Source organism: Pituophis catenifer, unplaced genomic scaffold (assembly GCF_029215685.1).
Source record: "Pituophis catenifer annectens isolate HBS135680 unplaced genomic scaffold, rPitCat1.0.hap2 SCAF_2, whole genome shotgun sequence".
In the NCBI taxonomy this organism is placed as follows: Eukaryota; Metazoa; Chordata; class Lepidosauria; order Squamata; family Colubridae; genus Pituophis; species Pituophis catenifer.
Genome location: NW_027256882.1, coordinates 24,943,963 through 25,014,283, shown reverse-complemented (window position 1 = coordinate 25,014,283; position 70,321 = coordinate 24,943,963). Strand labels below are relative to the sequence as shown.

At 44.4% G+C, this 70,321-nt stretch overlaps 3 protein-coding genes and 1 non-coding gene across 4 annotated transcripts in view; all 4 read left to right on the top strand.

Annotated features, from left to right (window-relative positions):
- LOC139311929 (zinc finger protein 665-like) overlaps positions 1-6,867 on the top strand; it is a 7,924-nt gene extending 1,057 nt beyond the window's left edge. Inside the window, exons 2-5 of the mRNA XM_070936454.1 lie at positions 811-937; positions 2,066-2,148; positions 3,688-3,814; positions 4,855-6,867. Of these exons, the coding sequence (XP_070792555.1) occupies positions 811-937; positions 2,066-2,148; positions 3,688-3,814; positions 4,855-6,239 (1,722 nt within the window). The 3' untranslated portion in view covers positions 6,240-6,867. The remainder of the gene's footprint in view (positions 1-810; positions 938-2,065; positions 2,149-3,687; positions 3,815-4,854) is intronic.
- A 7,369-nt stretch (positions 6,868-14,236) lies between these two features.
- Positions 14,237-18,737, top strand: LOC139310012 (zinc finger and SCAN domain-containing protein 30-like). Its single transcript, XM_070934190.1, has 3 exons — positions 14,237-14,971; positions 15,989-16,106; positions 17,716-18,737. Exons 1-3 carry the CDS (start codon positions 14,237-14,239, stop codon positions 18,651-18,653), a joined length of 1,791 nt encoding a protein of 596 aa, XP_070790291.1. The 3' UTR covers positions 18,654-18,737.
- A 12,235-nt stretch (positions 18,738-30,972) lies between these two features.
- LOC139311841 (zinc finger protein 2-like) lies at positions 30,973-61,633 on the top strand. Its single transcript, XM_070936363.1, has 10 exons — positions 30,973-31,040; positions 36,484-36,563; positions 39,794-39,994; positions 42,348-42,370; positions 44,068-44,183; positions 49,482-49,532; positions 52,046-52,134; positions 53,548-53,671; positions 56,927-57,043; positions 60,170-61,633. The coding sequence occupies exons 2-10, from the start codon at positions 36,525-36,527 to the stop codon at positions 61,531-61,533; spliced, it is 2,124 nt and encodes a 707-aa protein (XP_070792464.1). The 5' UTR covers positions 30,973-31,040; positions 36,484-36,524; the 3' UTR covers positions 61,534-61,633.
- Positions 61,634-69,532: 7,899 nt separating this feature from the next.
- TRNAV-CAC (transfer RNA valine (anticodon CAC)) lies at positions 69,533-69,605 on the top strand. The gene has a single exon. It is a non-coding gene; the product is annotated as a tRNA-Val (tRNA).
- Positions 69,606-70,321: the final 716 nt, after the last annotated feature.

Here is a 70,321-nt window from a genome sequence, read left to right as displayed (position 1 = left end):
TTCACCCACATGTCCATCACACGAACCAATCAGGTACCTTCCGGAACAGAAGACACCTCCTCATTCTTCTCAGCACAGCTGCAGGGCACAACGGCCTTGACTTTCTAGAAAGAATGTTATTTTGACTACATATCATCTTCACTCCATACAATCCCCCCTCCCATTTTCCCACAGTAGAATTTGTGGCAGGCCTGAAGCTCAAAGGTGAAAAGATGGCTTCCAGGTCTGACAACCTGCTTCCCCATTGACTTTGCTTGTCAGAAGGTCATAAACGTGGATCACATGATCCTGGGACACTGCAACCGTCATAACTTTGAATCAGTTACCAAATGTCTGAATTTTGATTACGTGATCATATGGATGCTACAAGAGGCCTTGGTAGTACAGTGGTTTAAGGCACCCTGTTATTAAGCTGGTTATTAAGACCAGCTACCTGAAATTACTGCAGGGTTCGAATCTCGCCAAGGCTCAAGGTTGACTCAGCCTTCCATCCTTTCTAAGGTAGGTGAAATGAGGCCCCAGATTGTGGGGGCAATAAGCTGACTTTGTATAAATATACAAAAGGATGAAGGCTATTGCTGAGCACATTGTAAGCCGCCCTGAGTCTTCGGAGAAGGGCGGCATATAAATCAATTTTTTTTAAAAAAATGGTCATGAGTATGAGAAACGGTCATAAGTCACTTTTTTTCAGTGCCGTTGTAACTTTAAAAGAACGGTTGTTAAGTAGAGAATTCCCTGTATTTGCCTGTCTTGTTCTTTTTTCCAATCCTGCTCCCATTTCTACGTCGTTGATCTTTGTTGCCATTTCAGATAAATCACTTTATAAAAATGGATTACTATTTCCCTGCAACAGAGGAGGTCCTGCTGGACACTGTAGTAGGAAATCCTTTGCAAACAGGGATCCTGCAAGAAGATGCCAAAGGAATCACATTGCAAGGTAAGAATTTGTGACAGTGTTGTCTATTTCAACTAGGTCTTCCCGGCCCATACCAGAAATGCTGGTCTACTCTTTTTGTTCCCTGGATCTTCGGGTTGGAAAAACAAGCTTGTTTTACCTTATTCTCAAATGCTCTTATGTTAAAGTAAAGGTAAAGATTCCCCTCGCACATATGTGCTATTCGTTCCCGACTCTAGGGGGCAGTGCTCATCTCAGTTTCAAAGCCGAAGAGCCAGCGCTGTCCGAAGATATCTCCGTGGTCATGTGGCTGGCATGACTCAGTGCCAAAGGCGCACGGAACACTGTTACCTTCCCACCAAAGGTGGTCCCTATTTTTCTACATGCATTTTTTACCTGCTTTCGAACTGCTAGGTTGGCAGAAGCTAGGACAAGTAACGGGAGCTCACCTTGTTACGTGGCACTAGGGACTCGAACCGCTGAACTGCCGACCTTTCGATCGACAAGCTCAGCCACCGCGTCCCTTCTTATGTTAAAGATGATGAATATTGTTATCAAATTAATTGATTTGAAGGGAAGGGGACTTGGGAGGGGAAAAAAAACTGGGATTCCAACATCTTTTCAACACCGTTTTAATTTTTAACTCTTTTAAGACTGGTATCTTTAGAGTGACTATGGAGATTCTCCAGTCATCCCAGGTCATGGTTTTCCCAGAGATGCTTTTTTTCAACAGGCAACTGGACTTTCTGGTTTTTCTTTGAAGACGTTTCGCTTCTCATCCAAGCAGCTTCTTCAGTTCTGATTGGATGGTGGGGAATGGACCAGCTGTCTGCAAGGAGTATAAATCCTTCCATTCCCCATCATCTGGTCAGAACTGAAGAAGCTTCTTGGATGAGAAGCGAAACGTCTTCAAGGAAAAGCAAAGAAAATCCAGTTGCGTCTTGAAAAAGCACCTTTGGGTATCTTTAAAGGTTTTTCTAATGTTTAAATAAATGATAAGTATTCCTGTGATACCTACGGGGATTCGAAATATTTATTTATTGTTTACTTAGAAATAAACCCCAGTGTACCCAAGAGACTTACTTCTCTGTAAGGACTCTTAGCGCCATAACTTCGCATTTCTGAGACGAGCAAATGCTTCAGCCTTTCCACCATCTTGTCTCTTTGTAGGGGACGAATTGATGCTGGCAAACAGTATAGAGCCCTCTGTTTTTCTCTGCGGTGGAATAGAAACCGTGGTTGACCCAGATCAGGTAGAAGGAAGGATTTTATTTGTTTGCTTGCTTGTTTGTTTGTTTCTATTATTTATTTAGACGATTCAAACTCAAAAGGCGCCCAGTTTACCTTCTTTTTTTTTTGTCACGGTCGTTAAACAAATCACTGCAGTTGTTAAACGAAGCACACAGTCGTTCAGTGAATCTAGCTTCCCCCATTGACTTTGCTTCTTGGAAGCCAGTTCGGGAGAATGATTATAAGTGGAAAACTTCCTCTAAATTGCATCCTGGACATAAACTGTTTCAACTTCTACCCTCAAAATGGCGCTATAGGGCCGTGAGGTGGCACACAGAGCCCTCTCTGTGGGCCTGCGCACCATTGCCAGCTGCTCTTTTGGTTTCTGGCCCGCACGTGCACACTGGCCAGCTGGTTTTCGTGGGCACCGGAGCGCCAGAGAATGGCCTGAAAAGGGCCTGAAAAACAGCCCCCAAAAAAGGCTGTTTTTCTGGCTGTTTTCAGGCTGTTTTTCTAGCCGTTTTCAGGCCACTGAGTCTTCGGAGAAAGGCGACATACAAGTTGAACAAATAGATAAATAAATTTTCTGGGCTGTTTTTTGGGCCATTTTCAGACCGTTTTTTTGGTGATTTTTAGGCCAGTTTTCAGGCAGTTTTGAGGCCAAAAATGGCTTGAAAATGGCCAAAAAACCAGCCAAAAAGCAGGCATCATGGGGCAGCCAATTGATTTTCAGGTTTCCAACACTCTGGGCACTCAGTGCCGAAAAGGTTCACCATCACTGCTATAGGGTATTGCACAACAGAACAATTAGACACAAGGACAGTTTTTTCCCCCATGCCATCACCCTGCTAAACAACTAATTCCCACAACACGGTCAAACTATCTAGTAAGGCCGTATTAGTCTTCTCATCTTTCCTATTACCTATTTCCTTATCTTCTTATGACTATAACTTTGTTGCTTGTATCTTACGATTGATACTGTTTTATTTAATATCGTAGTATGATTTATGTTGGTTGCTTATTTAATATTCTATAACTATCACTAAGTGTTGTATCCTATGATTTATGGTGAATGTATTTTTATGATGACTATGATCATGATTTATCACTTATTGCTTGTATGTACAGTGAGAGTTTATGCACAGGAGACAAATTCCTTGTGTGCCCAATCACACTTAGCTAATAAAGTATTCTATATATTCTATATACACTGCTCAAAAAAATAAAGGGAACACAAGCAGAAGACATCCGAGATCAGAATGAATGAAATAGCCTTATTAAATACTTTGTTCATTACATACAGTAGTTTTGTGTTCCCTTTAGTTGTTTGAGCAGTGTATAAACAACTGTATGTAAAGAACAAAGTATTTAATAAGGCTTTTTCATTCATTCAGATCTCGAATGTCTTCTGCTTGTGTTCCCTTTATGTTTTTGAGCAGTATATATTCTGCCATTGGCTATTAATTATTTGCGCAGTAAGAAGAAATAGCACATTTAGTATGTATGTATTTATATGCATGGCGTATATTATGATGGTCCTTTTTTTTTTCTTTTCCAATCAGGATCTGGCCACTATTGAAGAGCTGGCTGTTTATTTCACAGAGGAAGAGTGGGTTCTGTTGGATCCAAACCAGAAAGCTCTCTATAAGCAAATCATGGAAGAGAATTTTGAAATCGTGACTTCTCTCAGTAAGGTTCCCTCTTTCCTTCATTGATGGATAATCATAAAGTTAGCATTTTAGGACTGGTTCCTTTAACAAATGTATATAGATAGAGTGCATTGCATAACATCAAATAGCGTTGGTTTAGCACAGGGGTCTCCAAACTTGGCAACTTTAAGACTTGTAGGAGCCTGTAGTCTGCTATGTGTAGGACTGTTTCCTTATCTTGGATGGCAAACCTCAGATAAGGAAGGATACTCACATGTAGGCGCCAAGAAATGGCATTAAGACCCTAACTCTATAAACAAGAGGAACAGGAGGAAAGGAAGTGGGATGCGTGTTAACCCTAGATAACATTATAAGTGCTTAAGCAAAGCAGTAATGGTTAACCAAAGACTCTAGTTACCTGGAAGATTCTGTAGCCAATGAGATGCTGCCAAGTACACTGTAACTTGAAAGTAACAAACTATATAATGTCACTATGTAAGACAATAAAATCACCACATACATCCTCAACCTTTGTGTGTGTGTGATCTCTACAAAGACTTGTGGACTTCAATTCCCAGAATTCCTCAGCCAGGCATTTGTGTAATATATGTATATTCTCACAGGTCTGTTCAGTTCCCAGGTGCCTCATCCTGTGTCAAGTGGAAGTTTCCGGGCCAAAAATCATTGATAACCCTACATAAAGCCATGTGTAATTAAAGTCAGTTTGATGTAGTGATGGAAGGTGCTGGCTTAGAAACCTGGAGACTGTGAGTTCTAGTCCCACTTTACCTATGAAAGCCATCTGGGTAACTTTGAGCCAGTCACTCAACTCAACTCACCTCACAAGGTTGATGTGATGGGGAAAACAGGAGGAAGAATGAGCTCAACTCACCTCACAGGGTTTTTGTGATGGGGAAAATAGGAGAAGGAAGGAGTATTAGGTATGCTTGCTGCCTTGAGTTATTTATAAGGTAATAAAGATGGAATAAAACTCTAATAAATAAAATGGCTCAGTAAATTTCTCAATCTCTTCTCAATAGGTCGTCCAATCAATCTCTAAATTTCTTCTCTTTGTTCCAGGACATGACCAATATAAAATGAAAGAAAACCCGACGGGGACAAAACCATACATGTGTTTGGAGTGCGGAAAAAGTTTCGGTTATAAAATCAATCTTACCTCTCATCAAAGAATTCACACGGGGGAAAAACCCTACAAATGCCTGGAGTGCGAAAAATGCTTCAGCCAGAGTTCCAGCCTCATCAAGCACAAACGAATTCACACGGGCGAGAAACCCTACGTATGCCTCGAGTGCGGAAGGCGCTTCAGCCAGAGTTCCAGCCTCACAAAGCACAAACGAATTCACACTGGTGAGAAACCGTACTCATGCTTAGAGTGCGGCAGGAGCTTCGGGAAGAAGATAAATCTCACGTCTCATCAGAGAATTCACACCGGGGAGAAACCCTACCAGTGCTCGGAATGCGGGAAGACTTTTAGTCACAAAATCAATCTCATTTCTCATCGGAGAATTCACACCGGAGAGAAACCCTATCGATGTCAGGAGTGCGGGAAGTGTTTTAGCCAGAATACGGGCCTGACGAAACATCAGAGGACACACACGGGCGAGAAGCCTTATAAGTGCTTAGAATGCGGGAAGACATTTGGTCAGAAGACGAATCTCACCACTCACCAAAGAATTCACACAGGGGAGAAGCCGTACGTGTGTTTGGCGTGTGGGAAGAGCTTCAGTTACCGGACTGCTCTGACTTACCACGAAGGAACTCACACTGAGGGGAAGCCATATAAATGCTTAGAATGCGGAAAGAGCTTCACTCAGAAAATTCTACTTGTGAAGCATTACGGGACTCATTCAGAAGAGAAAATGTTCCCCTATTTGGAATGTGACAATCCAACTACGTATCTCACTGCGCACCAACACATCTTCAAAAAGCCGAAACTGCACCAGTGTCTGCAGTGCGGGAAAACTTTTAGTCGGAGCACGGGGCTCCGGAATCACCAACTCCTCCATGAAGGCGGGAAGGAGTGCGCTTGCTTGGTCTGTGGAAAAAGCTTTGGTCACAAGCTCATCCTCAATTGTCACGAAAGGATCCACACCGGGGAGAAACCGTACAAGTGTTTGGAATGCGGCAAAAGCTTTAATCATAAGAAAAACCTCTCGAGGCACCACCGAATCCACACCGGGGAGAAACCGTACAGGTGCTCAGAATGTGGGAAGTGTTTCAGTCAGAAAATAGACCTCACCAAACATCAAAGAATTCACACCGGAGAGAAACCATATAAATGCTCGGAGTGCGGGAAGAGTTTCAGCCAGCGTACCAACCTTTTCCAGCATCAGAGCATTCACACAGGGGAAAAATACACCTGCTTAGAATGTGGGAAAAGTTTCAGTCATAAGAAAAACCTGACCAGACATCAAAAAAATGCACACAAGGTAGAGATATTATAAATGACAGGCGAGGGTCAATAAACGTTGATAGGAAAGAAAATCGCTCATCAATCAACTTACATGAGGGAGAAACCCATATAAATTATTTGTTTGGAATTCATTCAGATTAAAGTTTGATTCTCAGGCAAAAGTTAAGAGGAAGCATGCGACCACGGGAAAAATCCCACAGCAATTGGTAATCTCTCATACCACCGTTGATTTTTATTGCATTTTGGTATTGTTAATTTTTATTGTCTTGTTGTTCATTCATTTGTCCGCATTTTTGCAAACTGTCATTCATGTAAGGATAATTGACATCTTTGGATAGCAGATTCTATACTTTCAATGTAGACTAAGAATACCTTGTTATTATCTTGGAGTCCAGAAAAAGATCTCACTTTTCATTTTTTCCACGTCCCTGTGATATTCTCATTTGTCTATTTCCTAAACCTCTTTTTTAACCTTGGCAACTTCAAAGATGTATGGACTTCAACTCACAGAATTCCCTAGCCGGCTGGGGAATTCTGGGAGTTGAAGTCCACCCATCTTAAAATTGAAAACTAAAATATTCTGACTTTTTCTCCTCAGGAAAGTGAACTTTAAAGGAGGAAGGCGTTTGAAAAAAGGTGCTATAGAAACCTACAAAGCAATCAGGTTTTTTTTTTAATTAAACTATTATGAATACATAAAATGAAGAATTGAGACAATGTGCATAGTAGGTCTTTTTAGGATGTGTGTGTGTGTGTGTGTGTGTGTAATGCACAAATTCCTCAGTACCTCAGCGTGTATCTTTAGAAGAATGTGGAAGAGAACAGATTTATCTCTGTCAAATTGTCCTTCATTGGAAATCTGATTTAAACTGTTGAAAAATGTTTACAATCATTTTTTAGAAAAATTGACATTTCAATTAAGGAAAGACAGTGTACATATGAAGCACATACGCATGTACACACAAGTATTCACATCTACAACTTTTGACAATAGTTGACATGTATAACTGTAGTTTATGGTATTTTCATTAGAACTGCATTTTTTTTCTTTATCACATCCATAATCTTTCATTATTTTCTCTCTCACTTCTGTTCTTTAGAACTTTTTTGGTCATCTCCTTATAATCTTTCTAACATGCAGCAAAAGTTTTAATCACAGGTCAATTTAATTGTCACTTGTGTATATGTGTATATATATATATATATATATATATATATATATATATATATATATTTGTATAGTGCTCTTTGCTATTGTATTTGTATGTGATACAGTTGGTTGTAGACCATCCTGATGTTCCCCAAAAGAATGAAGGAGAACATCTGTCATTTTAAATAATAAATATGTTTGAGACTTTTTTTTCCTTTTAAGTGATTCTGAGAAAATAAATATCCAAGAAGGGATTTGGTAAAAAAATAGCTGAATGCTGGCTGATGGAGACATTTGAAGGTAAAAAATCCAGACGTGGGATATTTTCCCTAAGCCTTGCAAAAGAAAATTGTCAGACCTGCCTCAGCTTGAACCTCTAAGTGAGAACGATCCGTCGGGGCTGCCTGGACTCCACAGTGGAAAATATTAAATTGAAAATGAATACAGCAATAGAGAGAGATGAAGGAGGAGAAGAGAGGTGGAAGGGAGGAAGAAGGAGAGAGAGGGATGGAAGAGTAGGGAGGAAGGAAGGGAAGGGAAATTAGAGTAGGGGAGAGAAGGTAAGACGGGGGAAGAGAGAAGGAGAAGGGAAGGGGAAGTAGAGAAGAGAAAAAGAGGATGGAGAAAGAAAGTAGGAAGGGATAGAGAAGAGGGAGAGGGTAGGTTTGAGGAGAAAGATTGCTGTAGAGTAAAAAAGATGAAGTGGAAGAAAGGCAACGCCGAACAAACAAATATAAATATATTAAGATAAAGAATGAACTGTTTAAGAATAAAAGAGAATAAATATGAATAAACAGTAAAGTTAGAATTTAGGGACAAATGAAGATGGTAGAAATATAGAAATATTGAGATATGTTTAAAAAAAGAAAAGGGGGGAAGACGATTTTGGCAAGAATTGTAATTGAGTAAAATGTATTTGAATTTGATTAATTGTATAAGATAAGAAACGGCCAACACTCTGTTCAAAAAAAAAAGATGTGGGTGAATGTGGGAGAGGAGAAAAAAACCAATAAAACTTGTTTAAAAAAAATAAATAAGTAAGAACGATCCTTAATTCCATTTGTTGAAAAAGGTACGGTTTACTAGAAGTCAAGTGAATTACAGTAATGCACTTGACTTCTAGTAAACTCTACCTTTCTCAACAAGTGGAGTTGTTGTTGTTGTTGTTGTTGTTGTTATTATTATTATTATTATTATTATTATTATTATTATTATTATTATTATTATTATTATTTATTGAATTGGTATACCGCCCTACTCCCGAAGGACTCAGGGCGGTGAACAGCCAAATAAAATACATATAATACAAATGTTAAAAAAGCATTAAAATACAATTAAATAATTGGCCCGGAAAACGAAATTTAAAACATCCCAAATTCATAAGACAAATTTAAAATTTTAAAATTTTAAAAATTTTTAAAAAGTTTAAAAGAGAGGTTAGGCCAGGCCGGCCTGCTGGAAAAGAAATGTTTTGATGGCACGGCGGAAAGCGCGCAGGTCCGGGATCCTCCGTATCTCCAGGGGGAGCTCGTTCCAGATGGCGGGTGCCCCCACAGAGAAGGCTCTCCCCCTGGGGGCTGCCAGTCGACATTGTTTGGCTGACGGCACCCTGAGGAGCCCCTCTCTATGGGAGCGTACTGGTCGGTGAGAGGCTACTGGTGGCAGAAGGCGGTCTCGTAAATACCCCGGTCCTAAGCCCTGAGTTAAGGCTCGTTCTTACTTAGAGGTTCAAGCTGAGGCAGGTCTGATAAAAGTAAAATTTTACACTGAAGTCTGCAACTTTTGAAACTCCTCTCTGGATCGTAGTGAGCAAAGTCAAAACTGTGGGTGGTTGTGGTACTTCGAGGAACTGAGTTAATGTACTTCTGGACGGTGAAGGACTCAAGCCTGCAATTAAATTCGATTTATGTCCCAAAGTGATTTTTCAAAAGGCAGCTGGACTTCCTTGGTTTTTGCTTGAAGACTTTTCGCTTCTCATTCAAGAAGCTTCTTCAATACGATACAGAATGATCATTCAGAACTGAAGAAGCTTCTTGGACGAGAAGCAAAACCTCTTCAAGGAAAAACCAAGAAAGTCCAGCTGCCTTTTGGAAAAGCACCTTTGGGACAACCGTTACCTGGAAGACTGGGGAGCCCCATAGACAAACCAATCTATGCTCCCCCAAAGCAGATGTGGCTATGTTGGCTGTGCAGTTACATCACCGTGGTGCAAAATGAAGCAAGGTAATACAACCACCATCATACTGTAGGAAGAAATCTCCTTCTGGGTTCAGCTCCAAGTGGGGAAAAAGACACTGGAAACATGGAGACTGCTTGGAAAGATGGTTTAATGGTGGACAGGATCACATGGTTTGAGTTCCTGAACAGAAAAAAAAGGGGCGAGACGCAGTGAGTCCCCTGGTTTTATGCCCTCTCTGGCTTTGAACTTCCTGGGGCCCAGAAAGAGTATCCTGATTGGTTGTCAGACTCCCAGGCGGTGGGGGTCTTAGCTAGCCTTGCTGGCTGATGCAATCTTCCCAGGTACCATGTGGTGAGTTTCTGTTGCTAGATGGGTCCTATTGTGTTGCAGATGATGGACAAAGATTGAGTTTCTGCCTCTGGCCCATTAACAAAAGGGTGGGGGCAGGAAGATGGGAGCTGCTTTGTCTTTAAAACATGCTTCTCCATTTCTCATCCAGGGACACATAATATTCTGCCTTTTTAATATTTCCCAAAATATTTCATTCCTCTAGGAAATATTTCATTCCTCTAGGAAAGACAGCTTAGCTGTCTCAGGAATTCTGGGAGTGGAAGTCCACAGGTTGTAAAAGGGCCACAGTTGCCCACCCCTGTGGTAGTTGGTGCTTTTTTTTTTTTTTTTTTTAATCCTCCCTGCTACATGCCCAAATGAAACAGATCTCAAGTAATGAATGAAATCCAGGTAGTCCTCGACTTGCATCAGCTCATTTAGTGACTGTTCAAAGTTACGACGGCAGGCCCTGAAAAACGGGATTTAGGACCGTTTTTTCACCATTACGGCCTTTGCAGCATCCCTAGGGTGACACAATCAAAATTCAGACGCTTGGCACCTGGTTTGTACTTACGACCGCTGCTGTGTCCCCGGGGTGTGTGTGTGTGTGTGTGTGTCATGTGATCCCCTTCTGCGACCTTCTCACAAGCAAAGTCGGTGGTGGGGAACCCGGATTCACTGAACAACTGGCTGACTTGACTGATCAATGCAGCAATTATTTTAACGGCCGGGGCAAGTGAGGTCGTAAAATGGGACAAAACCTTCTTAACAAATGTTAGCACTTAGCAACAGAAAAGTTAGGCTCAATTGTGTCGTAAATTGAGGACTATGGGAATTCCAAGTAGAGTTAAACTATTATGGAGCGAAAAGGGAGAAGAACACACCATTTTCCTTCTCTTTATCCCCCAATCTAAAATCTCCCCTCCCTTCCTTAGCTTGACTTGCGCTCCTCTCCAGGATCGGCCTCATGGCTTCTCCCTACCCCAGTGTTTCCCAAACTTGGAAATTTTAAGAAGTGTGGACTTCAACTCCCAGAATTCCCCATCCAGCATGGCTGGCTGTGGGATTTTGGGAGTTGAAGTCCATACATCTTGAAGTTCCCAAGTTTGGGAAACACTGCCCTACCCTATGGGGGAATCCCTAAGGAGCAGAATTGTGAGAAGGGGAGGGGGGGGGAATTCCCCTGGGAAAGCCTTTGGGGAAATCCCTTCCTCTCTAGGAATCATCTATGGTTCCTTAACCCTTGGAAGGCCAAGCAGCTGGTTTTTAGCTCTGGAGCGTCCAAGCACAGCCTGGACGGCACAAAGAGAGTGGGAAGAGCCGGTGGTATTGTAGGAAGTTAGCGCCCCTTCCTACTAAGGAAGTTGCCCACCCCTGAACTACCGTATTGTCACAGAGACGCCCTGAACGGGTTAAATACATCGAGTTGTACTCTCCTAGAGGGGACAAAGGTGAGGCTCACCCTCCTCGCTTTCCCTTCGCTTGGAGGGGGAAGGGGAAAAAGTACCGGAAGTGCCGTGCAGAAGAAGGGGTGAAGCCACTTCCGGTGCCCTTTCTCCCCACCTCTTCCTGGTGGGAAATCTCACTTTTGAATACAAGTGCTGAATCTTCTGAGCTTTGGGCGACGCTCCGCGCCCGTGGAAGCGTCTCCTCCGGCTTAGAGGGCGGAGGCATTGCATTGCATTGCAGGGAGAAGTGAGTTGCTGGCAACGGGGGATGTTTTGGCTGGAGGAGAACAAGAAATAGTCCAAGAGAGGCTATAAAAGAAAAGGAGAGAAAAGGCTGCTGGGGTTGGAATGGGAAGGAGCATTCCAGGGAGGAGTGGGAGCAGGCGATCTAGGAAAGTGATGCATTCTTTGCAACAGAAACTTTGTGGTAGTCTGCAGCTGGATCTGGAGGTTCTTTTAGGTCGGGGATCGTGTTAGCACAACTGCCTTGCATTTTACAGACGTATTGATTTGCCCTTGGTAGCCAGTCTCTTGATTTGGGTTACCTTAAGAATAGTATTTGGATTTTTTTTTTTTTTATTGATGTGTGCCATTAAGTCTCACAGGGGTAGATTTTCACCATCATTTTTTTTTTTTAAATTTTGATTTATATGCCGCCCTTCTCCGGAGACTCAGGGCAGCTTACAATGCGCTAAGCAATAGCCTTCATTCTTTTGTATATTTATGCAAAGTCAGCTTATTGCCCCTCACAAACTGGGTCCTCAATTTACCTACCTTTGAAAGGATGGAAGGCTGAGTCAACCTTGAGCCTTGGCGAGATTCGAACCTGCAGTAATTGCAGGCAGCTGGTCTTAATAACCAGCTTAATAACAGGGTGCCTTAGACCACTGTACTACCAAGGCTCTTGATCATGATCTATACCTACAATGACTGGGTTTTCTTGGGGTTGGGGGATGGGATAAAGGACAATTCTGAACAGGAGGCAAATCGAAAAGATTTAAAAAAAAAAAAGTGTTTACAAGTTGGTTTTGCAGAGGAAAATTCAAGAGCAAAGCCAGGGGAAAAAAAATAAACAAATCTAAGGGATAGCTTTCTGAAATAATGAATTATCCTTTATAATAAAGGACATATGATCACTGTGTCTACCCTGTTTTCCCCAAAATAAGACATCCCCTGATAATAAGCCCAATCGGGCTTTTGAGCACATGGCAATAAGGCCAAGCTCTTATTTCAGGGTTCAGAAAAATATAAGACATGGTCTTATTTTCCGGGATCCCTAGATAGATAGAGTGATAGATAGATAGATTTTTTTTAGGTCTTCCAACAGTGCCCCCATCACCATTTTTATTTATTTATTTATTTATCAAATTTCTATACCGCCCTACTCCCGAAGGACTCAGGGCGGTGAACAGCCAAGATAAAATACAGATAATACAAACATTAAAAATCCATTAAAATTATTAAATATTTTGGCTGAAAACAAATTTAAAACACCCAATTTATAAAACAAATTAAACGATTTAAAAATTTAAAAGGGAGAGTTAGGCCAGGCCAGCCTGCTGAAATAAAAATGTTTTGAGAGCACGACGAAACGTGTGCAGGGATCCTCCGTATCTCCGGGGGGAGCTCGTTCCAGATGGTAGGTGCCCCCACAGAGAAGGCTCTCCCCCTGGGGGCCGCCAGTCGACACTGTTTGGCCGACGGCACCCTGAGAAGCCCCTCTCTATGGGAGCGTACTGGTCGGTGAGAGGCTGTTGGTAGCAGAAGACGGTTTCGTAAATACCCCGGTCCGATGCCATGGAGCGCTCTAAAGGTGGTAACCAAAACCTTGAAGCGTACCCGGAAGACCACTGGGAGCCAGTGCAGCTCGCGCAGGAGGGGGGTCACATGGGAGCGCCATGCCGCTCCCATAACCACCCGCGCGGCCGCATTTAATCAAGTCCATCCCCCTTGCTGTTAGCCGTCCTCTTATTCTCTTTTCTTCCACTTTTCCTAGCATCTGAGTCTTCACAAGAGACCAAGGGTCTTTACATGTGTCCAAAGTAGTTTAACCCTAGTTATTTGTGTCTTAAGTGAAAACTCTGGATTAATTTGTTCTGTGCTGCATTGGTTTGTTTTCCTGACTGTCCACGGTAGTCTTCTCAAATACATGTTTAAGGTATCTGAACATAGATTAATCACCATATAAAGGTCATGTGTTAGAATTTTTTGTCACATTCATTACATTAAACATTTATTTCATCACACAGAGCAATAGGAGATGGCACCTAGCACCTAGCGAACACTGCCTTATAGGTCAAAGAAAAAAAAACCCCTTACCATTGCCTCACTATCAAACTAAGATGAAACGGGAAGAGTTCAGAGCCTTTGAGAAATAATACTCATGATTTATGTTCCTGCTTTTTTTGCCATTAGTAAATCACTTACCGCCTGCAATTTGGACTGGCAACTCCGTTGCTAAGCAATGCAATCGTAAAGTGAAACGTCACATGAACGCACTCAGCTTACAAGGTCAGTTCCAAATGCGGCCATTAAGTGAATCACCCACAGTCATTAAACAGATTGACACATAACCGTGACTAGCGACTTCCTACGGCTTCCCCATTGGCTTGTCGGAAGCCAATTGGGAAGGTTACAAATAGTGATCACATGACCGCAGAATGTTGTAACTATCATAAACGCATGCTGTGTGCCCAAATCGTGATCATGTGACGGCAGGGACTGGTCATAAAGTGAGCCGTTGGTAAGCAAGGACTCTGTAGACTCCATGATTGAAAACATCTCTTCTTCCCCATGCAGGTTGATTAGAGAACCTCCTGTTATTCCCCAGCCAGCTGATCTATGCCACCTTCAAAAGAAGTGTTGAGAGACTAGAAGACAAGACAGTTGGAAGAAAAGAACGGCATCCTGTTTTCCCCCCGATGGATGAGCAGGAGGCCACAGGACCTAGTGCTTGGGAAAGAATGGAGAGTCTTCCCAAAGCCTCTTTGGTTGCACAGATGAGTGGCTCTGAAGAGTTTCTGATGGAGGCACCACCACATCATGTGAAGCAGGAACCCACCGAGGGTTTGCAAGATCTCTGGGAGAACCAGTGGCAGGAGTTCCTCAGGACCCTGCAGGCACCAGACCTCGAGTGGGGGACTTCTCAGATGTCTGATCGGCTCACTCCCTGGGACGATGCCAGAACCTTCCTGGCCTCCTTTGAACAAGTCGCAACCGTTTGCCGATGGCCTCGGGATAAGTGGGTGACCTTTCTCTGGCCAGCCCTGAGCGGAGAGGCCGAGCAAGCCTTCAGCCTCCTCCGCGTTCAGGGGAGGGCAGACTATGAGAAAGTGAAGGCGGCCATCTTGGAAGAAGAGGCCGCCGCCAGGGAAAGACAGCGCCAGTACTTCCGGCAGCTCCGCTACCAGGACACAGAAGGTCCAAGAGGCATTTATGAGCAACTGCGGGAGCTCGGCTGCCGGTGGCTGAAAGTCGAAAGACGCACGAAAGACGAGATTTTGGAACTGCTAATCCTGGAGCAGTTCCTCAGCATCCTGCCGATGGACATGCAAATTTGGGTCAGGAAATGTAAACCTGGCAGCTGCACCCAGGCGGTAACCTTGGCTGAGGACTTCCTGTTGAAGCGGAAAGAGGCCGCAAAATTGGAACCGAAGGTGGGAGGATTTAAGGACCCTGAAGCAGGGAGGCGGGTTGGACGTGTTAAAAGGCAATGGGGTAGTTGCAACCATCTGTTCAAAGTCTCTCTCTTTATACAGGAGGTCCTTGACTTACAACAGTTCACTTAGTGACCATTCAAAGTTACCATTTTTCACACTTACGAACCATTGCAGCTTCCCCACGGTCACGTGATTTGCATTCGGATGCTTGACTCACATTTATGACGGTTGCAGTGTCCCGGGATCATGTGATTCCCTTTTGCGACCTTCTGACAAGCAAAAGTCAATGAAATCAGATTCACTTAACAATCGAGTTACTAATTTAACAACTGCAGTGATTCACTTGGTGGCGAGAAAAGTCATAAAATGAGCCGAAACTCACTGAACAAATTTCTCACTTAGCAACATAAATTTAGGCTCAGCTGTGGTTCGTAAGTTGAGGACTACCTGTATCAACTTTGGCAACTTTAAGACTTCAACATCCCGGGGTCTGACATCTTGCCAATTTTGACCAAATATTTTCTGTATGAGTAGTCCTTGACTTATGACCATATAGCGTCTGTGCATCGCGATCATAAGTCTAACATGATTTTATTATCTTTTTTGCAGTGATTGCTAAGTGAACACTGCAGTCGTTACATGAACCAATGATTCACTTATCGATGTAGATTTGCCCAAAACTGGAAATATGTACCCCTTTTCAGCAGAACCATCATAAAACGCAGCCAGCTGATAGTGGGACACCGCAAACGGCCATAAATGTTTAGTCACGTGACTTCAGAGGAGGTTGACCATTGGAACTTTAAGTAGCTCCAAGGTAGGTCCATCATAACTTCAAACGATTGCTAAGCGACTGGTCGTAAGTCCAGGACTACCTGTAGACACTGATGATTCCTAGACTGATTATTCTTTTCATTCCACCTAAATGGAAAAAGCCCACTGATCTCTGGATATCAGCCTCCTCCCTACGTTCAAGCCCTCTTCTCAATTAATTCTCTCCGGATGCTCTTTCAGGTGCCACCTACAGAGGAGGCTGTGGAACCTTCTGAGACAGGACAAACTCTGGATGGCTGGGCTGCCCAGCTCAGCAGAGACACCAAGGAAGGCGAGCGCAAGGAGGCAACATGGCTATGTAAGGTTCTGTGTTCCTTAGAAGAGTCCATTCCAGTTTCTTTTCTTCTGTTGCAGCCAAGAGACAAAGATTTTGGACTAGGGTCTTCATCAAACGCCAGCAGTGGGATGCTAAACTTTACTCTTAAAGATCTACTGTTGACTTTGGTAATGTTTTTAAAAATGTACTTCAGGGTTCTGAAGTAAAGGAGAGGTGCTCATTTCAAACGAAACTTTTAAAAATCCAAAGATCTTTTTGAAAGATGCAAGCTGCTTTAGATGAAGAGTACATAGTGCAGTGATGGCTAATCTTTTTGCTGTCGCGTGCCAAAAGTGGGGAGAACACGGGGGGGGTCACACACATGCGTGCCCACACCCATAATTCAATGAGCCCCTCACATGCGCGTGGTACCCCCCCATGCTCCGCCCACTTTTGGCACGTGATGGCATGGTGGACCTGGTAGGCCCGTTTTTCAGCCTCCACCAGCTCCGGATGTCAGGCTTCGTTGTTATCTCCAAATAAATGAATTTCCAAACGCCCGATCTTTGAGGAAATTTTTCTCTTTATTGAGCATAACGAACTGACCCTGACTCAATGCGCAGTTAGCACTGAACTTTGGCCCCCCCAAAACCTCTCTTTCCGGTTCCCAATTCTCTGCGTCTCATTGGCCATCTTCCAAGCCACTCTTCTCATCCCATCTCCGTCAGTTCACAGGAATGTCACCCCTCCCATCCCATCTCCGTGGAGACAGTTCTTCAGGGGAATTAAGTAGGTGAAAGTTCAAGCCTCTCCTCTCCTTCCTTATGGCAGCTTGGAAGCTGACACCAGAGGCATTCTAGGAACCTGGGGAGGGCGAAAGCCGCCTTTCCCACTCCCTGGAGGCCCTCTGGATGCTGGAAATGGCTCATTTCCCGACTTCCGGTGGGACTGGAAAGCCTGAAAATCAGATGGCCGGCACATGCATGCACACTGGAGCTGAGCTAGGACAATGCTCGCGTGCCCACAGATATGTCTCCACGTGCCACCTGTGGCACACATGCCATAGGTTCACCATCACGGACATAGTAGCTTTTAAAACAGGCTCTACTTTATTGTAAGGCTACATTAGCAGAATCTTGCAAGTCTAAAAGTACAGGTAGTCCTCGACTTACAACAGTTTGTTTAGTGACCATTCAAAGTTACAATAGTACTGCCTCCCATGGCTGACTCCCTTCATGACCAATCAGATTTAAGCAAAAACAAGGAACATTCACTTCAAGCATAGGTTGGTATGCAGCTGCATTCTTCTCCCAACTGGGTGACCTTGAAGCATTGTCTCAGGGAGATACAGAAGTTACTTTCGCTTTCCCCCAAGCAGTCCCTTTCCCATCCACCCTTCCCAGAGTTCATGGCAGACTCTCATTGCATACCCACTGCTTTGAGTTGTTCTATGCTCTGGCTGGTGTAAGCGTTGATGGTATCCCGTCACCATGTTCTTTGACAGTCTGGTTGCCTTTTACCGCTAACGCTTCCAAACATCATTGCTTTCTCCGGTAAATTCCTCTGCGTGACGTAGCCAAAGTAAGTAATATGCAGTTTTGTGATTTTGCCTTCTAGATCCTGGATAAGAATCTCCGTTTTCTTTCTGCAGGTGATGAGCAGGTATGGGGGAAAGAAATGAACTCCATTCATCCCAAAGAACAAGAACAAATGGATACCAAGGATGTTTCTCTGGAAACAAACAAGGATTTCCAATACTGTAAGAACGGTGCAGCGTTGGAAAATCCGAGCGAAAGAGGGAATGTGCCAGCAATGGGTCCTGAGAAGGGGGTGGACCTGACTATTTTCTGCACTGATGATCCAGGCCGTGCTTCAGAACAGCAGAAATTCTTGGGTGACCAGGTGCAGCACACCAAATCGGACCACAGAGGGAACTTTGGACAAAGCTCGGATCTTCTCCCGCGTCAAAGTACAGATACGGCTGGGAAATTGTATCTGTCTTTACAGGGTGGTAACAGCTTAATGTCAAACCAGGCCCTTATAACCCAGTCGGGAGTTTACACGAGTCCAGGAAGCATGAAATGCTCCCCTTCTGATCAACGCTTCAACTCTGCTTCAAGTTTCAAGGAGCATTTGAGTACCCCTAACGGAGAGTCTTCGTTTATCTGCTGTTATTGTGGAAGAAACTTTGGATCCAGTTCAGTCTTACGGGAGCATCTCCGAGCGCACACGGGAGAGAGGCCGTACCGATGCCTGGACTGCGGAAAGGGTTTCAACCAGAAGCATTATTTGACCATCCACGAGAGGCTGCACAGCGGAGAGAAACCCTACCAATGCATTCACTGCGGAAAAAGCTTTCCGGAGAGATCCCGGCTTCTCATCCACGAGCGGATCCACACGGGCGAGAATCCCTTCGTTTGCTCTGAGTGCGGGAAGGGCTTCAACCAGAAGGGGAATCTCATGACCCACATGAGGCTGCACACGGGAGAGAAACCATACAAGTGTGCTCTTTGCGAGAGGCGGTTCAGCCAAAAGGCAGGCCTCAGCTCCCACGAAAAAACCCACATAGGTCTGAAAAGAACATTTTGATACAGGCCGCTGGGCTGGTGCCTCGAGTGGATGAAACTTGTTTTAGAGGAAAATCACAAACCTCATATCGAAGGGAACCTTCAGAATTGCAGCGAGATATCTAGGAAGATGTAATTCCAAACCCGTGTTTCTCAACCATGGCAACTTTGGACAATTCCCCAGCCAGCATGGCCATTGCTAAAGATTACTAAGAGTTGATGTCCAGATATCTTAAAGTTGCTACCATTGAGATATACTGCTGTAGAAACTTAGACTGCGCAGCTGTCATGCCCCCATCGGAGCCTGAATCTGTGGAGGAGGATGAGCCTGAGCTAAAGCTGATGGAGATCAAGGGGACGACTTCTTGGCATGTGGGGAGGAGCAGGCTGAGGCAGCCCAGGGCATCTCAGGATTGGGACGGCTTGTTAGCAAGAAGGAATGGGAGCAGGATGACGGAGAGGGCAAGCAGTAGACATGAGAAACGACAGAGCTCAGGCGATGAGCAAGGACCACCCCCTCCTGATCCCTAAGCATGGAGAGTGGAGAGGAGGCGGGAACAGCGCAGGCCAACTGATGACTTGGGAGGAGAGCTCCCCGCCCCTCTTCACAAGGCACACCTGGGGACTGAGATTTAAGGAGACGCTGTGGGGAAGGGGCATTTGTCAGGAACAAATGCTGAATTGGTAGAGTTTGATGTGCTGGTATAGACATTTAGAGTTTGCAGGACTGCTCGCTTCTTCCTTACTTGTGGACTCATTGCTTTCTTCCTGACTGTGGACTCAGGACCTTGTTCCTGACTTTGTGGACTCCTTGTTTGTTCCTTGTTTCGTGGACTCATTTCCCTGTTCCTTTGTTTTGCTGGACTGGGCGCAGCCAGAGGCTGCCGTGTGCAAGTATGTGTGTGTGCTTTGCCCTGAGACTTGCCAAGAATGTGGGAGTGTTTGAGGGAAAATTTGGAGCATTAAAGGGGAGTTTGAACTCTTAGCTGGCTGGGTGACCTTCGTGTCTTGTCCCGGGTCATCACAGCAACACCCTTTTTCTCTGTAAATGGAAGTTGCACTACCTGCACACAGATGTGGAGACATCTGGGAGCAGCTTCCAAAGCAGCTTTGTGCAAAGCTAGGAGAGATTTGTGGCTGCCTTTAAAAAGACATTTTAGTGCAGGGATCCCCAACCCCAGGGCTGCGGCCTGTTCAAAACTGGGCCACGGGAAAATTGGGCAAGCACGCGCACACGAAGCTCTGCTCGCATGAGCAGAGAGCGCTTGTTCTCATGCATGAAGCTCCACTCGCGCGAATGGAGCTTCACATGCCAGTGACTTCTCGTGCTTTGCGTGTGAGCGCTCTCCGCTCAAGCACCCTCTGCTTGTACGAGTAGATCTTTGCACACAAGTGCAAGAGCCTGCCATTTGTGTGAGTGGAGCTTTGCGCACGAGCACAAGCGCCCTTCACTCGTGCACAAAGTTCCACTCATGTGAGTGGAGCTTCGTGTGTAAGCACCCATTGCTCATTTAGAGCTTCATGCGCGAGCACCCTTTGTTCTCTTGGAGCTTCATGCGCGAGCAACAACTGCCCTCCGCTCAAGCCCCCTCCGCTCCCACGCAACGCTCCATTCGCACATGGAGGACATATGCACCATTCACACAAATGCGCGCACACCTGGCACTCACCTGCCCCCACACACACTCCAGTCTGGGCCTCCAAGCTGGAAAGGTTGGAGGCCACTGTTTTAGTGCATTCTGAAGCATCTCTTTTTAAAGATTGTGTGTGTGTGTGTGTGTGTGTGTGTGTGTGTGTACAAGTCAGCCCTTGACTCCTGATTACATTTCTTGGAGAATGGTAGTGGCAAACCACTTTTATATTGCAATAAAAATTAATTTTGATAGTTGAAATCGCCCGGAATTGAGATTGACTTGAGGAAACCTGTATTTTTAAATAACATGATAATCGTGATTGATGATGTTGATGATGTTATTTCTGTCAGGGTTCCAAGGGACACACCCAACAAAATAAAGCTCCGAGGCCTGAGGTTCCTCAAAGTTCCCATTTATTACAGATGTCATGTTGGCACATCTGGGAAAACCCGAATCTGAAAACTTCCAGGATTTCCACACCCAGCTGACAGTTCACAGCCCTTCCCCACACCCACAAGTTCATCACATTGTGGCGAGGAGCCAAGGTGGCGCAGTGGTTAGAGTGCAGTACTGCAGCTACTTCAGCTGATTGCTAGTTCAGCAGATCAGCAGATCAAATCTCACCGGCTCAAGGTTGACGCAGCTTTCCATCCTTCCGAGGTGGGTAAAATGAGGATCCAGATTGTTGGGGGCAATATGCTATTTAGTATACTGTCTTTGTTGTAAGCCGCCCAGAGTCCTCGGAGAGTGGGCGGCATAGAAATATGATTAATAAAATAAATAATAAACATTGCCCAATCAACTCTTCACACTCCACCGGATACAATCTTCAGGCAGTCTCCATCAGACGCAGGCAAAAGTCCTTGAATACGGAATGTTGTTATGACTAACTTTCTACCGCTTCAACAACAATCCCCCTCCCAACTTCCCCAGCTAAAATATGTGGCAGTTTAGAAGCAAAAAGAAAATTGTCTTCCAAAACTGACAATTTCCAGTGGTGCAAATGTGAGCGTTGGTATCAGCCTGCCTTAAGGCAAAACCCAGATAAGATTTTCCTCCAGGTTGAGTGGTGACCTTTTGGTTGAAGCATTTTCCTAGCATGTTGGTTCCCAAATAAGAGTTACACAGTAGCTATTTCCGATCATCTATCTAGATTTATGTATTTCCCTCATTGAAAAATTACTTTTTTCATTATATATTAAAAAATCAGATAATTTTGTAATTACCCTGATGTCTTGCCTTTCTTTTAGTGCACCCATAGCTACCAATCAGTTCATTCGCTTTTATGGTTAGGGACATTATCCAAAGTCAGGGGGGGAAAGGAAACATTTAGTTTTATTTTGTACAGCTTTTAGCCATAAATAAAACAGCAACAAAAGGAAAAGACAGAGTCAAAATAAAGAAAAAGAGATAAACCTATACAGTAGAACAATCCATTTTAAATCTCATTTCCTGCTAAAACAAAACTTTGCAACATTGAGACTCTAGAAAGAGTGCAGAGAAGAGCAACAAGGATGATTAGGGGATTGGAGGCTAAAACATATGAAGAATGGTTGCAGGAACTGGGTATGTCTAGTTTAATGAAAAGAAGGATTAGGGGAGACATGATAGCAGTCTTCCAATATTTGAAGGGCTGCCACAAACAAGAGAGAGTCAAGCTATTCTCCAAAGGACCTGAGGGCAGAACAAGAAGCAATGGATGGAAACTAATCAAGGAAAGAAGCAACTTAGAACTAAGGAGAAATTTCCTGACAGTTAGAACAATTAATGAGTGGAACAACTTGTCTCCAGAAGTTGTGAATGCTCCAACACTGGAAGTTTTTAAGAAGAGATTGGACAACCATTTGTTTATTTATTTATTTATTAATTTATTTATTAATCAAATTTCTATACCGACCTACTCCCGGAGGACTCAGGGTGGTGAACAGCCAAGATAAAATACAGATAATACAAACATTAAAAGTCCCTTAAAATTATTAAATATTTTGGCCGAAACACAGATTAAAACACCCAATTTATAAAATCAAACAAATTAAAAATTTTAAAGAGGAGAGTTAGGCCAGGCCAGCCTGCTGAAATAAAAAAGTTTTGAGAGCACGACGAAACATGCGCAGATCCGGGATCCTCCGTATCTCTGGGGGGGGAGTTCGTTCCAGATGGTAGGTGCCCCCACAGAGAAGGCTCTCCCCCTGGGGACCGCCAGTCGACACTGTTTGGCCGACGGCACCCTGAGAAGCCCCTCTCTATGGGAGCGTACTGGTCGGTGAGAGGCTATTGGTAGCAGAAGGCGGTCTCGTAAATACCCCGGTCCGATGCCATGGAGCGCTCTAAAGGTGGTAACCAAAACCTTGAAGCGCACCCGGAAGACCACCGGGAGCCAGTGCAGCTCGCGCAGGAGGGGGGTCACATGGGAGCGCCATGCCGCTCCCATAACCACCCGCGCAGCCGCGTTCTGGACCAGCTGGAGCCTCCGGGTGCTCCTCAAGGGGAGCTCCATGTAAAGAGCATTGCAGTAGTCCAGGCGGGAAGTAACGAGGGCATGAGTGACTTTATTTAACGAGTCCCGATCTAGAAAGGGACACAACTGGCGAATCAGGTGGACCTGATAAAAATGGTATATGGAGTTTCCTGCTTAAGCAGCGGGTTGGACTAGAACAGTGGTCCCCAACCCCCGGTCCGCGGACCAGTGCCGGGCCGTGGAGTACCTGGCACCGGGCCGCACAGCGGCCGGGGGACATGAACGCTGCAGCGCAAAGGCTCCTGGGCCGTGCGCAAAAGCTCCTGGGCCGTGCGCAAAAGCTCCTGGGCCGTGCGCAAAGGCTCCAGGGAAGACAGCCCCGCGCAGGTACGCACGTGTGGCCCAAAGCCCCCACCCCTGCGCGCGCTCAGCGGGCCACGGTAAAATTATCAAAGGCTGATTGGTCCGCGGCGATAAAAAGGTTGGGGACCACTGGACTAGAAGACCTCTGAGGTCCCTTCCAACTGTTATTCTGTGCTGTTCATAACATTGTAGATGACATAAAACACCAGCAAGCAGAAATCAATACAGAAACTCTCCGAATCTCCAGGGCTTACAGCTAGAAGTGGTGAAATAAGATTTCGATATACCGTCATACCAAACCTGTGATGGAAAAAACATTGAGTCTGCCTCTTGTGTGCAGAGACAATCAACCACGGGGAATTTGCAGTCTATATCAGGAGGCACTGGTTGCATTTGCATAGCACCAGAGGTTGCTGGGAGAGCAAGCAGCTGCTCCCCATGAGCTGCAAAGGACTGGGTCTTCATTCAGTGGATCAAGCTAGCGATCTGCAGGTTGATCCAGAGCTCTGTTATCAGCTACAGAGGCCTTCAGGAAAGCCTTGCTAGGTACAGAAGAAATGGGCCAAGGGGTGTCAGGCCTGGCTGCCACTACATCCTCACCCTAGCTTAATTTTCAGCCATGCACCCTGTGTTGTGACCTAGGCTTCCTAAGTCATTAAAACACGTGAGTTGTCCCAAAAACCAATTTTATTGCAACAGCTGTGAATTACATTCATTCACAGCTGAATTGCAATTAATTGCAAAAAGTCCTTCGGGATAATCACCAACCTTTATCTTCCTTTACACTCTGCCAAAAACCTACTTGGCAAAGCCACACAGATTCCAGATTCAAGCAGAGATACTGACTAGGAACAGAATTAACAACGTTGCCTTCCTGCAAAGTGTCCACGAGCCTTTGGTCCTCTTTTAAGCCTTGTGGGAGGGGCCAATAATCTCCAGGCCTTACTCCCGAGTCGTCCCTTTTGTTTTAACTGTTCGTGCCTTCTGGCAGCTCTGTGCATGCGCGCACTAGGAACAGGCTTCTCTTGTTCCTCTGCCTCTCTGCTGTCCAACTCTGGAGGCTCCGGAGTCCGCGCATCACTCCCAGATGGTCCTGGCCCCATCTCTGCCTCCGATGCAGAGCCCTCATCTGGGGCTCCAGGACTGGCCCATGTTCCTCCCCAGCCTCCTCACTGTCCGACTCTGCTGCCAACTCCACCGGCTGCTGGCGGACCACAACACCCTGGAGTGGGCGGGGTCTTAATTAGGGCTTATTTTGGGGGTAGGGCTTATATTGGGCGCACATGTGAAAATCAAGCTAGGACTTACTTTCTGAGTAGGTTGTATTTTGGGGAAAACATGGTATTTTAGTAACGAACCACCTTCTGGGAGGACCATCCTCTATCAAGGCTGTGAATATTTTATTTCTTCTTGCCTACTGCTGTTAATGATCATGTTCCTTGGCTTCCCAAAAGTGTATAAGCACTATGCTATGTATTGGGGGCTCTCAATTGGTGATGTAATCCCGACAACGCACCTCTTTGCGCTGTGCAGACTAAACAAGTTGCAGTTTCCCGCCTTGTGCGATAATTGGCTACTTTGCACCAGGGAAAACCAAACTCAGCATTTGACTGGGCCAATTCACAGTCTGGCCATCAGATTGGAAGGAAAATCGTATCCGTTTCCCAGGCGGGTTTATTTGAAAGAATGCCCAATAAAGGCAGTTGCTCAAAGCAGAAGAGAACGTTATTTCCGAGAGCACAATATAGGCAAAGTGCCGGATCAGCTATCGGAGATGGTGACGAGAGTCAAATTTCCTTAGGTTTAGTTCCTTTGTTCTTTGAAAGCCCGTGAAATTTAAGAATTTTTAGAAAAGGTAATTGGCTGGTTGTTTAAAAAGGCGACACTCTAGGGCCAGACACTCTGGCCAGGTGTAGTTTATTTCCTGTGTAATTAGAATATAAAATAGAAGTGATTATCTCATAAAGGAAAGGTTCTTTTCTTAATTAATGGGTGGAAAAAACCGGCACCCTGAATGGAATGTTCTCCTGAACAGGCTGGCACCTTTGGGCCAATTTCAATCCTTTTGTCAGGTTTTTTCCCTTTATGTAATGTAATTCTTATAATAATAATAATAATAATAATAATTTTATTTCTATACCGCCCTTCTCCCGAAGGACTCAGGGCGGTGTACAGCCTATTTAAAAACACAAAAAACACGACAACAATTAAAATTTAAAATCATTAAATAATTAGGCTCCAATTAAAATCCCAGAAATTTAAAATACCCCAATTTAAAACATTATGTTAATAGCCCTGCCTGGCGGAACAACAGGGTCTTCAGAGCGCAGCGAAACACCCGGAGGTCGGAAATCTTTCGTATTTCGGGGGGCAATTCATTCCACAGGGCTGGAGCTCCCACAGAGAAGGCCCTCCCCCTGGGTGTCACCAGCCGACATAACTTGGCTGATGGCACCCGGAGGAGACCCTCTCTGTGGGAGCGAACTGGTCGGTGGGAGGCTATTGGTGGCAGAAGTCGGTCTCGAAGGTACCCGGGTCCTATGCCATGGAGCGCTTTAAAGGTGGTAACCAACACCTTGAATCGCACCCGGAAGACCACTGGGAGCCAGTGCAGCTCGCGCAGGAGGGGTGTCACATGGGCACAACGGGTTGCACCCATAACCACCCGCGCGGCCGCATTCTGGACCAGTTGGAGCCTCCGAGTGCTCTTCAAGGGGAGCCCCATGTAGAGAGCATTACAATAGTCCAACCGGGAGGTGACAAGGGCGTGAGTGACCGTGCGCAAGGCGTCCCGATCCAGAAAGGGCTGCAACTGGCGAATCAGGCGAACCTGATAAAAGGCCCCCCTGGCCACGGCCGTCATATGCTCTTCTAAAGACAGCCGTGCATCCAGGAGGACACCCAGATTGCGAGCCCTCTCTGTGGGGGGCAAAGATTCACCCCCAATAGTCAGCGATGGCACCTGCTGACCATATCGGGGCGCCGGAAGCCACAGCCACTCGGTCTTGGAGGGGTTGAGTCTGAGCCTGTTCCTCCCCATCCAGGCCCGCACGGCCTCCAGGCAGCGGGACATCACATCAAGGGCATCGTTGGGGTGGTCTGGGGTGGAGATGTACAGCTGAGTATCGTCAGCGTACAGATGACACTTCACCCCGAAACCACGGATGATCTCACCCAGCGGCTTCACATAAATGTTGAACAGGAGAGGCGAGAGGACCGACCCTTGTGGCACTCCCCATGCGAGATGCCTCGAGGTCGACCTCTGTCCCCCTGCCAACACAAACTGCGAGCGGTCGGAGAGGAAGGAGGAGAACCACCGCAAAACGGTGCCCCCTATTCCTAACCCCCTCAACCGCTGCAGCATGATACCATGGTCGATGGTATCAAAAGCCGCCGAGAGGTCTAATAGGACTAGGACAGAGGAGCAGCCCCTGTCCCGAGCCCTCCAGAGATCATCCACCAACGCGACCAATGCCGTTTCAGTGCTGTACCCCTGCCTGAAGCCCGACTGGTACGGGTCTAGATAGATAGCTTCATCCAGGTGCCGGGGAAGTTGTCGTGCCACCACGCTCTCAACAACCTTCGCCACAAAACGAAGGTTGGAGACTGGACGATAGTTGGCTAATTCAGCCGGGTCCAGGGAAGGCTTCTTGAGGAGGGGCCTCCTTATCTTTTTTGAGCTGGAAAGGATGGGGAGGTTTAAATGAAGTGGAACAGAGGAAAGATTGAATGTTAAGGGAGATTTTCTTTCTTTCCTTCCTTTCTTTCTTTCCTTCGTTCTTTTCTTTTTCTTTCTTTCTTTCTTTCCTTCCTCTTTCCTTCCTTCCTTTCTCTCCTTCCTTTTCTTTTTTCTTTCTCTCATTCATTCCTTTTCTTCCTTCCTTCCTTCCTTCCTTTTTTCTTTCTTTCTTTCCTCCTTCCTTCCTTTTCTTTTTTCTTTCTCTCATTCATTCCTTTTCTTCCTTCCTTCCTTCCTTTTTTCTTTCTTTCTTTCCTCCTTCCTTTCTTTCTCTCCTTCCTTTTCTTTTTTTCTTTCTCTCATTCATTCCTTTTCTTCCTTCCTTCCTTCCTTTTTTCTTTCTTTCTTTCCTCCTTCCTTCCTTTCTCTCCTTCCTTTTCTTTTTTTCTCTCATTCATTCCTTTTCTTCCTTCCTTCCTTCTTTCTTTCTTTCCTCCTTCCTTCCTTTTCTCTCCTTCCTTTTTTCTTTTTCTGTCTTTCTTTCTTTTTCTCACTCATGCCTTTTCCTTCCTTCCTTCCTTCCCTTCTTTTTCTTTTTTCCTTCTTTCTTTCTTTCTTTCACATTTCATATGAAGAACCTGCAGCCTTGCGTTTGGCAAAGACATTTGTTAAAAGCTCTGTAGCTCTGTGTAATATTATCCATCCCAGAATCCTATTTGCACAAGTCCATGGTGAGCGTTAAAACTCCCACAAAGGTAAATCGTGCATTGTGCTAAAGCATGTGCTGAAACCCAATGAAATTAGGAGCTGAGCTGATAAGTGTATTTCAGGTTAAATAAACTGTCAACCTGTGGGACATCAACCTCAATACTCCAAACAGTGACTGACTATAGATCCCTGAATGTTCACTAGCAGGGTATCAAGGCTATTACAAATAGTTCTCAATTTACAACCATTTCTTTAGTGACCATTCAAAGTTACGACTGTACTGAAAAAAATTACTTATGGCCAGTTTTCACACTTACGACTGTTGCAGCATCCCCATGGTTACATGTCTGAAATTTGAGTGCCTGACAACTGACGTGTATATATGACAGTTTCTGCAACTTGGGGTCATATCATCACCGTTGGTAACCTTCCCAGACAGCTTCCAAAAAACAAAGTCCATGAGGAAAGCCTTATTCACTGAACTACTGTATGATTCATGTAATAAGTGCAGTGATTCACTTAACAACTGCGGCAAAAAAAAAAGGTCTTAAAATAAGACACAATTCACTTAACAACTACCTCATTCAGCAACAGAAATTTTGGGCTTAGTTGTCGCAAATTGTGGACTAACTGCATCGAAGTTGAGATGTATTGCTTTGTGTATGGAGATGCCATATTCCATAAGCTACTACAGGTGGCCCTCGACTCACGACCACAACTGAGCCCGACATTTCCGTTGTTAAGCGAGACAGTTGTTAACTGCGTTTCACTCCATTTGCGATTTTTTTTTTGCCATAGTTGTTAAGTGAATCCCTGCAGTTGTTAAAGTTGTAAGATGGATATTAAGTAAATCCTGCTTTCCCCAATTGACTCTGCTGGTCAGAAGGTCAGAAAAGCTGATCACGTGATCCCGGGACACTGCAACCGTCATAAATATGAGTCAGTTGCCAAGCGTCTGAATTTTGATCACCTGACCACAGTGTTGTGGATTTAATAAGACCAACACAACTTTTCAGGGTTAGCCAGAGACATTGTATATTGCGCAATAGGTTCAAAGCTCTGTATATGAAGCGTTGAACAAAGACAGAAATTAGGTACAATGGTTTTTATACTCTTCTAAGACAAAGGATTCTGTTAACTCAGCAGTTTATGTGGTCATATACATTTGTCATATTTAATTGACACTTCCCAATTACCAAGTTTCATATTATTCTTTGCCCACAGTCATAATTCTTTTTGCCAATTACTGAAGCATAGATTCAAATTATCTCTTGTTGATATTACATGTGGTCATCCTTTGATCTGTTTTAACCTTCAAACAAATATCTCTATCTCTGGCAACTGAGGGACCCCTCTTGTGAATGTTTCTACTTCAAAGGAATTCTCTGCCTTTCAACTGGTTAATTGGCTTCCCTCAAACAAGCGCATTTCCTTTCTTACAATACTATGAATAAAGAGGGCCCTTCAGTGATCATCCAGCTGGATCTGCATTTACCTACATTAATGGGGATGCTGCAATGGTTGTAAATGTGAAAAATGGTCATAAGACATTTTTTTCAGTGCCGTGGTAACTTTGAACGGTCACTAAATGAAGTGTTGTAAGTCAGTGGTGGGTTTCAAAAATTTTAACTACTGGTTCTGTGGGTGTGGCTTGGTGGGCGTGGCAGGGGAAGGATACTGTAAAATCTCCATTCCCCCTCCCCCGACTCCAGGGGAAGGTTACTGCAAAATCCCCATTTCCTCCTCAGCTGGGACTTGGGAGGCAGAGAATAGATGGGGGCGGGGCCAGTCAGAATTTTTACTACTGGTTCTCCGAACTACTCAAAATTTCCGCTACCGGTTCTCCAGAACCTGCTGAAACCCACCTCTGTTGTAAGTTGAGGACTACCTGTTTAGAGCATCCATGAGAAATTGAGGTCTTTATGCATTTAAAAGACACAGGCCACCCTTTTGAAGACAGCAAAGTCCACATTTTGGACAAAGAGGACCGCTGGCTTAAAAGAGGAGTCAAAGTGGCCATCTATGTCAAAATCGAACAAGCCTGTTCTCAACAGAGGGGGGAGGGATAGACATCCTCTATCTCCAGTCTGCAACACAGTCCTTTCAACAGTTCCAAGAAGGCTCCACACCCATTTGCACAACTCAGGTGACCCTGAGGATACAGATAAACCCTCCAAATGGCCTTAATGAGTCCCTAAAAGAACACAAATCAATGGTGGGTTGCTCCCGGTTTGCATCGGTTCGCAAGAACCACTGTAGTAAAAATTTGTAGTAGTTCGGAGAACCAGTAATAACATTGGCTGGCTATGCCCCCAAACCGGTCCCCGGCCCGGTCGCCGCTCACTTACCCCACCCACCTCATCAGAGGCTTTTTTTTTTTTTTTACTTTTAAAAGCATTTTTTCTACAACCTCTTTGGCCGAAAAAATGCTTTTAAAAGTAAAAAAAAAAGCCTCTGATGATCGCGCGGCTCGCCAGAAGCTTTTAAAAGGATTTTTTTTCTGCAACCTCTTCAGCCTAAGACAGTGATGGTTCACCTTTTTGCCATTGCGTGCCAAAAGCGGGGGGAGCGTGGTGGGGTCACACGCACGTGTGCCCACATCCATAATTCTATGCGCCCTGCCCCTCCCCACTTTTGGCACGTGATGGCACAATGGGCTCGGTAGGCCCATTTTTTGCTCTTCCTAGGCCAGAGTCTTTCTAGGAGCCTGGGGAGGGCAAAAACAGCCTTCCCCACCCACCCACCCCTGAGGCCCTCCGGAGGCCGGAAACTGTGTGTTTCCTGACTTCTGGTGGGCCCAGAAGGCCCGAAAACCAGCTGGCTGGCGCATGCATACGTGTCGGAGCTAAGCTTGCGTGCGATATGGCTCCGCGTGCCACCTGTGGCACCCGTGCCATAGGTTCGCCATCACGGGCCTAAGAGGTTGTAGGGAAAAAATGCCTTTAAAAGCCTCTGGCGATCTCAGTTGAATTGCCTGATCCTCAGAGGCTTTTAAAAGCATTTTTTTCCTGTAACTTCTTAAGGTTGTAGAAAAAATGCTTTTAAAAGTAAAAAAAAATTGGCCACGCCCACCCAGTCACATTACCACCCACCAAGCCACGCCCACAAAATAAGCCACGCCCACAGAACCGGTAGTAAAAAAATTTTAGAACCCCTGACACAAATGACCAGTTGTCTGCAGGGAGTATAAATCCTTCCATTCCCCACCATCCAGTCAGAGCCGAAGAAGCTTCTTGGATGAGAAGCGAAACGACTTCAAAGAAACCAGAAACTCTAGTTATCTCTTGGAAAAAGAAAAAAAAAAAGGCACCTTTAGGATATTGGTTCAGCTTTCCCTCCGGCCTCCAGGGGGCGGAATAAAAAAAAAAAACACACCCCACATCATTGTTTGGTCCTCTCTGTCTCCCTCTCCTCTATGGTGCCTCTGCTGAGATGCATGCCAGGTTTGCAAGGAGTTTGCAAGCTGCATCCGGTATTTGCTGCCAGTTACCTGTTTCCATTGTGAAAGTGAGCAGCGGTTGTTGCTGCTGCTGCATCCCATCGTGGAGGGAAGAGACACAGAAACAGGTATTTTTCTCTCTCTCTCTCTTTTGCTTTCTTTTTAAAAACCGCGCCTCTTTTTTTTTGTGGCTCCATCCAAACAGGTTGCAGCATTATTTCCAAAATTATTCCTGATCAGAAAATCGAAGGTGATGCAGTTTGAGCATCTGAACGGCTCTTAGAAAGATCTCTCTTTTTTTTTAAATTCGAAGGATGGAAATCAAAGCATGATCTGTTGTTTTTTTTTAAAAAAAACAAAGAAGTTTCTAGTCCTTAAGATGGCTCTTGTTCTGATAAGCGGGGCTGTCTCCGGGTAATAGATATCTCCATGTGTTCCTGTTGTAACCTGAGAGTTGATTGCTTGCCAAGGAAAAAGCTCTTTGTGTTTTACATAAATATTTTTGTGGCTAATTTGGATTTACCAAACAAGCAAACAAACAAACAAACAAAAAAGGAGATTGAATAGCACTTCTATTAAATAAAGCACAGTCCAAGACTTCTTATATTACAGGTCAGTTCATATATTGTACTAATCCATCATTTAAGTTTAATGAACTGTACACATGTAGCTGATTTATGATTTATGCAATAAGCTTTGATAATTCACGCTATAGCCCATGTGCATTAATCAGATTAGTAGTGCAAGAATATCTTCTTTATACTGAAGCAATGTTTTACAAACTGCTAACAGCTATGCATAATTTTCCACACTGTATAATTGGTGTTTTTTTTCCTTCCTCTAAAATCACTTTTTTAAAAATATCATTCTCCACTTTCCCTTCTTCCATAAAACATGGGTGCAAATGTAATAACCATCTCTCTGGCAAATATTTCGTGGATTTGATATTATAATTTAGAAGTTATGAAAAGAGGGGAAAGCTAGATGATTTCCAGAAAGGGATCTGATTTTATTATAGCACAGAACCTGTTGCAAAGTAGTAACAATTTCTATGCTGTAACAGTATCTCTAGAGTCCTTTATAGAAATCATTTAACTCTCGTCAAAATATGTTGACGCCATAAAATCAAAGGGTCGAACCATCAATCGGAGTGATAGTGAAGTGTGAGTTATTGGTAAGACTTATTTAAAAAAACAGAAGCCCAGGAGGGGAAAACCTTTGCCAGCTGTTCCAGCTGCTGATGTAATTCTTGCACCAAAATTAACAAGACTGATCTGGCGGCATCCAGTCAAATAGCAACAAAAGCAATCTCATGGGAACAGAGGGAAAAGAAAGATTTGGTTGCTAAATATTTTCAGTGTTTATGAAGGAAGAACTAAAAGCCCCATCCTCTAATATCTTCATATTAACAAGTTAAAATGTGTTAAATATATTTATTTTGTTTATCATAAAAAATAAAAAACAAAACAAAACAAAATCCATCACTAACGATGAAAAAGAAAAAAATTGGTGTACAAAAAAGGGGAAAAAATGAGTATCAAGTATCAAATAAATTTAAGATTACATATACATAGAATCCATCCTGGCAGGAAGCTGAAAATAAAAAGAGAAAACATTAGAACTAGGCAATTTTATAAGAGACTGGAAGGCATTTGTGGACTTTCTACGTGTTAAATACAATAACAGATGGTTAACAGAGGGATTCGAAGATAAATATGTTTAGCCTAACCTATTGACCATTCTTTTTTTAAAAAAAAAAAAAACATATTTGTACATGTTATGATTAGATGTTGGGTTGATTTGTAATATAGGATGGGTTTTTGTTGTTTTTAAATAGTGATGGGAAAGGTAAAGGTTATAATTATTTGTAGACCTGCTATGTAAAGGAGGATGCGGTGGCTCAGTGGCGATCAAAAGGTCGGCAGTTCAGCGGTTCGAATCCCTAGTGCTGCATAACGGGGTGAGCTCCTGTTACTTGTCCCAGCTTCTGCCAACGTAGTAGTTTGAAAGCACGTAAAAAATGCAAATAAAAAAACAGGGACCACTTTTGGTGGAAAGGTAACAGCGTTCCGTGCGCCTTTGGCATTTAGTCATGCTAGCCACATGACCACGGAGACATATGTCTTCGGACAACGCTGGCTCTTCGGCTTTGAAACGGAGACGAGCACCGACCCCTAGAGTCGGGAACGACTAGCACATATGTGCGAGGGGAACCTTTACCTTTACCTTATGTAAAGGGGAGAAGAAGTTAAAATTTAGAAGCAGCTAGGCCTTGATACTTAGTAATCTGCTAGCATGCAGAAATGATCAAGAATGGTTCTCAAAGCAAAAGAGATCAAAAATGCTTGTTCAACTAAAACCCCAAACATATAGGACAAGGCAACAGCTGGGGAAGAGAGGAACTTGGGGACAATGTACTAAATATGGTATGATGTGCTAATTGTTACTGGGACTAATGTGCTGATTGATGCTAGATATCGTTAGTCCTCGACTTACAACAGTTCATCCAAAAGTTACAAGAGCACTGAAAAAAGTGACTTGTGGCCATTGCAGCATCCCCAGGGTCGCGTGATCTAAATTCAGATGCTTGGCAACTGACTCACATTTATGACGGTTGGCTGTGTCTCGCAGTCACCTTCTGACACGCAAAGGTCATGGGAAAGCCCAGTTCACTTAACAACCGTGTTACTAACACAACTGCAGTGATTCGCTTAACAGCTGGGGCAAGAAAGGCCGTAAAACGGGACAAAACTCACTTAATAAAGAACAAATCTCACTTAGCAATGGAAATTTTGGGCTTGGTTGTAGTCTTACGCCAAGGACTACCTGTATTGCTGATGCTGGCTAAGCAATATTGGCTGACATTGGGTAACATGGATAAGGTGGTAGGATACCCTAAACGGGGTTGGTTTAAGGTGGGCTTATGGAGAATTAACTATAAAAGCCGTATTGTTGAAGGAACGGCTTTGGCGCTAGGCCTATTGGGATTGATCCCCCTGTGTCCTTTTCCTGCGCAGAATAAACTCTTTGCGATCGGTGTGTGTTTCATTGGGCGTGGCACACCAGATGCGAACCCAGCTTTCTGGGACAACATTTAAAAGTAAAAATCAGGACCTCATCTGTTTGGTGATTTACGGACGCAGGAAGAATCCCTGTTAAATCTGGATAAAGGCCAAACTAATCAGCTTTCTTTTTTTTTCTGCAAGATCTAATCTGAATCGGTCACTGAGGGTTTATTCTTCCAAGCTTTTGGGTTCATGCTGGAGCCCATCATCGGAGAACTACTCTCTCTCCAAAATATATGCCTTGGACTGTTCTAAGCGTTGTTTTATACCCTAATCAACAACTAAAATTTGTATTTATATAATTCCTAGTTGTGTAAAGATTTTAGTTGTTGATTAGGGCAGAACATCCCAGTGTACATATTCTGGAAAGACCGAAGTTCCCTCATGATGGGCTCCAGAACCAAGTCCAAAAGCTTGGAAGAATAAACCTTGGGTGACCAACTCCAACATCTTCTTAAAAACCTCTGGTGTTAGTGTGTTTACAACTTCTGGAGGCAAGTTGTTCCACTGATTAATTGTTCTAACTGCTAGGAAATTTCTCCTTAGTTCTAAGTTGCTTCTCTCCTTGATTAGCTTCCATCCATTGCTTCTTGTCCTACCCTCAGGTGTTTTGGAGAATAGCTTGACTCAGATTGGATCCTGCAAGATTATCCTGAGACACATATATTTACTTTCTTTTTTCTTTTCTTTTTTTTTTTTCTAACTATGGTTATTCAGCTTCTCTTGATCTCCTCAACTTTGCCTCTTGCATTTACGGTTCTTGATCTCCACAACGTCTTCTTATCTATAGGTATTTCATAGCACTGTGACTCTGGGGGGGGGGGAAGTGATCCAGCAGAGAGAGAAAAAAAACAGGGTGTGAAAGGTGGAGTAGCTTCATGAGATTCCCTGGGAAACTTCCAAATGTAGAATCCTAAACCCACTTTTTAAGGGAGGCCAAATCGCCATTCTGATGTCTTATGTTTTCCATTCTTCAAGCAAAGCAGCCAGGGAGGGCATTTTCCAAGGCACCAGAGCAGAAGGAATGAGCTGCCCCTATTTAAATCGATCACTAGGTATCCAGTTGATTCCAGTTCCTCCCAGGAATCACCTGACCACTCTCATTGCCACACTGATTGGTCAAAGTGGCACTCAAAGAGGCGGCAGCTGGCTGCAGGCCGCCAAAAAGTACCAGAAGTCATGGAAAAAGCTGCTGCCATTGCCGCCATGTTCTTTGCGCATGGGCATCCCATTGGGATTTGCATGGCAATGGGATGCGCGTGTGCAAAGAATATGGCAACGAATAGGGCAGGTGGGGCGAGCAAGCGGTGACTGGGAGACTGGTTTAGGGGCGTGGCCAGCCGGCCATCACTATCGGTTCAGTGGACTTGGCCAAATTTCTGGCAACGGTTCGTGCAAACCGGTGTGAACCGGTTGAATACCACCTCGGATTAGGGGTGAGACATGGTAGCAGTCTTCCAGTATCTCAAGGATTGCCACAAAGAAGAGGGATCTATTAATCTATTCTCCAAAGCAGGACAAGAAACAATGGATGGAAACTAATCAAAGAGAGAAGCAACCTAGAAATAAGGAGAAATTTCCTGAAGTTAGAATTGATCAGTGCAACGACTTCCCTCCAGAAATTGTGGGCGCTCCCAACTGTGGAAGCTTTTAAGAAGAGATTGGATAACCATTTGTCTGCAATGGTATAAGGCAGTGATGGCTAACCTTTTTGCCGTCGTGTGCCAAAAGTGGGGGGAGAGTGGGGGGATCGTGCGCTTGCGTGCCCACACCCATAATTCAATGCCCACTTGTGTCCCGCCCTCCCGCGCATGTGTACGTGCTCCCCCCGCGCTCCTCCCGCTTTTGGCACGCGATGGCACAGTGGGCCCATTTTTCTCTCTCCCCAGGCTCCAGAGGCTTTCTAGGCGCCTGGGGAGGGCAAAAACAGCCTTCCTCAACCCTTCTGGAGGCTAAAAACAGCCCATTTCCCAACTTCTGGTGGGCCCGGAAGGCCCAAAAATCATCTGGCCGGCGGGCACATGTGTGCTGGAGTTGAGCTAGGGCAACGCTCGTGTGCCCTCAGATATGGCTCCGTGTGCCACCTGTGGCACCCGTGCCATAGGTTCGCCATCACAGGTATAAGGGTTTCTTACCTGAGCAGGGGGTTGGTCTATTAGAAGACCTCCAAGGTCCTTCCAACTCTGTTATTCTGTTACAGGGACATGACAAAACAAACACAGATTGTTGGAACACGTTGCGTGTTACCTGCAAGCAAAAAACAGTTTTCAAACTCAGGATGGCTTGTTGAGTTAAGGGTATTATCCACACGAACGAGCAAAACCTGAATATTTTAATATCTTCTATATACATACGGCTTAAAAATCCTGGAAGAGAGGTTCTCCGGCTTCATATTTAATTTTTCAGAAGCTAAGATTCAGGGTTTCCTTTTAAAATAGTTATTTTAAGAAGAGAATTCAATTGGACTATGCGAAAGTTCTTTAACCTTTTTCGCGTTTCATCCTAGATACTCAAGTGCTGCAAGAGAATGTGAAAAAGAGCAGAGAAATGAAACTCCCTTACCTAAGGAAAAGTGAGGATTTGCTGGTAAGATCTACTGTAGCATTGTGAATTTTGGACTTCGCTTCTTTGAATTTTTTACAACTTTCTCATTTCAAGGCTGGCCTTAGAAATGGCTATTTGTCCAAAATTTGCTACGAGGTGGATAAAAACCAAGTTGGAGATCCTGCAGGAACTGCATTCAAAAGATGGGGTCTGGAGGTGCCAGTATGGTTTAGTATTGTCCATACCACAAGGGGCTGGTCAAATCCAGGTGGTTTTTCCAAGATACAGAAAAAGCTTCAACATTGGAGTAGGGTTGGGGCCAGGGGTGGGTTCTAAATTTTTTTACTACCGGTTCTGTGGGTGTGGCTTATTTTGTGGGCGTGGCTTGATGGGGGTAATGTGATGGTGGGTGTGGTCAACTTTTTTTTTTTAACTTTTAAAAGCATTTTAAAACCTTAAGAGGTTGCAGAAAAAAATGCTTTTAGAAGCCTCTGATGATCAGGCAACTCATCTGGGATCGCTAGAGTTTTTTAAAGGCATTTTTTTCCTACAACCTCTTCAGCTGAAGAGGTTGTAGAAAAAATGCTTTTAAAAGCCTCTGACGATCCCAGCTGAGCCGCGCAATCATCAGAGGCTTTTTTTTTTTACTTAAAAGCATTTTTTCGGCCGAAGAGGTTGTAGAAAAAATGCTTTTAAAAGTAAAAAAAAAAAAAAGCCTCTGATGAAGTGGGTGGGGTAAGCGAGTGGTGACTGAGCTGGGGACCCGTTCAGGGGCGTGGCCAGCCAATGTTATTACCGGTTCTCTGAACTACTACAAATTTTTACTACCGGTTCTTGTGAACCAGTGCGAACGGGAGCAACCCACCACTGGTTGTGGGGGGGGGGCAATTTTCTATCTATATATATAAAAGCAAAAACCCACTCACACATTAATCACGAAATCTCCAGAACCGTAAAGCCTACAAACTTGAAATTTGCCACGTATGTTCCTCTTGACTTCTAGGTGCTCACTAAGAAAGGATTTTTCGAAATGACCATCAGATGATTAGTATTTCTTATATTATTATTAACACGCTCTGATGCTAAGGAGTTCTACTCCCCCTCCCCACCTCAAAAGAAATCTGTTCCAAATGGAAAACACAAGCAGAGGAGAGGAGTTTCAGTTTTACTTTCACAGCAGCAAGTAGCTTTACTACAGAACAGTTGAGCTAAGCCACGTCCAGTCTCCTTCTTGCTCACACAGCAAATACTGTTTGAGTTTCCAAACACACCTCAACTCTCTCACACGCTGACAGGATGCTAGCCAGATGAATACCGATGGATGCTGAGGGCTGGGACATTCTACTCCCCATCCCTCTCTGTTCCAACTGCCAGTTGCATTATATTAACACACTCTGATGCTACGGCGTTACACATTCTACTTTAAGTTTCAGGCTGCAAGTGTCAATTTATCAAGCCTGAGCACATAGTTTCGTAGCAAAGCACGGGCGTCCAGCTAGTCGAATATATATACCTCAGAACAGGCAACCAGTATGGGGGAGTAGATCAAATTGTCCCACTAACAATGTGCATTGATTCATACAATTGTGCGTCAGTTTTACTTGTTACGGGCTATTAAGCTACACTGGGACACAATACCCTGCTGAGGGTAAACCAGGTTAAGTGCAGACACCCGCAGTGTGTCTGTTGTTGAACCCCACCTAATGCTGCATCGTTTATGCAGGATGTTATTTCTGCTTCTCAGTTTGGCAGAGATCTTCAAGTGTTTTTTTTTATAGCAAAGTGTCCTGTTCAGAGTGACCCAAGATATTTAAGATGCAATAATGTTACAATTGACTTGATTTCCCTTAAATTGTACATCAAGCTGTCTGCCTGTTCGTTTGTTACAAAGATGGAAGCCTGTTTCTTCTGTCTTCGTTGGATGAAGCTGTGGTCTTCATTTACAAAAATATTTTTTGAACAGTCACTAAACAAAGGGTTGTAAGTCAAGGACTACCTGTATCAGTTGGCCCTTCTTCTAAGATATGGTAGGGGGCTTCACCATTTCAGAATGAAACTCAGAAAAATTTTGGAACCTGTGAAGGCAGAAATCTAGCATCTGCCTGCAGTCATGTAAAGCAGGCAATCCTACTGGTTCCGTGCCACATTTTTTTAGGACTGAATTCAGTGTCTGTTAGGACTCCAAGATTCCTCTCACAATCATTTTCTTTACTTTTGCTTTACTTTACTTTTATTTGATTTATATACCGCCCTACTCCCGAAGGACTCAAGGCGGTGAACAGCCAACAATAAAATCCATACATACAAAATTTAAAAAGCAGAATTAAAATCAAATTAAATAGTTTTGGCCCAGACAAATTAAAACCCCAATCAATTTAAAACCAATTTTAAAATTTGAATATATAAAATACTAAAAAATATTAAAAATTAAAAATTCTTTTATAAAAGAGGGAGAAAATTAGGCCAGGCCCGCCTGGTGAAATAAAAAGGTCTTTAGACCTTTAGAATTTTCTTCCCCCACCCCTTTGAACATTTTTCTTTTTTCCTGTATACGAGAGCTCACCTTCGCTAAGGTGGGCTAAGACCCTCAGATGAGAGACCCTGTTGTGACCTAAGCTCACTTACAAAACACAATTATTCTCAAACAAAACTATTTTATTATAACAGATGAGAATTACTTCATTCCCAGCTTAGTCCACATTAATTCCAAAACAAGTCCTTCGGGCTTATCACAAAATTTTATCTTCTTTGGCACCCTGCCAAAGGCCTGCCTTGGCAAAGCCCCACGAAGTTCAGAAACAAGGGACGCCGACTGGAAAACAGATTTAGCAACGTTGCTTTCCTACAAAGTGCCCAAGAGCCTTTGCTGCTCTTTTAAGCCTTATGGGAGGGGCCAATCATCTCATGGCCTTACTCCCGAGTCGTCCTTTCTGCTTTAGCTGCTCTTGCCTTCTGCCAGCTCTGCGCATGTGTGCACTAGGAACAGGCTCCTCCTGTTCCTCTGCCTCTCGCTGTCCGACTCTGGAGGCTTCGGAGTCCGCACATCACTCCCAGATGGCCCTGGGCCCATCTCTGCTTCTGACGCAGAGCCCTCGTCTGGGCCTTCCCCAGACTCAAGGACTGGCCCATCGTCCTCCCCAGCCTCCTCACTGTCCGACTCCGCTGCTTGCTCCACGGGCTGCTGGCGGACCACAACAGACCCTCCCTTCCTCGGCCTAGAAAGCCTAGCTGAGAATAGAGTAACGCAATGTTTTTCCGTTGTGACCTTACAGAAAAAGACTGAATCGGAGCGGGAGACTATTGTCTGGGAATGGAAAGAGCTGCAAAGATTTCTCCGAGATCAAGAAGAGCTCTTGTTAAGGCAGTTGGAAGAGCTGGAGAAGGACATCATCGCGAGGAGAGATGAGTACCTTTCAAGAAATGGCCATGACGGAGCCGCCTGGGAGAAAGGAGAAAAGGAGCCTCTGTCAAAGGTGGGAAATTAAAACCCCGCTTTCCAAAATGAAATGTGATTTTGGGCCTTCTTGATTTCGACTCGAAAAGATCCACTTGCTGCTTCTCAACGTATACAGGCAGTCCTCAACTTACGACCACAGTTGAGCCCCAAATTTCTGTTGCTAAGCGAGACAGCTGTTAAGTGAGTTTTGCCCCGTTTTGTGACCTTTCCTTCCATAGTTGTTGAGTGAATCCCTCCAGTTCTTAAAAGTTATGTCACACGGTTGTTAAGTGAGTGCAGCTTCCCTGTTGACTTTGTGCTTGTCAGATGGTCGCAAAAGGGGATTGCATGACCCCAGGATACTGCAACTGTCATAAATATGAACCATTTGCAAGGTGTCCAAAGTTTGATTATGTGACCATGATGCTGCAACCGTCATAAGTGTGAAAAATGGTCATAAGTCACTCTCTTCATGCTGTTGTAACTTCAAACAGTCACTAAATGAAGGGTTGTAAGTCAAGGACCTCTCAGCTACTTACAAAAATGGCTCCTTCAAAATAACCCTTAAGAGACAGCATTTAGCCCCTGTGTCTCACTTCAAAGACCTAAAGTAGAGTCACGCTGACAGATAGTCCTCGACTTACACCAGTTCATTTAGTGATCATTCAAAGTTACCATGGCATTGAAAAAATGACTTAGGACTGTTTTTCACACTTATGACCATTGTAGCATACCCATGGTCTCATGAGTAAAATTCGGATGCTTGGCAACTGACTCATATTTATGATGGTTACAGTGTCCCAGGCAGGGGTGAAATGCTCCCGGCTCGGACCGGATCACCCAATCTGGTAGCGATGATGGCGTGTGGTTCGGAGAACCGGTAGCAAAAATCCCTGCGCCCCCCCCCCCATGCCCAGCTGAGCCGTGCGATCATCAGAGACTTTTTTAAAAACTTTTAAAAGCATTTTTTCTTCAGCCGAAAAAATGCTTTTAAAAGAAAACAAAAGCTTCTGACAATCAGGCAACTCAGCTGGGATCGTCAGAGGCTTTTAAAAGCATTTTTTTACAACCTCTTCAGCCAAAGAGGTTGTAGAAAAAATGCTTTTAAAAGTTAAAAAAAAAATTGGCCACACCCACCCAGTCACATTACATTCCCCCCAAGCCACACCCACAGAATCGTTAGTAACAAATTTTACATTTCACCACTGTCCCAGGGTTATGTGATCCTCTTTTGTGACCTTCTGACATGCAAAGTCAATGGGGAAGCCAGATCCACTTAACAACAGTGTCATTACTCACTTAACAACTGCAGTGATTCACTGAAGAACTGTGGCAAGAAAGGTCATAAGGCTCCTTTGTGGTCGTAAGTCGAGGACTACCTATATATGTCTACTAATCAAAGCAAGTTGAGAGGAGCGTTGTCAGGAATTATTGGATTAATTCATTAAATTATGGGAATAATAAGGCCACCAATTGCCTCCCACCGGCCAGTTCGCTGCCACAGAGAGGGCCTCCTCAGGGTGCCGTCGGCCAGACTATGTCGGCTAGCGACCCCCAGGGGGAGAGCCTTCTCTGTGGTGGCACCTACCCTTTGGAACAATCTACCCCCAGAGATACGAGTGATCTCCAACCTCCGGACTTTTCGTCGGGCCCTTAAAACCTATTTTTTTCAGTTAGCCGGACTGTCCTGATTTTATGGTTGGTTTTAAAATTTGATATGGATTTTAAATTGATACGTTTTAAATTACAGGCCAAATTTATTTAATTATTTTAAATCTATTTTTAACTTTTATGTATAAATGTTTTTTATCTTGGCTGTTCACCGCCCTGAGTCCGAAAGGAGAAGGGCGGTATAGAAGTTTGAAAAATAAATAAATAAATAAATAAATAAATAAATAAATAAATAAAATAATCATATTGCTCGGTGGTCGCTTTAATTAAAACCAGTTCTACGTTTGTATCAACTTTTCACTTTTACTTAAGAAAATGATTTTTTTTTTTAAATTAGATTTATATGCCGCCCTTCTCCGGAGACTCAGGGCGGCTTACAGTGCGTTAAGCAATAGCCTTCATACTTTTGTATATTTTTATACAAAGTCAGCTTATTGCCCCCACAATCTGGGTCCTCAATTTACCTACCTTAGAAAGGATGGAAGGCTGAGTCAACCTTGAGCCTGGCGAGATTTGAACATGCAATAATTGCAGACAGCTGAATGTTAATAACAGGCTTTTAGTCTGTTGAGCTATCCAGGTTCCTTGTTAATGTTGTTTATGTTTTTTATGGGGAAATGGTTACAGAAGAAAAGAATCTGAATTATTCCCAGAAGACTATCATGCCTGATACATATTTCTTTCTGTTTTCTTCCTTTCTTTCTTTTTTTTTGCTGCAGAGCCTCAGAAAACCAACCAAAGGGTACGTTTATACAATTGTTTCAGTGTGTTTTATTCATTAGGTTGACCTCGGAATGATTCCTTCATTCTTTTGTCGGGTAATTTGCATTGATTATATTCATCTGCTTTTAATTGCATTTTTCTTGTTTTTCATCGTTAGCAACCAGGATAGGCAAGCAAGCTCATCCTCATCATTTAACGACTCCATAATCCCTTGCGGGGTGGAGTCTGAGTTTATATATATATATATTCTCAGTTTGCCCCCCAGACGAAGAAATATCTGCCTCTACCTAGGATCGAACTCACAGCCTCCTGACTGTGAGGCGAGAGCCCCACCTCACTAGGCCACCGCACTACTAGGATAGGCAAGCATGTAAATTTCATAAAGCAATAAAAGGGAGGTAAGAAGGAAAGCTCCCAGGCTGAAAAAATATTCAGTATCAAATTCTGTCCAAGTGTTGTGGCTCACCAGCAGCCTGCGCGGATCGTGGCTGATCCCGACGACGAGGAGGCTGGTGTGGGGTTGTGCCAGCAGCCTGCGTAGCCTGCGCTCACGTCGGACAGCGAGGAGGCTGAAGAGGATGTGGTGCCAGAGGCAGAGACTCAGCCAGGGCCTTCAGAACCTCCAGAGGCTCCTTCAAGTGGAGAGAGCGAAGTGGAGGAGCCTCTCCTCAATGCTTGAGCACGCAGGGCTGCCAAAAGGCAGGAGTGGCTACTCAGGAGGAGGAGGTCTCCTCGAGAGTAAGGTTTGAGGATAATTGGCCACTCCCTTTTCCTATTTAAGTCGCACGCAATTAGTAATTTCTTGCTGGAAACAACGTGTAATTATTACAGAGCATTTTTGAAGAGTGAATGTCTTATCGTATCTTGTTTTCTGGGCTGGTTGCCAACCTTTGCCGGACTTTGTTTATTCTTGGTACGTTATAACTTTGATAAGGACCGTTGGTGTGTGTCACAATCCTTGGGAATCTGGAGCTGGGGCAGAACACCAGAGTCTGTGCTCTGAATGGGCAGCCATTTTTATCATAGGAACAAATTGGAGTCACCTGAGGGAAGGTAGGAGCATACAATTGTGAGAATAATTCCTACAATCAGTATTAGAAGTATTGATATTCATCCTTCTAAGTAGCATTAAATAAGCATAATGACCCATATGCAGGCCGTCCTCGACCTTACGACCACAATTGAGCCCAAAATTTCTGTTGCTAAGCGAGACAGTTAAGTGAATCTGTTCCTTAATACAACCTTTCTCGTCACAGTTATTAAGTAAACCACTGCACTTGTTAAGTTAGTAACATGGTTGTTAAGTGAATCTGGCTTCCCTGTTGACTTTGCTTGTCAGAAGGTCGCAAAAGGGGATCACGTGACCCTGGGACACAACGGTCATAAATGTGAGTCAGTTGCCAAGTATCTGAATTTTGATCACGTGACCACGGGGATGGTGCAATGGTCGTAAATGTAAAAAAAAACGGTCATAAGTCACCTTTTTCAGTGCTGTTGTAACCTTGAATGGTGACTAAAGGAATGGTTGTAAGTCGAGGACTGCCTGCATACTTTTGGCAAAAAGCTTCATGCCTGCATATGGAGTGTTATTGTGTGATGAATCCAGTATAGGCAGGATTTGAGTTTATTAGAGAGTCAAAATAGACAAGCGATGACAACTAGGAAATCAGTGCTAGATGGAAATCAGATAAAGACCATTGTTTCACCTTTTATCAGCAGGAAGAATGGAACGCTTTCTAAATGTGAGAGAGATTTCGAAGAGATGGAGTACAGGTTCTACCGTTTTTCGAGAAAGAGGATTGAACTAAAAGAAGTTTTATGCACATTTAAAGGTGAGTTCAGATGGAGAGAATAGAATTAGAATAGAATAGAATAGAATAGAATAGAATAGAATAGAATAGAATAGAATAGAATAGAATAGAATAGTTGGAAGGGACCTTGGAGGTCCTCTAGTCCAACCCCCTGCTCAGGCAAGAAACCCAATACCATTTCAGACAAATAGTTCTTCAATCTCTTCTTAAAAACCTCCAGTGTTGGAGCATCCACAACATCTACCATGTTTTCCCGAAAATAAGACCCTGTCTTATATTTTTTTGAACCCCGAAATAAATGCTCGGCCTTATTTTCGGGGATGTCTTATTACTTTGGGGTGTGTGGAGCAAGATGGGGCTCCTCTTGCCATCTTACCAAATTTCCATCTCTGTCTCCCTAACCCTAACCAGAGGAAATGGTGGGGACCGGCTGCACATGTGTTTAAATATTTTCGGGGAGGGCTTATTTTTGGGGGGTGGGGCTTATTTTAGCGCATGCGCTCAAAAGCCCGATTCGGCTTATTATCAGCAGATGTCTTATTTTAGGGGAAGCAGGGTAGAGGCAAGTTGTTCCACTGATTAATTGTTCTCACTGTCTGGAAATTTCTCAAGTTCTAGGTTGCTTCTCTCCTTGATTACCGTATTTTTCGGAGTATAAGACGCCCCTTTTTCCCCCCAAAAAGAGGGTGAAAATCTGGGTGCGTCTTATACTCCGAATGTAGCCCCACCCAGCTTCTCAAAACGGAGGTTTCAGAGGCTGAAAAAAACATCAAAAACAAAGCTTCAGAAAAGTAGCCCCCAAACAGAGTTTCAGGAAAAAAGCCCCCAAACAGAGCTTCAGAGGCTTTTTTTCTGAAACTGTTTCGGAGGCTTTCAGAGGCAGAAAAAAAAGTTTTTTCTGAAATGGAGTTTCAGACGTTTCAGAGGCAGAAAAAAAAGCAAAAAAAAGCAAGGCACAGAGCTTACAACCAAGGAAACTGTTGCTAAAATTCACCTATGGGAACAGCTGATTGGGGGTATTCCGGGAGGCCGATTCATCTGCCAATCAGCTTTTTTCTTATTTTCCTCCCCAAGAACTAAGGTGCGTCTTATCCTCCGAAAAATACGGTTGTTTCCATCCGTTGCTTCTTTTTTTTTTTTTTTTTATTGCAAAAGTTTTACAATTACATTTTCACCCCTTTTTCCCCCCCCCACCTCCCCCCCCAAACTTCCCAACCTCCCTAACCCTCCCTAACCCTCCCCTCCCCCCAGACTTCCCAACCTCCCTAACCCTCCCTAACCCTCCCCTCCCCCCAGACTTCCCTATAATATACTCATAATCATGAAGAACCCTAATATAACACTTATATATAAACTTGAGCCCCTCCCTCCCCTGTATAATTTTTCTCTTTATCTCATTACTTTAAAAAATTTCTAGTACATTATTTTCAAGTAAAAGCTATTTGATACTTTCTAGTTTGATATTTGTTCTGAACATATTCTATCCACCTTTTCCATTCCCACTCATAAGTCTCTTGTGAACAGTCTTTTAAATATGCTGAAATCTTCGCCATCTCTGCAAAACTGGCCATCTTCAAAGTCCATTCCTCAATAGTGGGCAAAGCTTCATTCTTCCAGTATTTACCTATCAACAATCTTGCTGCTGTTATCATATACAATATCAATTTTGTTTCACCCAATGTAAAACCCCTAACTATACCCAGTAAAAACAGTTGTGGAGAAAATTGAATTTTTTTCTTCAAAACATTCTGCATGACCCACCAAATTTTTATCCAAAAAGCCTTAACTTTCCTACAGGTCCACCAAACATGATAATACGTAGCATCCAAACATTCACATCTCCAACATTTTGGCTGAACATTAGGGTACATACATGACAACTTTTTGGGATCTAAATGCCATCTATAAAACATTTTGTAGAAATTTTCCCTCAGGTTCTGCGACTGTGTAAATTTAACATTCTGAACCCAAATTTTTTCCCATGTTTCCAGCATCACTGGTTCTTCAAAATTCTGTGCCCACTTAATCATACAGTCTTTAACTAGTTCAGTTTCTGAATCTCTTTCTAGCAAAACATTATAAAGCCTTTTGATATGCATTGGACCTTTCTCTCTTATATGTCTAACCAATTCTTCCTCATGCAACATAATACCAGTTTTTTGGTCCTCTTTCCATCTCAGTTGTAATTGATTATATTGTAGCCAAGTTAAATTAATCCCTTCATCCAACAGTGTCTGCAATGTCTTCAGCTGCCATCTGCCCGCATCTGTAAAAAGAACCTCTTTATATAAAAACCCCCCGAGTGACATTATATTTGTATTCCACAAAGTATGACCAAGATCCAGCCATAGCGGTATTTTATAATCCCATTTGAGTCGGTGCTTCTTCCCAACTCTCATCAAAGAATCTCTAAGTATATGACTTTTAAATACTTTATCTACTTTGTCGTCGTAAAATAAGTAAGCATGCCATCCAAATTCAAGATCAAAACTTTCTGCATTCAATATTCCAGTCTTTTTCCTTCCAAACCAATCACTTGTTAAAGTTAAAGCTGCCGCATCATAATATAGCTGTAGGTTTGGAAGTTTAAGACCTCCTCTTTCTGGAACATCTTGCATAATTTTCAATTTCACTCTCGGCTTCTTCTCGTTCCAGACAAACTTATTCACTCCAGATTGCCAAACTTTCAATTGTTTATCACTTTTAAGCACCAGAATCATTTGAAACAAAAAAAGAAATCTTGGCAAAATGTTCATCTTAACTGCTGCTATTCTTCCAAGTAAAGACAGCTGCAGTTTTTTCCAAGTCTCCATGTCTTTCTGCACCTCTCGCCACAACACCTCATAGTTATTTTGAAACAATTTCATGTTGGATTCTTAGACTGAATCCAAAAAAGACTAAAATGATAGTCAAAAACATGACACAAGATCGTAAACATGAGCTTGAAAGGAGGGCAGGTTTTGAGACTGTACCTAAGGTAAAATATCTAGGAGTTCCATCCGTTGCTTCTTGTCCTGCCTTCTGGGGCTTTGGAGAATAGCTTGACCCTCTCTTCTTTGTGGCAACCCCCGAGATATTGGAAGTGTTATCAAGTCACCCTTAGTCCTTCTTTTCATTAAACTAGACATATCCAATTCCTCATCTTTGTTGCTCTTCTCTGCACTCTTTCTAGAATCTCAACATTTTTTTTTACATCGTGACGACCATAACTGGATGTAAGTGTGGCCTTACCAAGGCATTATAAAGTGGTATTAACACTTCACGTGATCTTGATTCTATCCCTCTGTTTATGCAGCCTAGAACTGTGTTGGCTTTTTTGGCAGCTGCTGCACACCGCTGGCTCATATTTCAATGGTTGTCCACTAGGACTCCAAGATCCCTCTCACAGTTACTGTTGATCTAGGAGCAGAAAGAGACGGGTTTGGTCCCTTCGCAGCGACAGAAACCCCGGAGGAATTTGGGGCCAACCCCTCCCTCTCAGTCCAAAATTCAGGGGCGGGTAGAGAGGAAGGGGGTTGGGCTAAGAGTGGGGAGACCCAGGTTCTGATTCCCCCCTCAGCCATTGAAGCTGCGGGGAGGAGGGGTGTTAGGGTTGGTCCCCCCCCATCTAAGCCCAGGAGCCCTGACATTACAGCTAGTCCTTGACTTACGACCATGACTGAACCCAAAATTTATGTTGCTAAGCAACATAAAATTTATGTTGCTAAGCAAGGCATTCATTAAGGAGTTTTGCTCCATGTTACGACTTTTCTTTGCATAGTTATTAAGTGACTCACTGCAGTTGTTAAGTTAGTAACATGGTCGTGTTCTTCCCCATTGACTTTGCTTGTCAGAGGGTCGCAAAAGGGGATCACAGGACCCCGGGACGTTGCAACTGTCATAAATATGAGTCAGTTGCCAAGCATCTGAATTTTGATCACATGACCATGGAGATGCTTCAACGGTCATAAGTGTTGTGGCCCGCCAGCGGAGCTGACGGCAGACTCGGACAGTGTTGTAACCCAGGCCCAAGTAGTTAGTATTAAATACAAACAGTTCGAAAACAAACAGACTTTATTAGAACAGCTGAGAATTAACTCATTCTCAGCGTAGTCCAAACTAAATGAAAGCAAATTCTTCAAAACGCCATTCCTCAGTTTATCACTGACCTTGGGATAATTAGGCAAACTGCCAAAGGCTTTTCTTGGCAAAAGTTCAGAAACAGAAGACGCCGACAAGAAATGAATACAGTGAAACAAGAACCAATTCTCTCAACGTTGTTTTCCGGCAAAGAGGCCAAGAGCCGTTGCTGGTCTTTTAAGCCTTATTGGAGGGGGAAGGCAATCATCTCTTGGCCCTACTCCCGAGTTGTCCTCTCTGCTTTATCTGCTCTTGCCTTCTGGCAGCTCTTCTCATACGTGCACTAGGAACAGGCTCCTCTGTTCCTCTGCCTCTCTACTGGCTCCGGAGTCCACACATCACTCCCCGATGGCCCTGGCCCCATCTCTGCCTCAGATGCAGAGCCCTCATCCGGGCCTTCCTCAGCCTCCAGGACTGGCCCCTGTTCTTCCTCAGCCTCATTGCTGTCCGACTCCGCTGCCAGCTCCCCAGGCTGCGGGCAGACCACAACAGACAGTGAGGAGGTTGGGGAGGAACATGGGCCAGTCCTGGAGTCTGGGGAAGGCTCTGATGAGTGCTCTGCATTGGAGGCAGAGATGGGCCAGGCCCTCTGACAGTTATTAGCTACCTTTGGAGTCCGGAGGTAATTGGGGCTGAAGAACAGTTGGAGCCTGTTCCCGATGTGCACATGCACAGAGCTGTCAAGAGAAGGGAACAATTAAGGAACAGAGGTCGACTCGGCAGTAAAGGCACAAGGGGACACTGAATGGCCTCTCCCAAAGGGAATAAATAGGAGTGAAAGGGGAGGATGTTTGCAGGAGATAATTAATATGTTTATTAGTCTTAAGATTTGCTTATCTGAGAGACTCCTTGCCAAGAATTTCCTTGCGTCTGGAAGCTATCCAAGGACTGATAAGGTCTGTGATTGCAATTTACTCTTGAAAGACCGTTTGCTGGATGTGAATGCTAGGAATTCACATTAGCCAAATAAAAAGTGTTTTTTTTCGGGACAAGGAGTCTGTTTCGTGATTTGGCGAAGCCTAGGTCAGAACAGTAAGTGTGAAAAAGTTGTAAGTCATTTTCTCTGTGCCTCTGTAACTTCGAACGGTCACTAAGTGAACTGTTGTAAATCGAGGACTACCTGCAATCCCTTGTAAGCTTAAAATGGGGGGGCGGGAACATGATTCTTACCTCTCTCCTTGTATTTTTCTCCCCTTTCAGAATTGCTGAAGCTGGAATTGGAGGAAGAGGCAGATGAATATGTTTTACCAGGTAAAACTGTTATGAACCTTCTTTTTAAAAACATATATTTCTTTCTCGTCGTGGTTGTGCTGGTATAGGCAGGTCAGAAAGCAGAAATACCAGGCGGAGAGTTCCAGAACAGTTCTTATTTTTTTTTATTTTATTTTTTTTATTTATTTTTATATGCTGCCCTTCTCCGGAGACTCAGGGCGGCTTACAAGCAATTAAGCAATAGCCTTCATACTTTTGTATATTTTATACAAAGTCAGCTTATTGCCTCCACAAACCGGGTCCTGATTTTACCCACCTTAGAAAGGATGGAAGGCTGAGTCAACCTTGAGCCTGGTGAGAATTGAACTCGCAGTAATTGCAGGCAGCTGGATGTTAAATGCTGCCTTAGTAGGAGGCATTAGCCTCCTACGCCACTCAGGCTCCTTCCCACTCCATCCAAAAATGTTCAAGGCTGGATGGTTTTTTTTTTGTGATTGTTAATACTTCGGCCCCCCTCGACCCAATTTTTTGGGAGTATCTGACTTTTTTGTTTTGTTTTGTTTTTTCTATCCCTGTGTTGCAATGCTCCTGGAGTCAGGGTTCCAACGGATGCCCTAATTAAATCATGAGCCTCGAGCCAAGCTTCAAAAGAAATCCAATTATTTATTGGGAGCTTCATGTTGGCATGTTCCAAGTGAAGCCAACTCTGGCCCCATGTGATTTACAGCTGAGACTTGACCAGGGGTGAAATGCTCCCGGTTCGGACCGGATCATCCGATCTGGTAGCGATGGAGGCGGGTGGTTCGGATGGAGGCTGGTAGCAAAAATCCCTGCCCATCACTACTGCAATACTCTCTACCTAGGGCTGCCCTTGAAAACCACTCGAAGGCTTCAGCTGGTGCAGAATGCGGCCGCGTGGGTTGTGATGGGAGCATCCCAACACTCCCATGTTACACCCCTCCTGCGCGGCTTGCATTGGTTACCGGTTGCTCTTTGGGTGAGGTTAAAGGTGTTTGTTTGTTTTATTAGATTTATATACCGCCCTACTCCCGAAGGACTCAGGGCGGTGAACAGGCACAAAATAAAATACATAAATACAAAATTTAAAAGCGAAAATAAAACCAGATTAAACAATTTAGCCCGAGACAAATTTAAAACATCCCAATAATTTAAAAACAGAGTTAAAATTTTCAATTTAAAAGAAAAGGGGAAAAAAGGTTAGGCCAGGCCAGCTTGCTGGAATAGGAAGATCTTAAGAGCGCGGCGGAAAGTGCGCAGATCCAGGATCCTCCGTATCTCCGGGGGGAGCTCGTTCCAGATAGTGCGTGCCCCCACAGAGAAGGCCCTCCCCCTGGGGGCCGCCAGTCGACACTGTTTGGCCGACGGCACCCGGAGGAGCCCCTCTATGAGAGCGTACCAGCTGGTGGGAGGCTATAAAGCCCTTCATGGCCTAGGCCCGGGATATTTCTCGGACCCCCTGCAGCCAGCGACAATCCCCAATTGCCCGGTGCGCTCCCACAGACAGGGCCTCCTCAGGGTGCCGTCGGCCAGACAGTGTCAGCTGGTGACCCCCAGGGGGAAAGCTTTCTCTGTGGGCGAACCCACCCTCTGGAACCAACTTCCGTTGGAGCTCCAGATGGCCCCTGACCTTCGCTCGTTCCGCCGCGAGTTGAAGACCTGGTTGTTCCGTAGCCTGGACTGATGGGGGGGGGGATTAATGAATTTTAAACTGTTTTAAATTGGATTTTAATGTTATATCGTTTTAATAAGGAATTATGCATTTTACCGTTGTGAGCCGCCCTGAGTCCTCGGAGATAGGGCGGCATATAAATTGCATAAAATAAATAAATTGCCCAGCTGAGCCACGCAATCATCAGAAGCTTTTTTTTTATTTTTAAAAGCATTTTTTCTACAACCTCTTTGGCCGAAAAAATGCTTTTAAAAGTAAAAAAAGGCCTTTGATGATCGCACGGCTCAGCTGGGATTGTCAGAGGCTTCTAAAAGCATTTTTTCTACAACCTCTTCGGCCGAAGAGCTTATAGAAAAAATGTTTTTAAAAGGAAAAAAAGCCTCTGCCGATCGGACAACTCAGCTGGGATCGTCAGAGGCTTTAAAAGCATTTTTTTTACAACCTCTTCAGCCGAAAAAATGGTTTTAAAAGTAAAAAAAAAAAAAAACAGTTGGCCACGCCCACTCAGTCATATTACAAACCCCCCAACAAGCCATGCCCACAGAACCGGTAGTAACAAATTTTACATTTCACCACTGGACTTGACCCTGTTTCCCCCCCTCCCCCCAGGGTGTGTCATCAGTTACATTCGGTTGTAGAGATCACTCCCCTCCTGCCCTGTGGGTAACCCTGGGAGACAGCCTTGAGAGAGATATGTCTGAAATGTGCTTTTGTTTTTGGCTGCTGCTTCGCTGTTTTCCCATCCACCGTGCCTAGAGAGAAGGCCAGGGATGCTTTGCGAGTTGACTTTTGGATGGACGAGTGCAGAGTGAACTGATAAATGGAATGAATTTCTGAAGAATATTTTCTGCTTTTTCCTCAGGAGCCCAAGAAAAATCCACAGGGTACTTTCGCTTTCTCCAATCCTGCAGAAGGACTGGAGGGGGGCTGGCTTTGACCCAGCAGACTCAGGTGAGGGACATTCCAGGTGAGAAAGGGGAGGAGCCACTGATTGCGAGGAATGAATATTGGGGTGGCTGGCAGATCTTCTAGAGTGGTGACTCTCTCGGGGTTCTGCAAAGTCAAAATTACAGGTAGTCTTTGACTTACGGCAGTTGATTTAGTGACCCTTTGACATTACAACGGCACTGAAAAAAGTGACTCACACCCGTTTTTCACACTTACAACCATGGTTGCAGCATCCCCGTAGTCACGTGATCAGAATTTGGATGCTTGGCAACTGATTCATACTTATGACGGTTGTAGTGTCCCGGGGTGATCAGCTTTTCCGACCATCTGACAAGCAAAGTCAATGGAGCAGTCAGATTCATTTAACAACTGTCTGACTAACTTAAATACTGCAGCGATTCACTTAACAGCTGTGGCAACAAAAGTCGTAAAATGTTTTGCTTAGCAGTATAAATTTTAGTTTAGTTTAGTTTATTATATTTGTATACCGCCCTTCTCCCGAGGGACTCAGGGCGGTGAACAGCCATGGTAAAAACAATGTACAACAAAAATTAAAAGCTTATTAAAATAATTCAATCATTCGGCCAATATAAATGTAAATATAAATATAAATATAAATATAAATTTTGGGCTCGATTGTGGTCATAACTTGAGGACTCAATCTAGTTACTACTCGGGGATAGAAGCTGTTTTTCAGCCTATTTGCCTTGTTTTTATTATCCTGTACCGTCTGCCAGATGGTAATAGTTAAAAAAAAAAAAGGATGTCCAGGATGAGATGGATCTCTAAGAATGTTTTGACCTTTCTTAAGGCAACGGGAGCTATAAAGCTCTTCCAAAGAGGGTAGGGGGCAACCAATGATCCTCTGGGCAACGACGTTGACCCTCTGGAGCTCTGTCCTATCTGCCACTGTGCAATTGGCAAACCATACACAGGTGCAGTAAGTTAAAATACTCTCTATGGTGCAGCGGTAGAAGCTCACCAGCAGTTTTTCATTCAGTTGTTGTTTCCTGAGAAGTCTCAGGTAGTATAATCTCTGCTGGGCCCTTTTGACCAGTGCTGCAATGTGAGTGCCTCAGGTCAGGTCCTCTTTTATGATAACACCCAGAAACTTAAAACTGGACACTTAGTCTCCATTGATAAGCAAGGACTAGATGTCTGATCTATTCCTTCTATAAAGTCCAGTGCTCCTTGGTTTTATTGTCACACGGTTGTTAAGCGAATCCCCAAGGTTTCCCCATGGATTTTGCTTGTCAGAAGGTCACAAAAGGAGAATCACCTTGCTTGCCTCTGATTGGCCACCTCTCTCAATCCATCACATAGAACAGGTGTTTCTTTTGTTTGAATGACTTGTATATTTATATTTGGCTGATTTTTTTCCTCCTGTTGAATGAGCTTCTGGTTGCTTCCTTCTAGCCCGTTTCCTTCGAGGAGGTCTCTGTCTGCTTCTCCAAGGGAGAATGGTCTCTCTTGGGCCCCAGTCAGAGAGTCTTGTACAAGGAAGTGATGCAGGAAAATTATGAAAATGTGACTTCTCTCGGTAAGAATCTCTAGGTTTTGTTTCTTCTACTGGAACCTTCCAGATATGTTGGGTTGCAGCTCTTTTCGCAGCCATCTGATTATCGACTGGGGATGATGGAATGTACTGGAAGTTGCTTGGCTGAATCATAGAATCCTCTTCATAGGATTGGAAGAGACCTTGAAGGTCTTCTAGTCCAGAGGTCACCAACCTTTCGGACCTCAGGGACCACTAAATTCATAATTTTAATTCCCTGCCTAACGACCAGCTGGGTGAGGGTGGTTAGGTGGTCATGTGACTGAGTGGACATGGCCAACTCAATGTCACTCACGTCGAGGGGCCGGCCTCCACTCACTTCTCCCCTCTCAGCCACTCCTCGCCTGCCTGCCTCTTTAGGGACCTGTTCTGTCCCCGTCCCCACACACACACAAACAGCCAGCCAGGGGTTAAAGAAGTACTTGGCACACACAAGGTTCGTTATCAGGAACTTGGCAGCAATACGATAACCGTCTGCCAAGTGCTTTACTACAAGAAGAGGGAGTGTTCCTCCACCAGATAACACCAACGAATACACACAGTTTTCAAAACAGTCCAGCTCAAACATGAAACCCTGCTGCAAACGTTTATCTCGCCTTCGTTGGCGTGGATCCAGGAACGACTTATCACCCTCATCGCTGTCATCGGAGACACCTGGCTCCTGGTCAATCTCCTTTCCCTCGGCAGACACCTGAGGCATTGCCAGAGAGGAGGGGCCTGGAGAGGGAGGCCTGGCCGGCTCCTCTCCTTCATGTTCGGAGCCTTCTTCCTCCGATAAGATAGGCTCGGGGGTCGGAGCCACAACAGGACCCAACAGGAAGCAGTTGTTGGAGCTAAGCAGCCACCACGGGAAAGAGTTGGCAAAACAGCTGGCTCAGTTCAAATTGGATCTAGAAGAAGGAGGCTCAGCAAAAGCACCTCACTGAGGACTACGAGTATAGGCTTTCCAAGCAGAGGGAAGACCTGCGGGAGTGCAAGGCCAGGTACCGGCGCCTGGAGGCTCAGCAGGCTGAGATGGTCAGTCAGTTCCAGGCCATGATGCAGTTCCACTGGAACAAGGCCCTTTTCTCTTTGCCACCAGCGGCTCTTCCCTCCAGCCTTCGCCCAAAGCTCCGTACCAGGAGACTGAAGCAGACCCCAAGTCAGAATTTCTGCCGCCCTCCAACCTGCACAAAAAGACCCTGAAGGGGGAGACTCTCTGCAGCAACACAAATGTTCATTGCACGTATCTGTCCCAGGGGCTGTAGTTTGAGGACCCCTGATTTAGTGTAATATTAAAAAATGCAAATAATTTTTCTGCGGACCACCACAATTTTCTCACGGACCACCAGTTGATGACCGCTGTTCTAATCCAGCCCTTTAACCAAGGCCTGCCTTGTCCTTTGGCCCTGTGGAGAATTAACCCCAACCTTCTTCCCTTCAAGAATCACAAGGCTGCTGTCATGTCTCTCCTTAGCCTTCTCTTCTTTAGGGTAAACATACCCATATTTTTTCAGCCATTCATCGGATTTACAAGGACTCCTCACCATGCTTTGTGACCTCTTTCTGAATGAGCTGAAGGTTGTCCTGTTTGGCAAGAGAACCTGTTACTCTTAAAATTCAAGAATTTGGGAGAGAAGAATCCTCGTTTCTGCCCAGAACTTTTTAATTGACTTAGATTGTTTCCCTGTAGGAAAAGGAATAGCAGGAGAGAGTCAAATGAGGAATCAGCCTAGATTCTCTATGTTGCCGCAAATGCTCTTAAGTCTAAACTAGATTTCTGTGCATAGGAGGATTTAATTTAATTCAATTTAATCAGAATTTAACGTGTGGCCCTGGTATCTCGAGCCTGACATCCCCCTTTCCAGGCAGCGTTACTACAGGGGTGCCTACAATAAAATGTTGATGTATTATAAAAAAGCTCCTTGTTCATGAATCATTTTCCTGCCCAAAAAATAGTACAGAAGCGACATTCTGAATTCTGTTTCTTTTACCCTTTGGTGCAATTGATATCCCATCAGAAAGCTAATCAGTGAACAGTTGCCTCAATTAAAACTGTCAGATCTGCCGCCACTTAAACCTCTAAATAGAAATGATGCTTGGCTCCGTTTGCTGAGAAAGGCTTAGCTTTATTAGAAGTCAAGTGTATTGAAGTCATCCATAGCCATAATTGAGAATCGCTCATCAAAATCCCTAAATTCAACTTTTCCCTCTCTTAACTGTCTCTCATGGCTGACCTCCCCATGACCAATCAGGTTCAAGCAAGATGCTTTCAGAACTGTCATTTTAAGCGTAGGTTGGTATCGGGTGAAATGCTCCCGGTTCGGACCAGATCACCCGATCCAGTAGCAATGGAGGCGGGTGGTTCGGAGAACCAGTAGCAAAAATCCCTGCCCCCCCCATGCCCAGCTGAGCTGCGTGATCATCAGAGGCTTTTTTTTCTTTTAAATGCCTCTGACGATCCAAGCTGAGTTGCCTGATTTTTTAAAAAAGCCTCTGCCAATCAGGCAACTCCTCTTGGATCGTCAGAGGCATTTAAAAAAAACAACCTCTGACGATCAGGCAACTCAGCTTGGATCGTCAGAGGCATTTAAAAGAAAAGAAGTCTCTTGACGATCAGGCAACTCAGCTTGGACCATCAGAGGCATTTATGCCTCTGACGATCCAAGCTGAGTTGCCTGATCGTCAAGCTGAGTTTGACGATCCAAGCTGTCGATCCAAGATGATGCCTGATGATCCAAGCTGAGTTGCCTGATCGTCAGAGGCATTTAAAAGAAAAAAAGCCTCTGACGATCAGGCAACTCAGCTGGGATCGTCAGAGCCTTTTGAAAGCATTTTTTTTTACAACCTCTTGTAGAAAAAATGGTTTTAAAAGTTTTTTAAAAAAATTGGCCACGCCCACCCAGTCACATTACCCCCCCAAGCCACGCCCACAGAACTGGTAGTAACAAATTTTAAATTTCACCACTGGTTGGTATGCAGCTGCCTTCTCCCAGCCGGGTGATCTTGAAGTAGCATCTCGGGGACATACAGCAGTTACTTTCCACACACCCCAAGCATTTCCCCTCCCATTCACCCTCCCCAGAGTTCATGGCAGACTGTCACCGCATGGGAGCAGCTGACAGTCATTTAATACTATTTTTATTCTACACTTAACGTTGCTGTTGCATTGCTGTTGTTCATTTTGTGCTGAGACATAAAGAAGGATGGTTGAATAAAACACCCTAGATTTTATTTTCTTGGGTTTTATTTTTGCACTAGTTCTCTCGCTCACCGGTTTGGGACCAAACTCCTGGATGGAGGAAGAAGATGAGGCCGTTTTGGGTCTACGCTCTCAACTTTCTGAGAAAGGGGGCAATCAAGATGTCAGCATTACAGGTGGGAAAAATGAAGTATGGGTCATTGTGATGATCTGGGGCAGAGATAATACAAACAGCTGGCAGTTCAAACCGTCCCTTTATTGCTCCAAATTTCCCCAAATGCTCTCACATTTCTGGCCAGTCCCAGATTTCTCTAAATAGAAATGCAAGATTGGGCACAACTAATTTAACAACCATCTTGCTTAGCAATGGAAAGTCTGGTCCCGATTTTGGTCGTAACTCAACGACTACCTGTTCAATGTCCATCTGCCCCAGCAAGCACAGACTATCCCTTGTCAATGAGTTTTTAAATCTGACTCACCCCAAAAGTCACATTACAAACCCTCAGCCACATTATGTTTTCCAATTTTCCATTTGCTACCTGAGAAGGAACAGTCATAAATCTGCACATTATTTCAATGGAAATCTTGCCATGATTTTTTTCCCCCTAAAAATTGCTCTGGACATTTTTATTATTGGAAGTGATTGATTGATTGATTATCAAACTGTTGTCAACACTTAGTAACCGCATAAATTTCCTCCATAATATCGGAAATGGCGAATATATTTTGCATGGAAATAAATGAAATATTGTTGGAGTTTGTTTTGTTTTTGTTTGTTTTTATTGGATTTATATACCGCCCTACTCCCGAAGGACTCAGAGCGGTGAACAGCCACAGAATAAAACACATAAATACAAAAATTTAAAATAGAATTTATTTATTTATTTATTATTGAATTTCTATACCGCCCTTCTCCCTGAGGACTCAGGGCGGTGTACAGCCAGAATTAAAAAACATGCAGGACAAATATTAAAAAACAATTAAAAGATATATAAATTTGGCCCAATTAAAACTCACTACCAATTAAAACATTTAAAACATTTAAAAATATTTAAAAATGTCTTCTTAAGCCAGCCCGGCTTGCTTGAAAAAATGGGTTTTAAGGGCACGACGGAAGGCACTGAGGTCTTGGATTCTCCTTATCTCTGGGGGAGCTGATTCCAGAGGGTAGGTGCCCCCACAGAGAAGGCCCTCCCCCTGGGGGTCACCAGCCTACACTGTTTGGCTGATGGCACCCCGAGGAGGCCCTCTCTGTGGGAGCGCACAGGTCGATGGGAGGTAGTCGGTAGCAGCAGGCAGTCTTGGAGATAGCTAGGCCCTATGCCATGGAGTGCTTTGAAGGTGATAACCGGCACCTTGAAGCGCACCCGGAAGACTATAGAACTAAAACTTAACAGTTTTCATAGTGGAATTTGACACAAACCTTTGCTGGACCTTTATCAGAATGCAAATTAAGCTGCCTAAAAAAAAGGATAACAGAGCCGAAAGGCAGGATGCTAATCAAATAAACAAATGAAATAATGTAAAAATACCAGAGATTGTAACTTTCAGTGCTGTGTCTAAATTTTTATAGATTAATCATTTTAGGGGAGTGTTTCAAGCTGAAAATCTTTCCAGCTTTGAGATAATTTTGCATGGGAAGTAGGGTGTTTCAAACTTTAAATCACATGTTTCCAATTCAAAGTGTTGGTAAAGATTCTCAGTTATCCAGGTACGGTTGTCTGGAAATGGAGTCATAGCAATTGAACTTCTTGTTGGTTCGAAACGTTTTGCTGCTTATCCAATAAGAAGCTGCTTATCGGAAGAAGCTACTCGGATAAGCAGCGAAACATATTGGGCTGACAAGAAAAGACATCCAAAACGGAACAGAACAGAATAACAAGAGTTGAAAGGGAGTTTGGAGGTCTTCTAGCAGGAGACTCTACCATTTCAGACAAGTAGCTGTCCAGACTTTTCTTAAAAAGGAGCCTGGATAGCTCTGCAGACAAGGCACTGTAATTTAACACCAGCTGTCTGCAATTAAAGTAAGTTCAAATCTTGCCAGGCTCAAGGTCGACTCAGCCTTCCGTACTTTCTAAGGTAGGTAAATTGAGGACCCAGTTTGTGGGGGCAATAAGCACTGTAAGCCGCCCTGAGTCTCCAGAGAAGGGCGGCATATAAATCAAATAAAAAAAAAAAAAGCTTCCAGTGATGGAGCATCCACAACTTCTGAAGGCAAGCAATTCCACTGGTTTATTCAAGGTGTTGGTGACCACCTTTAGAGTGCTCCATGGCTTAGGACCTGGATACTTACGAGACCGCCTTCTGCCACCGAGAGCCTCCCACCGGCCAGTACGCTCCCACAGAGAGGGTCTCCTCCGGATGCCGTCGGCCAAACAATGTCGACTGGCGGCCCCCAGGGGAAGAGCTTTCTCTGTGGGAGCACCTGCCCTCTGGAACGAGCTCCCCCCAGAGATACGGACGATTCTGGATCTACGTACTTTCCGTCGGGCCCTCAAAACTTTTTTTATTTCATCAAGCCGGACTGGCCTAATTCTCTAATGGTGTAATTTTAAATTTGAATTTTCAATGGGGGATTTTAACTGTCGGGCCAAATTGCTTAATATATTTTTAAATTGTTTTTAAATTTTGCTTTCTGTGTTTTTTATCTATGGCTGTTCACCGCCCTGAGTCCTTCGGGAGAAGAGCGGTATATAAATTTAAATATTAAATTAAATTAAATTAAAATTATTGTTCTCGCTGTTAGGAAATTTCCTCTTAGTTCTAAGTTGCTTCTCTCCTTGATTAGTTTCCATCCATTGCTTCTTGTCCTGCCCTCAGGTGCTTTGGAGAATAGCTTGATTCCCTCTTCTTTGTGGCAGCCCCTAAGATATTGGAAAATTGCTATCCTCTCAGCCCTAGTCCTTCTTTTCATTAAACTAGACACACACAATCCCTGCAATCGTTCTTTGTATGTTTTAGCCTCCAGACCCCTAATCATCTTTGTTGCTCTTCTCTGCACTCTTTCCAGAGTCTCCACATCTTTTTTATAATACGATGACCAAAATTGGATGCGGTATTCTAAGTGTGGCCTTACCAAGGCATTACCAAAGTCCAGTTGCCATGGTTCAACTTCCAGACTGATTTAAAGTGATTTGAATTTACAATAGTTTGAAATAGATGGAAGTGATAAGCTCTGATAGCATGATGTGAATGAGCAAATTGCTTTCAGCTCCTATATGAGATTTGGGTGTCAACTAATTCCTGGGGCAACCAATGGGGTGAACTTATTCACTGAGTTGTCTTTCCATTTTTTATGATAGCATCCCAGCAGCAAGAGAAGAGCAAGGAGAAGGGGAAGATGGAGAAGGAGAAAGAGAAGGAGAAGACAGAGAAAGAGAAGGAGAAGAAAGAGAAAGAGAAGGAGAAGTCAGAGAAAGAGAAGGAGAAAGAGAAGAAGTCAGAGGAGGAGATGTCAGAGAAAGAGAAGTTGGAGAAAGAGAAGTCAGAGAAAGAGAAGGAGATGGAGAAGGAAAAGTCAGAAAAAGAGAAAGAGGAGATGGAGAAGAAGAAGTCAGAGAAGGAGAAAGAGATGGAGAAGGAGAAAGAAAAGGAGAAAGAGAAGGAAAACATTCCCCATCCAGCAAATGTTAAGGAAATTGTAGCTCAAGGTGCCTTGAGAAAAGACGTGGGGCTTCGGCCAGAGGAGCCCACAACAAATCCTCAACGCAAATCTGAAAGACAGAGGGAAACTGGACAAAAGACCAGAGAAGAGAAATCCATTCTTTCTCCCGCTGACCATCAAAATACCAGCAAAGTCGTCCTTCAGCCAGGAACCGGCAAAGGAAGGAAACCAAAACCATGTCCCAAATGCGGGAAGGAATTTAATCAGAGTCTCCTCCTCCTGAAACATAAGCAGATGCACCAAAGGACCACGCCCTACCAATGCTCGGACTGCGGGAAGGTCTTCAGCCAGCGCGCCCATCTTACCAAACACAAGAAAGCCCACAAAAAGGTGAAACTGTTCAGCTGCTCCGACTGCGGGAAAACTTTCCATCGGAGCTCCCATTTCTATTCCCACCAACGGACCCACAGAGGGATCAAGCCTTTCAAGTGCTCGACTTGCGGGAAAAGTTACACCCGGATGCCCGACCTTCGGAGGCACCAGAAATCCCACACGGGAGAGAAATCGCACAAATGTTTCGACTGCGGCAAGAGCTTTGGTTTGTACTCGTCCCTCGTCAAGCACGAGAGAACCCACACGGGGGACAAGCCGTACAAGTGCTCCCACTGCCCGAAGAGTTTCTGCCAGAGGACCCACCTCATCGTGCACAAGAGAACCCACACGAAGGACAGGCCCTTCAAATGCTCGCGTTGCAAAGCTGGCTTCGTTCAAAAGGCCCACCTGATCTCGCACCAGAGGTCCCACACGGGAGAGAAACCCTTCTGTTGCCACAGCTGCGGCAAAAGCTTCAAACGCAACTCCACCCGCGTGAAACACGAGAAAAGACACGAGAAGGAAAGTGTGGAGCCTTCACTTCCTCTCGAGGCTTCCCCGTCAACACTTCCTCTCAACGCTTCGCCTTCTCTCAATGCTTCGCCTCCTCTCAATGCTTCGCCCTCTCAAAGACCAAGCTGGAGGTCCAGATTGAGAACTGTGGGAAGACTTGGGAAAGCGGCTGCTTAACCCCTTCTGGGAAAAAAAAAGGAGGAAAGAAGAACATCAGGTCTGACCTGGGAATATCTTGGACAGGATTTCCCAGTTGATTTTGGGAAACTTGAGAGGAACGGTGGAGAGACTTCAATTAACATCTGGAAAACCCACGGTAGAGGAAGGGAAGGTTAACCTTTCTTCTCTCCTGGGTCATTTCCTGGATCAAAAATGGCGCTTCTTCCCTGCCACAGAGATGCATGCTGGAAAAAGTCCAGGAACAGGTGTCCTCCTGCCATTTTTTTCCCCCACTGCGAATCTCCTAACAGCTTTGTAGGATTTAAATCGTGGACATGAGTTTGCAGGGGATAGGTTAGATGTCTCTGTTCCAATCTGTTTGGAAGGATCTTGGGTTGATTTTTACACGCAAATTATCTCCCAGACATTGAGCCATTGGGTGATCGACTAGGATCAGGATGGGAGGGAGGGAAAGGAAGGAAGGAAGGAAGGAAGGAAGGAAGGAAGGAAGGAAGGAAGGAAGGAAGGAAGGAAGGAAGGAAGGAAGGAAGGTAGGTCAGTGAGTGTGAAGTTTCGGATCCATAGGAGGGCAACCAAGTATCCTCTGGATGTTTTTAGCTTCATTCCCCATACATTTTTGCCACTGGCCAGGGATACGTTGAGGTAATAGCAGGTGGGGAGGGTTTCCCCAAACATCTGGGAAGCCTCAGGATGCCTGTCCTGTGCCCGAAGCCACATCTGCACAAAGTACATTTCCAAATTTCCTGCAGCTCTGGCTACTGAGGGTGCTCAGTCCTCAGGGTTAGGGTTAGAGTTAGGGCCTAATTTCCATGGTGAATTTTGTTTACACTTTTTTTTCCTGTGATCATGTGAGCATTTTTTTCCTTTTTCTCAGTGTGCGGGTTCTGTTCTCGCCAGCTGAAACTATAATGAACAAATGAATTCCTGGCAGAGTTATGATCGGGGTTAAGTTGAGGCCTACCTATAATGCAGGTTGCTGTCAATTATATACAATAGGACAGTGATGGCTAACCTTTTTGCCATCGCATGCCAAAAGTGGAGGGAGTGTGTGGGGGGGTCACGCACGTGCGTGCCCACACCCACCCCGCGCATGCGCTCACGATCCTCCCCCCACGATTTTGGCACATGATGACACAGTGAGTCCGGTAGGCCTGTTTTTTTGCCCTCCCCAGGCTCCAGAGACTTTCTAGGAGCATGGGGAGGGCAAAAACGGCCTCCCCAGACCTGGAGGCCAGAAACAGCCCGTTTGCCGACTTCCGGTGGGACCAGAAGGCCCGAAAATCAGCTGGCCATCGTGTGCATGCGCGCTGGAGCTGAGCTTGCATGCTCACCGATATGGCTCTGCGTGCCACCTGTGGCACACGTGCCATAGGTTTGCCATCACGGCAATAGGATATATCCGCGCTGGGCAACCTGCAATCCTGAGGGGAGGTGGGAGCAGAGGTTTCTGTAGGACGGTGGGGTCACCAGTCCCCAAGCTGCAGAGCGGTACCAGTCTGCGGCCCACCAGAAACCGGGCCGCACAAACAAGTTAAACCTCATCCGCACACATGTGGGATCCAGGCAGCACACACAACTGCACACACACACACACACACCGGTCTACAGGAAAACCACCCTCCATTGAACCAATCCCTGGTGCTTGAAAGATTGGGGGGCACAGCTACAGGAGGGTTGGGAAGGCGGGCTGACAATGAAAACGGCATCACGTTGACACGACACAAGTTGTACCGCTTTTGTAACATATGTTGTGACATCGCAAGATGTATGAAAGCTTCTGTTGCACTTCTAATGCAATGCTGCTTTCAACATTTGGGCCCTGCATGGACCTCTGGAGTGTCAGGTTTCGAGGTCATCTCAAATAAATTGCATTTCAAACAAAGTCTTTGATGAAAAACTCCCATTTATTAAGCACGACATTCTAACTCCGACTCCATCGTAGCCAACACTGACTTCCTGACCCAAAACCCTCCCTTTCCTTTCCCCACTCCTCTGCACTCATTGGCCATCTTCCAAGTCACTCTACTCCTAATCTACTGCTCCAGATCAAAGGAATTTCTCCCCTCCCATCCCATCTCCTAGGGGATATTATCTCCAGGGAAAATAAGTAGGTGAAAAGTCAAACGTCCCTTTCCAGACGCCTCCGCTTCTCCTTCTTATGTCAGCACTAGAGTAAATGCAGCTTGAAGTGCTGACACGGAGTCTCTTGTGATGTTTGGCGTTTGGTCACCCTACACTGAGCCATAATTGGCTTTGATTCAGCTTTGAAGTTATTTCCTTCAGTTTGAAGGAAACTTGAAGTGCCATTTCCTGTGTTGGGTGAATCCCATGAATTGTGACTTGTTCATCATACCATGGTTGAACCATGGAGTATGTCTGTGGAGGTTCTCAGTCATCCAGATGACGGTGGTCCCAAAGATACTTTTTCAAGCGGCAACTGGACTTCCTTGTTTTTTATTTGAAGATGTTTCACTTCTCATCCAAGAAGTTTCTTAGATGAGAAGCAAAACGTCTTCAAAGAAAAATAGTCCGGTTGCCTCTTGAAAAAGCATCTCTGGGACAACCATGGAGAAGCACAATATGTGAATGTATCATATTGAGCCACGGTGGCGCCGTGGTTAGAGTGCAGTACTGCAGGCTACTTCTGCTGACTGCCGGCTGACTGCAATTTGGCAGTTCAAATCTCACCAGGCTCAAGGTTGACTCAGCCTTCCATCCTTCCGATGTGGGTAAAATGAGGACCCAAATTGTTGGGGGCAATACGCTGACTCTAAACCACTTAAGAGAGGGCGTAAAGCACTGTAAAGCGGTACGTGCTATTGCTATTCATCTCAATCCAAACCTTAATTTACTACAATAGAGAGCAATTCTCCAGTCTGGTCCTGAGAGGATAGAAATCTCTCTTCCGCTCAGGTTTGAAGGAGACTAACAAACTTTACAGCTTTATAGCTGTATCTTTTCTGAAAAAAATAATACCGTCCATGTACTCTGTTGCTAGATTTTTCAAGCAGACCGGTTTTATAGAAGAAGGAACGTTTAGACCGTCAGAAATTGCAATAACTTAAGAAATAATTCTAGTGGCCTTTTTTTTGTATGAATTGTAATAGAGAAAGCATTAGAAAAGTTAAGATTAAGCAGCTAATTCTAAATGACACCAGGGTGGAAACTAATCAAGGAGAGAAGCAACTTAGAAGGAAGGAGAAATTTCCTGACAGAACAATTAATCACTGGAACAACTTACCTCCAGAAATTGTGAATGCTCCAACACTGGAAGTTTTTAAGAAGAGATTAGATAACTATTTGTCTGAAATGGTATAGGGTTTCTTTTCTAAGCAGGGGGTTGGACTAGAAGACCTCCAAGGTCCCTTCCAACTCTGTTATCCTATTCTACTGCTTGGATTCAAGCTTTTTTCAATTTAATATTCGAGAGCCTGCGTATTCGATCTGAAGTTGCCTGGCATGAAGCAAATCTAATGGATTTACTGCTTAGGGTTGGCGATTTATTAAAATGTCATTTTTCAATCTAGCTTTCAATGGGACAGCTGCTCTTGGATGCGGCTATTCCCGGTGGCGAATCGGAATATACTGTAGCTTGAATTAATTATAGTACCTTATACTTATTTTGTTATAACTGTTGTGTAAATTGTACTGTATTTCTCTAGTAGCAAGATGGGATCCTCGTTATGTTATTGGTGGCTGGTTGGTAATTAAATGAATTTATACCTTGACTTACCCGAGGCAGTAGATTCAAGGGTGTGTTCAGGTATTCCTCGACTTACAACCATTCATTTAGTGACCGTTCAAAGTTAAAACAACACTGGGGAAAAAGAGACTTATGATCATTTTTCACACTTATGACCATTTTTCACACTTATGACCATTGCAGCATCCTTCTGGTCACATGATTTACATTTGGATGCTTGGCAACTGACTCATGTTTTCTGTCCCAGGGTCATGTGATCCTCGTTTGCAACCTTCTGACAAGAAAAGTCAACAGGGAAGCCAGATTCACTTAACAACCGTGCTGCGAACTTAACAGCTGTAATTATTCACTTAACAGCCGTGGCAAGAAAGGTCGTAAAACAGGGCAAAAGTCACTTAATAACTTTCTCACTTAGCAACAGAAACGTTGAGCTCAGTTGCAGTTGTACGTCAAGGCTTTACCTGTATGCTGTAGCTTGAATTAATCATAGTAGCCATTTTGTTACAGGTGTCGCGTTCACTACGTTTTTTTTAATTGTACTGTATTTCTGTAGTAGCATCTTGTAAGTACGGGGGGTCCTTGTTATGACGCCAGTTAGTTGTTTGTTGGTAAATAAATGAGTTTATGCCTTGATCCGAGGCAGTCGATTCAAGGGTGTGTATATTTCCTTGCATTTCCTTTCTCAGCTAAATACAGCATCCTCTCATTACAATAACAATTAGAGCGCTTGGCACCTCTCATATGTCAAAGATGCTCTGTTGGGCTCCAAAGAATGCCTTTTGTGGGGTCTTCACACCACAAAAAATACCTGAATCTGCCTTAGAGCAGGGGTCTCCAACCTTGGCAACTTTTAAGAGTTGTGGACTTCAACTCCCAGAATTCCTCAGCCAGCTTTGCTGGCTGAGGAATTCTGGGAATTGAAGTCCACAACTCTTAAAGTTGCCAAGGTTGGAGACCCCTCCCTTAGAGCAGTGGTCCCCAATATTTCCAGCAATGTGGACTAGGAGGGAGGGGGCGGGATGGTTTTGTGTGTGCGCGTACTGCTTGCACAAATTCAGCTTTGCACACATGCGCTCGCCCGCTGCTTGTGCGGCCCAGTTCCGAATGGGCTGCGGACCGACACCTGGTTGTGGGACTCTGCCTTAGAGTAGTCATTGACTCACAGCTATTTGTTGCTTAAACCACATTTGGCTTAGCACCTCTTTAACAGTGGATTTTCAAGTTCCTATTGTGATTATAGGTCAAAGACGACCTGTATTGTAAAACAGTCCCTCCCCTATTGTAGGGGTGGGCAAATGTGGCCATTTTCCAACCTGTGGACTTCAACTCCCAGAATTCTTGGCTGTCTCAGGAATTCTGGGAGTTGAAGTCCACAGGTTGTCTCAGGAATTCTGGGAGTTGAAGTCCACAGGTTGTCTCAGGAATTCTGGGAGTTGAAGTCCACAGGTTGGAAAAGGGCCACATTTGCCCACCCCTGCCCTATTGGGTGGGTGGGTATGTCTCCTTTTAATGTGGACACATTCATAAACTGTCTTTGACCTGCATTCGGTATAAGACCATGGAGGGCCTCATTTTTGGCTTTTCCTAAGTGAAGAAACCAGCAGATCATGGTAAGCTGCTGGCTTTGGAAATTAAAACCATCATTGGATCTTTTCTCCTTGTTGGTATTTTTTTAATTGTTATTTTTTTAAACACAAATAATACAAACATATTACATATACATCTAAATACAATAAAAAAAGAAAAAGGGAAAAAAATAAATATTACAGTGCATCCCCACACCCCGGAGACCATTTTTTTCCCTTATATTTCTTCATCTATAACCGTGATGGCTAACCTGGCCATGGGCCTTGGCCAAGGGCCAAGGGCCTGGTGGCTCAGCAGACTGATAGCATTGTGATTAACACCAGCTGTCTGCAATTACTGTAAGTTTGAATCTCACCAGGCTCAAGGTTGACTCAGCCTTCCATCCTTTCAAAAGTAGGTGAAATGAGGACCCAGATTATGGGGGCAATAAGCTGACTTTGTATAAATATAAAAAAGTATGAAGGCTATTGCTTAACGCATTGTAAGCCGCCCTGAGTCTCCGGAGAAGGGCGGCATATAAATCAAATTAAAAAAAAAAAAACCTATGGCATGCATGCCACAGCTGGCACACAGAGCGGGAGATGTGTATGCATGTGCAGGGGTTTGCACGTGCATGCACGGGGGTGGAGGGTCACAATGCGTGGGTGGTGTGATGGTCATCCCCCCCACAGCCCGTGTTTGGGCTGAGAAGGCTTCAGGGAGGCCTACTAGGCCCAAAACGGGGGTGTGTGTGTGTGTGTGTAAGGGGTCGCACATATATGCGCTGGGAAGCGTGGGGGGGTTTATATGCACAGTGGGCGGGAGAGCATGGGTAGTGTGGCATGCGCCCCCCCATAGCCCAGTTTTGGGCCGAGGAGGCTGCAGGGAGGCCTACTAGGCCCAAAACGGGGGGTCAGGGGGTCGCGTGGGGTATCGTGCTCATACGTGGGCCATACCAACACCTTGAATTGTGCCCGGAGACCAATAAGGAGCCAGTGCAGCTCGTGGAGAATTGGTGTAATGTGGGTGTATCTAGGTGCATCCACGATAGCTCGCGCGGCTGCATTCTGGACCAACTGTAGTCTCCGAACACTTTTCAAGGATAGCCCCATGTAGAGCGCGTTGCAATAATCTAACCGTGAGGTGACAAGGGCATGAGTGACCGTGAGGAGAGCCTCCCGATCCAAGTAGAGTCGCAACTGATGCACCAGGCGAACTTGTGCAAAGGTCCCCCAAGCCACAGCTGTCAGATGTTGCTCTAATCTTAGCTGTGAGTCTAGGAGGACAGCCAAATTGGGAGCCCGTTCTGAGGGGGACAATTTCTCCCCACCCCACCCCCAGAACCAAGGATATTTGAAGGACTGCCACAAAGAGGAGGGGGGGGGTGTCAACTTATTTACCAAAGCAAAGTAGGCAAGTCAAGAAACAATGGATGGAAACTAATCAAGGAGAGAAGCAACCTGGAATTAAGAAAAAACTTCCTAACAGTGAGGACAATTAACCAGTGGAACAGCTTTGCCTTCAAAAATTGTGGGTGCTTCATCCCTGGAGGTTTTTAAGAAGAGAGTGGACAGCCACTTTTCTAAAATGGCATATAGTTAGAGCAGAGGTCTCCAACCTTGGCAACTTTAAGACTTGTGGACTTCAACTCCCAGAGTTCTGGGAGTTGAAGTCCACAAGTCTTAAAGTTGCCAAGGTTGGAGACCCCTGGATAGGATCTCCTGCTTGAGGAGGGGGCTGGACTAGAAGACCTCCAAGGTCCCTTCCCTTCCAGCTCTATTCTGATTGATTGATTGATTGATTGATTGTTGGGTTGGAGAAAAGGACTGAAAAATCATAGCCTCCTATGATCGGAAAGTATCTTAGAGGTCTTCTAGAATCTTGAGCAGGGGGGGCTGGACTAGACGACCTCCAAGGTCCCTTCCAGCTCTATTCTGATTGATTTGAGACTAATCTCCTGTCCAGTTCAGGAATCCTCCACTATTTCAGACAAATGGCTGCCTAACCCTTGCTTGAAAATCTCCAAGGATGGCGATCCCATGAATTCAGGAGCCAGGTTTCACAGAGTCAGGAAATTCCTCCTCATTTTGAGTCATTCCCAAAAATGAACCCATCCTTTTTCCTTGGGGCAGCGCTTCAAATTGGGGGTGGTGGGGGTGGTGTCAGCCTATTCTCCAAAAGCCCCAGAAGGCAAGACAAGGAACAATGGATGGAAACTAATCAAGGAGAGAAGCAACCTGGAAGTAAAGGAGAAACTTCCTCACAGTGAGAACAATTTACTGGTGGAACAATTTGCCTTCAGAAGTTGTAGATGCTCCATCACTGGAGGCTTTTAAGAAGAGACTGGCCAGCCACCTGTCTGAAATGATGGGGTCTCATGCCTGAGTAGGGGGTTGGACTAGACGACCTCCAAGGTGCCTTCCAACTCTGTTATTCTGTTAAGGGAAAGAAACATTCAGATTGAGTATGTCTAGTTTAACGCAAAGGACTAGAGGTGACACGATAGCAGTGTTCCAACATTTGAGGGACTGCCACAAAGAAGAAGAAGGGGGGGTCAATCTATTTTCCAAAGCACGTGAAGATTTTCTGTTTCAGCAATGGAACCTCGAGTCCAATGCTCAAAGTCTCAGGGCGTTTCCCAGGCTGAACTCAGCTACCACGGTGACTGTAATCAACACGCAGACGCAGGAATGGGAAGCCCGAAAGGAGGGCTGCAGTCGCACCGGCGTTTCTGTAGTGTAGTGGTTATCACGTTCGCCTCACACGCGAAAGGTCCCCGGTTCGAAACCGGGCAGAAACAGCCCTTGAAGTTTTTATTTCTAGTTTAGTTGCTTAGCTTACCTTAGTTTAGCTTAGCTTTTTATTATTTTATTATTATATTTTATTTTATTTTATGTTTTTAAAATATATTTTATATTTCATTTTATTTATTATTTTCCTTTCCTTTTTCCCCTTTCTTTTCCTTTCCGTTCCTCTTTTCTCTTCTCTTCTTTTTCCTTTTCTTCCCTTTCCCTTTTTCTCTTCTTTTTTCCTTTCCTTCTTTTTGCTTTTTTTCCTTTTTCCTTTCAGTTTTCTTTCCCTTTCCTTGCCTCTTTTCCCTTCCCTTCTTTTTCCTTTTCTTTCTTTTCCCTTTTTCTCTTCTTTTTTCCTTTCCTTCTTTTCACTTCTTTTTCCTTTTTCCTCAGTTGTCTTTCCCTTTCCTTGCCCCTTTTCTCCTCTTCTTTTTCCTTTTCTTCCCTTTCCCTTTTTCTCTTTTTTCCTTCTTTTCACTTCTTTTTCCTTTTTCCTTTCAGATTTCTTTCCCTTTCATTGCCTCTTTTCCCTTCTCTTCTTTTTCCTTTTTTCTTTTCCCTTTTTCTCCTTTCCTTCTTTTCACTTTTTTTTTCCTTTCAGTTTTCTTTCCCTTTCCTTGCCTCTTTTCCCTTCCCTTCTTTTTCCTTTTCTTTCTTTTCCCTTTCCCTTTCCTTGCCTCTTTTTTTCTTTTCTTTGCCCTCCACCATCTCCCAGTCAGTCCCA

What these genes read in the sequence shown, in the direction of transcription:
- LOC139311841 (XM_070936363.1), top strand. Translation starts at nt 36,525, where the DNA reads ATGAAACTCCCTTACCTAAGGAAAAGTGAGGATTTGCTG. An exon ending in CTCAGAAAACCAACCAAAGG is followed by an intron (nt 42,371 to 44,067) that starts GTACGTTTATAC and finishes ACCTTTTATCAG; the next exon opens with CAGGAAGAATGGAACGCTTT. An exon ending in CTTTGACCCAGCAGACTCAG is followed by an intron (nt 52,135 to 53,547) that starts GTGAGGGACATT and finishes GCTTCCTTCTAG; the next exon opens with CCCGTTTCCTTCGAGGAGGT.
- LOC139310012 (XM_070934190.1), top strand. Translation starts at nt 14,237, where the DNA reads ATGGATGAGCAGGAGGCCACAGGACCTAGTGCTTGGGAAAGAATGGAG. An exon ending in CCGCAAAATTGGAACCGAAG is followed by an intron (nt 14,972 to 15,988) that starts GTGGGAGGATTT and finishes ATGCTCTTTCAG; the next exon opens with GTGCCACCTACAGAGGAGGC. An exon ending in CAAGGAGGCAACATGGCTAT is followed by an intron (nt 16,107 to 17,715) that starts GTAAGGTTCTGT and finishes TTCTTTCTGCAG; the next exon opens with GTGATGAGCAGGTATGGGGG.